At 37.1% G+C, this 72,089-nt stretch overlaps 5 protein-coding genes and 3 pseudogenes across 5 annotated transcripts; all 8 read right to left on the bottom strand.

Annotated features, from left to right (window-relative positions):
• The window catches only part of LOC149226674 (D-2-hydroxyglutarate dehydrogenase, mitochondrial pseudogene), a 79,679-nt pseudogene extending 77,133 nt beyond the window's left edge, over positions 1 to 2,546 (bottom strand).
• A 27,615-nt stretch (positions 2,547 to 30,161) lies between these two features.
• On the bottom strand, positions 30,162 to 34,324 carry LOC149226673 (putative pectinesterase/pectinesterase inhibitor 51 pseudogene; annotated as a pseudogene).
• A 763-nt stretch (positions 34,325 to 35,087) lies between these two features.
• On the bottom strand, positions 35,088 to 37,360 carry LOC149226672 (ammonium transporter 3 member 1-like). The gene is made up of 4 exons (XM_089377547.1): positions 37,227 to 37,360; positions 36,804 to 37,129; positions 36,421 to 36,706; positions 35,088 to 35,739 (listed from the first exon to the last, which is right to left on the bottom strand). The coding sequence occupies exons 2-4, from the start codon at positions 37,095 to 37,097 to the stop codon at positions 35,219 to 35,221; spliced, it is 1,101 nt and encodes a 366-aa protein (XP_089233673.1). The 5' UTR covers positions 37,098 to 37,129; positions 37,227 to 37,360; the 3' UTR covers positions 35,088 to 35,218.
• Positions 37,361 to 37,517: 157 nt separating this feature from the next.
• LOC149226671 (ammonium transporter 3 member 1-like) lies at positions 37,518 to 39,107 on the bottom strand. Its single transcript, XM_089377548.1, has 2 exons — positions 38,864 to 39,107; positions 37,518 to 38,182 (listed from the first exon to the last, which is right to left on the bottom strand). The coding sequence occupies exons 1-2, from the start codon at positions 39,090 to 39,092 to the stop codon at positions 37,662 to 37,664; spliced, it is 750 nt and encodes a 249-aa protein (XP_089233674.1). The 5' UTR covers positions 39,093 to 39,107; the 3' UTR covers positions 37,518 to 37,661.
• A 44-nt stretch (positions 39,108 to 39,151) lies between these two features.
• Positions 39,152 to 39,845, bottom strand: LOC149226670 (ammonium transporter 3 member 1-like). Its single transcript, XM_089377549.1, has 2 exons — positions 39,669 to 39,845; positions 39,152 to 39,571 (listed from the first exon to the last, which is right to left on the bottom strand). Exons 1-2 carry the CDS (start codon positions 39,843 to 39,845, stop codon positions 39,419 to 39,421), a joined length of 330 nt encoding a protein of 109 aa, XP_089233675.1. The 3' UTR covers positions 39,152 to 39,418.
• A 260-nt stretch (positions 39,846 to 40,105) lies between these two features.
• Positions 40,106 to 42,263, bottom strand: LOC149226669 (ammonium transporter 3 member 1-like). The gene is made up of 4 exons (XM_089377546.1): positions 42,132 to 42,263; positions 41,709 to 42,034; positions 41,326 to 41,611; positions 40,106 to 40,644 (listed from the first exon to the last, which is right to left on the bottom strand). The coding sequence occupies exons 2-4, from the start codon at positions 42,000 to 42,002 to the stop codon at positions 40,124 to 40,126; spliced, it is 1,101 nt and encodes a 366-aa protein (XP_089233672.1). The 5' UTR covers positions 42,003 to 42,034; positions 42,132 to 42,263; the 3' UTR covers positions 40,106 to 40,123.
• A 323-nt stretch (positions 42,264 to 42,586) lies between these two features.
• On the bottom strand, positions 42,587 to 43,078 carry LOC149226668 (ammonium transporter 3 member 1 pseudogene; annotated as a pseudogene).
• Positions 42,994 to 43,938, bottom strand: LOC149226667 (ammonium transporter 3 member 1-like). Its single transcript, XM_089377550.1, has 2 exons — positions 43,426 to 43,938; positions 42,994 to 43,328 (listed from the first exon to the last, which is right to left on the bottom strand). The coding sequence occupies exons 1-2, from the start codon at positions 43,600 to 43,602 to the stop codon at positions 43,215 to 43,217; spliced, it is 291 nt and encodes a 96-aa protein (XP_089233676.1). The 5' UTR covers positions 43,603 to 43,938; the 3' UTR covers positions 42,994 to 43,214.
• Between the last annotated feature and the right edge of the window lie 28,151 nt (positions 43,939 to 72,089).

The raw sequence follows: 72,089 nt of genomic DNA, 5'->3' as shown, positions 1-72,089 counted from the left end.
TATAGGAAAAATGAATCATTTTTTTCATACCACAGTCTGGGTGCCTATTTTTGTCCATATAATTCCTTCTTTAATTTGCAGACTAAATTCTCCTGCCCCTGTTTGATAAACCCTTCAGGTTGTTTTAAATAAACCTCTTCTTCCAATTCTCCATTTAAAAATGTAGACTTCACATCTAGTTGGTGTCGACTCTAATGATGTTTTGTGTCTAAAGCTATCATCATTCTAGTAGTGTTTAGCTTAGCTACAAGAGAAAATGTTTCGTCATAATCGATTCCTTCTCTTTGTGGGTAATCTTTAGCTACCAACCTAGCTTTGTATTTGTATACACTACCATCATATTTAATTTTAGGTTTATATAACCACTTGCAACCTATAGGTTCTTTTCCTTCCTGCAATGAACTAAATTCCAAGTTTTATTTTTAAGTATTGACTCATATTCCTCTTCCATCGTTGCCCTCCATTCATCATATTGGATTGCTTATTTATAATTTGAGGGTTCAACAACATTTAACATACTAGTTATAAGAGCATGATCCCTCTATCTTGCTGGCAATTGAGTTTTCCTGCCCGATCTCCTTAGTGGTGGACTTGCCTCAAATTTGTTTACTCATTCCTTGGTGGACTTGGCTTGCTAACTGTACCTGCATCACTTGACTCTTCCTTTTGTTGTTGTTGCTCCTACTCATGGTTGTCCCTTGATTCATCACTTCCATCTTCCACTAGTAAAGGCATGTGCCACTTTTCATTGCCTTTATCACAACTTCCATCATCAACCTGCTCATGGAATACTACATCTCTACTCAAAAACACTTTTTGAGTAGAGGGATTAAACAATTTATATGCTTTAAACTCTGTACAATACCCTACGAAAATGAATTTAATGGCCTATGAATCCAGTTTCTTCCTATCCTATTTTGGAACATGAGTAAATGATTTCAAGCAAAAAAATCTTAAATAATTAACTGGAGACTTAAAACCTAATAAAGCTTCAAATCAAGTCTTAAAAACAAGATTTTTTGTTGGACTCCTATTCTTTAAATATGCTGCCATATTTATTTCTTCTGCCCAAAAAATTAGACAGGTTTCTACCTTTTAACATGCTACGTGCACACTCCACAAGGGTTTTTTTCTTCATCTTTTCAAACCCATTTTGTTGAGGAGTGTGGGGTACTATAAACTTCTGAACTATCCCATGGTCCTTACAATATTTGATGAAGCCACTCTGCTTGTACTCTCCCCCTTGATTTGAGCAGAGAATTTTGATGAACTTCCCTGTCTGTTTTTCAACCATGCTACTAAACTTTTTAAAGTATTCAAAAGTATGACTCTTTTTTTGAGAAAATATACCCAGGTAAATCTCGTGTAATCATCAACAAATAATAAAAAATAATAGGCACCTCCTAATGACCTTGTCTGCATCGGCCCACATATATCAGTGTGCACAAACTCTAGTATATCTCTCTTCTTTCTATCTAATCTTACTGGAAAATCATCCCTGTGCATCTTCCCAAGAGCATATGCTTCACAATCAACAAGAACATTTTTTAAAATAGGGATACCATTGACCATTCCTTGTTTCTGAAGTGGCATGTTAAAATCAAGGAGAGACAGAATATGTGATAAAATCAAGAGGCTCTATAGGTGAGTCACCTGGAGAATTCCAAAGCACTTAACACACTACATTCATTCAAAGTCTCATACATATAAAACCATACATTAGTTGGGTGGTTTGAACCACTCCCTAAATAATAGGATCCTAGACCTAAATAGAGGATCTCAATCTTCACGTACAACAAAAAACAAACAAATACATTAATATAGAAAAGACTAGATTTCTCCATTAATCCAACTCTCCCCCTTAATGGAGAAATTCACCCAAAGTCATGTTTTTCCTTCCTTGGCTTAACATAGGCCACTTGATGTGGTTTGTCTTGATCATTGGTGATAGATAACGCTCCACGAAGTGCAAGATTACTTGAAGCATTACTTCTAGTATCAATCATCTAAGCGTGAGAATCTTTCCACCCACATACGGTTTTATCTGATTCCATGTGCTCCTTATGGATCACCTCATTAAAGTCCATTCTCCTTATTATTAAGGATGTATAATATGATTTATTTTTTCCCCTATAGATTACTTTGGAGCTTTGAGATGGAAAATCTTGAGATGATGATTGGATTTGATAAGAATTGTTAGTTACATTGAAGGCACCTTTGTTTCCTTTCTGTCTCTGTTGTGTTCTTAGTTCTGTGTTTCCCTCGTCATCATCTAGATCTTGAACAATAGGTTCATGATTCAAGTGTTTACACCCTTCTTCATGAACCACTAGTAGCTCTTCAATTGCATAAACCTCTTTAATTGCAAAAACCTGTTGAGAAGATTGTGACTCATGATACTTTTGGTCATTAATAAAACCATATTGTTTGTCGAAGAATTCTTCTGACTCAAAAATACTACCCAAGCCAAAAATGCCTCCAAATGGCCACATGAAAAATACATCATCAAAAGGATCCATGTCAAAGATGTCTGAAAATACAGACATATTGATAACACCACTTATTTCACTCCAAATTCCTTTCCAAGACTCCACACACACCTGATGCGACAACAATTATGATCAAATAAACCCGCCTCACGACTCCAACGACTAAACTTCTATAGTACAACTCCTTGTCTCTTTCACAGTAAAATAGTTGATATAGTTCACCTTGGCCCCACACAACACTGTTAAAAGCAAGGAAATACAGATAGGGAAATACCAACCATGTTGGTGCCGAGATTAAAAAAAAAAAACCCTGCTGCTCCATGCTCACAAACGCTCGACCTTCAGCCACGAATTCACTGGATTCAACAGAGTTGCAGTCAATCCACATGGCACCACTTCGACATTCAATCCACACAGCACCCCTTCAAATTCATGCTCACCGCCTTGCTTGTGCTTCCCTTTGCCCAATCTTTTCCAGAGATCTGAACTATCCATAGAAGCCACTTTAACAAGCCACTTCACCACCACAGCCCATGGCGGGGGACCATAGTTCAACCAGGTGCAGGCCACAGTTCACCACTATGGCGGGGGATGCCACCATGGTGGAGGATTCCACTCAAAAAGAGAAATGCTCACTGAAAGTGCAAATAGCCACTATTCAAATGATCCATGCTGAGAAATTCTCACGTTGATCCACTGCTAAAATTATCCATGCCGAATTTTCCACACCAAGGGAAATCTCAGCTTCAAGCAATTAGAAGAGGTGTGATCTACCTCATCACCAATCCCCGATCTTCCACTCTCCTTGGGTAATCAGCGTTCACAGGGCCATCAATTGACCTAGATGTTCCACTCTCCTCAGATCAATTTCATGCCTCCTCAGATCAATGCTTCCCGCCATCAAAGTTGCACCATCAACAAAAATCACAGCAGGCTTTCCTCCAAACACAATTCGGCAAGAAAAAAACTGATTAATACTAGCTCTAATGACGACACAGAGCAGCTCCTACACCTTAGATCATAAAATGGCATACAATAACAACAGTGGCAGCATTGACGATATCAAATACCTTGTCCAAAAATCTTGAAAGGTTAAGCTTGACAATGTGACGGATCCACTCCCAGTGGATTGGGGCACTCCTTCACACTCAACAGTCTCCAATCTTCTTCAACGACACTACTATAACACATGGTGAAAATGAGATTTTGGGGGTTAACCAAAATCCATTTTCCCTTAAAAATCGATCCTGAGGCCTGTGGGTTATGGCCCACAAACCTTATCGGAAGTGTACCTTTTAGCCTTAAGCCTTTAACCATGGACTTACATTAATATCAGAGCCACCACACTATCGTCCTTTTCACAAATATTGGGAGCACTACACATATCGGCATTAAGCCTTAACCCTTTGGCCACAACACAATACAAAGAATATACGGGAAATCCGCTCGAGCACATATAAGGCAGATTGCAAACATTATAGACCCACCTCTATAAATATCGGCAGGTACGCCGCTTTAAGCGTTGTTCCTCAGTCCTCCGATCCGACCGAGCTCCAATCATCGATTACCACAACCCTCGATCGCCGATTGGCCTATTGGTGATATCGCTTATTGGCCGACGACGTATCCACCTTCCCTGGTCTTTGGACCTCTCCGACATGCGATCACCGATTGCATCTGGGTCATTGATCTGACGCCAAATTCGATGGTTGTTGCTTAATCGCTACTTCGCATTCATTGTCGAACTTTGGCCGGTTCCGATAACTCATAAAGAGTTCCTTTGATAAAGGTTTTTCCTCTCCGCTGTGATTTCATTCGGGCCATTGATCCATGTGATCAAATGGTCCCTGTGTATCAATTCTTCATTTCTTCGTCCGCTTGATGGACTTCTGCATTAAATGATTTCCTCTGCAAAACTCTGGTTTCCACACACAACATGCATATATATAATATTTCTTTCGATCTCCATCAATCCTATAGTGGTCGATGGTCGATCACATGCATGCAATCGGGATTTAAACCATTCGCGCCCACACATATGAAACAGAGTTGGAAAACCATTAATGCATATATATATAAAACACAGACAGCACACAATCAACACTTAAACACACATATATTATATAAGGACAAAACAGTTACAATTGCTAAGGCATTTCAGCCTTAGAACAGTTTCTCCCTTCGCTACATCGGGAATACTCTTGGGTTTCCACTTCCTATCTATCACTCTCCTACTACTTTGAACATGCAGGTTCAACACATATATATAAGAAGTGTTAGATCGGATTACTATGAAGGATCCAATCACATCCCCTCCTTGATTTTCTCCTAAAAATCCCTAAAGCTCAATAATGCATGCGTATTTCTAACACATGGCAGATTACATTGATAACAAGTCATTGAGAGACTTTTATCCATCTTTTTCCATCTTTAAATCTGTTTTAAAACAATTTTTTCCATGTTTTTCTCCCCTAGTCCACGCCCTCCTCTTCACTCCGCTTTGGATTCCTCCTTTGACTAAGGGTGCTGGATGCTCCTGCATCAGACTCCCGAGGCAAAGAAATTACTGACCTCTTGGTCATATGCTTCTCCTTGACTTTAGCAATTCTACCCACTGATATTTCACTTCCTCAGTGGAACTGCCTTCATGGTCTTCTGTGAGTTGTAACCAAACCTCTGCAGTAATAGTCTCCTTTTGCTACATGATACCTCACCAAGCTCTCCTCACTCGGTCTTTTGGCATCCTTCAGGTTCTCTCCTCTGGAACCATATGAGCACTCATGCTCTAGGTTTGCTGCAATCTTCTCACCTTTGGATATCATTTTCTGTGTGAAAGTAACACCATAAACTCTCTAGCTTTAAACAACTGTACCTCCTGCTCCTTCTTTCTCTTTGGAACCATTTCCCTTCTCTTGCATGTAGAATCTTCGTCTGCTTTGATACCACTAATGGTGAAAATGATATTTTGGGGGTTAACCAAAATCCCTTTTCCCTTAAAAATCGATCCTGAGGCTTGTGGGTTGTGGCCCACAAACCTTATCGGAAGCATACCTTTTGGCCTTAAGCCTTTAACCATGGACCTACATTAATATCAGAGCCACCACACTATTGGCCTTTTCACATCTATTGGGAGCATTACACATATTGGCATTAAGCCTTAACCCTTCGGCCGCAACACAATACAAAGAATACGCAGGAAATCTGCTCGAGCACATATAAGGCGGATTTCAAAAATTATAGACCCGCCTCTATAAATATCAGTGGGTCCACTGCTTTAAGCATTGTTACTCAGTTCTCTGATCCGACCGAGCTCCGATCGCTGATTACCACAACCCCCGATCGTCGATTGGCCTATTGGCGATTTCGCTTATCAGCCATCGACGTATCCACCTTCCCTGCTCTTTGGACCTCTCCGACATGTGATCGCCGATCGCATTTGGGCCGTTGATCTGATGCCAGATCCGACGGCTGTCGCTTAATCGCAACTTCACATTCATTGTCGAACTTTGGCCAGTTCCGATAACTCATAAAGAGTTCCTCCGATAAAGGTTTTGCCGCTCCTCTGCGATTTCATTCAGGCTGTTGATCCATGTGATCAAATGGTCCCTGTATATCAATTCTTCATTTCTTCATCCACTTGATGGAATTCTGCGTTAAACGATTTCCTCTGCCAAACTTTGGTTTCCACACACGACATGCATATATATAATATTTCTTTCAATCCCCATCGACCCTACAGTGGTCGATGGTCGATCACGTGCATGCAATCAAGATTTAAACCATTCGCACCCACACATATGAAACAGAGTTGGAAAACCATTAATGCATATATATAAAACACAGACAGTGCACAATCAACACTTAAACACACATATATTATATAAGGAGATCACAGTTACAATTGCTAAGGCATTTTAGTCTTAGAATAGTTTCTCCCTTCGCTACATCGAGAATACTCTCGGGTTTCCACTTCCTATCTATCACTCTCCTACTACTTTGAACACGCAGGTTCAACACACATATATAAGAAGTGTTAGATCGGATTACTATGAAGGATCCAATCACATCCCCTCCTTGATTTGCTCCTAAAAAGCCCTAAAGCTCCATAATGCATGCATATGTCTAACACATGGCAGATTACATTGATAACAAGTCTTTGAGAGACTTTTATCCATATTTAAATCTGTTTTAAAACAGATTTTTCCTTGTTTTGCTACCCTGGTCCACGACCTCCTCTTCGCTCCACTTTGGATTCCTCCCTTTGACTAAGGGTGTTGGATTCTCTTGCATCAACACACTAGCTCAAATACATCACACATGTCCACCAAAAACAAAGGGAACCGAACTAGAGAGCCACAAACCTCCACTAATAAGCTAACCCTCTTTAGAATCTCAGGCAATGACTCACGCTTTCCAACAACTCCAATGATGAACAAATACACACAACATTTTTAGTATCGAACAACTTTCCTCATGATCCATGCTCTTCTCATTGAATCGAAATATACCATAGCCTGATCTTCACAACTCCAATCAAATGGAAGAAATAAGATATATTCTGAAACTTAGCAGCTCTCAGGAGCAAGATGTACTTGGAGACTGCCTCACAGAGAACACACTCCATTGATCATTATTCATCAAAAATATGTAATATTACATGAGAATGGGAGAGTTAGAAATAACACCTAGAAAGTAGGCACTGATTCCTAAACTAGGACACACGCACAACTAATGAACAAATTCTCTCCAATAATACATATTGCTCCATTAATTTCAACAAGTCATGACTTTTAATTAGTATTAATATGATTTTTATTTATTATAACATGATTGTGTTGTTGGGGTATTTGGTGTCAAACATTGACTATACATTGAAGAACCTCCATTGCAAACTCTTGATACTGATAGATATGGATATGTCTGTCAACCGAATGGGGGTTGTGTACTATCAGATGATTAAGTATTTTGTATTGAGATATCAAGCTAGCAAGCCAAGGATTGGGATGATTGGGTATTTGGCATTGAGATATCAATCTAACAAGCCAGGGATTGGGAGGTGAGGACACCAACTATCAATTTCTCCTCTGAATAATGAAGAAACTCAATAAGGTTTCAATGTGCCATGTTGGCGTGGTAAGTGGATGTGGTATGGTGTTGTAAAATGGGGACTTGAAGTCAAAGGGTTTCTTGCATGTCTGTCACATGGACAATATGGATGTTGACGTAGCACAAAGGGATAAAACTTCTAATGGCCATAACTTTGGATTCAAAATTCAGAATTTGATGAAATTTTTATCATTAGAAATCTCTTGACAAGCATAAGATGTTGGTGACATCAAACAAGAATTTTAAAATGGATGGAAAAAAATAATTTTAATAATCCTAAACTTTATAAAATAACCTTAAAAATCAAATTTAAACATCCCACACCCTTAATCAAACATTAAAAAATTGGGTATATATATATATATATATATATATATATATATATATATATATATATATATATATATTTATATCATATTTATATCATATTTAATATCTAATTATAAAAATTATAAATTTAATTTTATATAACAAATAAAATATTTATTATAATTATCATATAATATCAAATTCATATTGTAGTATAATAAGTATGCATTGACATTTCCTCACATATTACAAATATGTATTCATGGTATGTGGCATTCATGTTTATTGTATAAAATAACTAGTTTAGAGCAATTTTAGTTCCAAATCTATTAAGCTCCGAAGGAATCAAATTTCTCGAAGTGAAAACCTCTTTTTTTTAAGGAGAGATTTGATCCCTTTTGAGGCTTGATAGATCTAGAGTTAAGATGGATCTAGGCTACTTTATAATATCTATATATTATGACTTTTATATATTATATATTATCATTATATTTTTATTCATCTCTCTCATGACTGATTTTTTGCCCACGTAGTTTCGAACTGCTGACCTGAATTCACATCACGAAGTGACTTAACAATACACCCCATCACCATCTATTCTACACCGGGTGGGTGTGAGTATTTTATTCTTATTTATATATTTTATTTTAATAAAATATATTATAAATCTACATAGTATTTAGTTTTATAAATTAATATATCAAAATTTGTAAACTTAATATAATAAAGTAATGTGGTAAAAATAAAATAATGTGGTAAAGATTTTATATTTTAAATTAATGGTTTTATTAATATTTATAAAATTCTTTAAAACATAAGAATGATGGAGAGCGTGAAGGCGTCCAATGGTTTCGAACCCTCGTCGTTCACCAGTTTTCTCAAGGAGATTCGGAGGTTCAGGCCTCGATACCTCACGCAATGGGGCCAGATATCGTCGGCATGCGGGTCGGATCCAGCGTGGGGAGCTTGGGAATTGTTTTCATGTATCGAACGCACTGGGGAGGTAACCCATGTTCTTGGGGTTTACGGAGACGACGAGGGAGGGAAGGACGCAGACCGCGCCCCTCTCAGCATCGATCCTCTGAGAAGGTTAACTGAATACGTCGAGGGTAGGGATCTGTGTGCTCGATCCTCACGGCAAGGTATACATCGGGTTCAAACAGAGAGGCCCTCATCGGTAGACCACCGCGGTGCATGGCCATACGCGGAAGCTCCCGGGGTGATGAGCAGTGTGGGGCCATACTACGACTATGAACAAAGCCGCCGTCATGCCGCACTGCATTTTGAGAGCAAGATGCGCCATAACGCAAAAAGAAATGGCAGGGGGGGCCTGCATGTTGCAGAACTGCTCCCTCCTTCAATGCAGTGGCCAAAACTCTTCAGATCCGGCCCAGATCTACCTGATCCAGCCAACATTCGAGATCTCAGGCTGCAGATCGGTGGCACCAAGCACAGATCGAGCAGAGGGGAGGCGGTCCCCCAGGGTTTTGAGTTTCATCCCCCTTCTGCAGAGCAGATCAGGGCTCCGCATGGTAGGTTAGGGATGGATCTACCAGATCTGGACAGAGATAGGCAGAATCAAAATGATACCTCGTCAGATCCAGATTACAAATCTGAAAAACGGGATTTGAGCAAGGCAGATACAGCAGATCTGAAACAGATCTTCATCAAAACTACAGAAGGCAGACACATTTGCGTGCAGATCTGGGAACGGACGAGCATTTGGGAGCTAAAAAACGAGATCCAGGACAGATTGGGAATTCCAGTGGCACTCCAAATCCTAATACTTTCTGGGGTATGCTTGCAGGAACAATACACACTCCAGCATTACAAGGTTGCAAAAGATTCAACAATTATCCTCACTCACCGATTGCGAGGTGGATCTAAGGGATCTACATCAAAACCTACAGGATCCTACCGCGACGCAGCAAAAGGGAAAGAACCTACAAAGGGGAAAGAACATGCAGCTGTTAATATACCTCCAGGGCAGTATATCGTGGATGAAGTACCAGAGAGCCCCTCCATTCCGCTGGATATCCCAGAGGTAGAGTGCATATTCTCAGATCTACAAAAAAAAGCCATTATTTGTAGATTTAATGGCTTCTGGCCTAGAACAGATACTTTGTATGAATGGATCCATACGGCCTGGACAACAAACTGCCAAATCCACCTATGCTCGAAGGGTTTCTTCATAGTAATTTTTTGCGCTGAAGAAGAAAGGGAAAAAGTACTCACCGAAGGACCATGGTTCTGGGGCAGTGCGGGATTATTTATTACCCCTTGGTTCCCGGAATTTGATCCAAATACCATGGTGGTATCAAGGATGCCGGTATGGGTAAGGTTGCATAACCTTCCGATACATTTCTGGCACTTCAAGACCTTATCAGTTATAGGGAATACTCTTGGAAAAATGTTAAAGATCGATACAGATAGACACTTAAAAGGAATTTTTACTTTTGCTAGAATATGTGTCGAGGTAGATCTCAGCCAAGGGTTACCGGAAAGCATCATCCTGAATTTCAACAATACACAGTGGAAACAACCTCTGGACTATGAGAATACAGCATTCAGATGCAGGGGATGTCAACAAACAGGTCATCTGTTCAATGCATGCAAAATTCTAAACAAGAGCAAGCCACAACAAAGGAAGCACAAAGGATGGCAGAACATAGATTCTGTCATGAAGAAGAGAACCGCGGGAAAGAAAGCCCCCTCGGTATCAGAAGACGAAGAAACAGAAGCAGAGGAGGATGATACCCCCATTGAGGAGGCTGAAATAGAGAACCAGAAGGAAAATATAGCAGTCAACAAGGATTCACAGTCACACTCAAATCAGGCAGAGACCCAGCAAAATCAGGCAGAGATGACAAGCGTGGATCAAGGCAATGGAGGCATCAAACGGCATCATCACTCAGATACTTCAGATTCAGACAAAGAAACAGGGCATCCGAATGTATCAACCCAGTTAGTCATTGCTTCGACCGAGCCCACTGTGGGAGAGTGGCGCAAGGTTGAAAAGAAAAAGGGGAGAAAAACCTGAAGCGTGAGTTTTTTACTCACTGCCGGGAACCAGGCTTCTTCTTTCTCTTTTCTTTTCTCTTTCTTATTCTTTGTGCACGTTAGTTTACTAACGCTGCGAGCCCATGTGGCAACTTACTGAATGCTTTTATGCTTCTGGAAATGCTCAGCATATGCAATGTAACTTTTTATTTTTCTTAATAAAAAGTTCGCTTTTTCTTCGGAAAAAAAAAAAAAAAAAAATTTCTTTAAAACATTAATAACATAAAAAAATGTGATAAAATTTTACTTACATTAATAATTAAAAAAAAATCATTATCACTTTGACTGCAAACATAGTAATCATAGTAATCATTGGTTCAAAACTTGATTATGAATAGGTTTGATCCACAAAAATCAAATAGCCATTACTTATGATGCATTGTTGAAGTTGATCTATTTTATTTTTGGGTAAAGTGAAACGACACACACAAACTAAACCCAAAAAACCATTCTACAAATATACCTGAAACTAAATCTTAAATCTTACTCCAAATATGCCCAAAAATTTGGGAGAAGAAGTTTAAAATGAAATTAAAAAACTTGGTGAAAAAGTGAAATAATGTGATAAAGAGTTTATATTTTAAATTTTAATGGCTCTAACACTTTGAAAACATTAATAACCTAAACATAATAATATTAGAAAATCTTATTTGCATTAGTAATTAAGATTTTAATTTTCTCACTCTAGAATTTTATATTTAAATTTATAAAGTTTTTGCATGTTAGCAAAACCGAGTCAATTATAAAAGCATATAAAGATAAAAATGTTTATCCTTAAATTTTCTTCATGTATTGGTAATATTATTCACACATATAAGGTTGCATATAAGGTTGGCTCAATTGATAGAGTCCTTGTAGTTATAGCACATTTTCTATTGAGAGGTCATAAGTTCAATTATTTGTTATTGAGAGGTCGTAAGTTCAATTCTCTTGACACTCTGTAATATAATAAATGTTATGTGTGTTAAATTAGATTCACCGTAGGACACTTGTGAATTATAAAATATTACATTAAGAATATTATAATTTTGACCCACTTAGAAAGATGATAAAAAATGTAGAGTCTCTCGACATAATAAACATTTTATATATTAAATGAGATTAATGTAAGATAGTTTTAAATTATAAAATATTAGGTTAAGAAATATATTATTAAACATTTTATATATTAAATGAGATTATTGTAAGATAGTGTTAAATTATAATGTGTCTCGTGATTTAACCATAATCTATGGTTATAAATTATATAAAATAATACTTGTAAATTATAAAATATTATATTAAGAATATTATAATTTTGACCCACTTATAAAGATGATAAAAAATGTAGGGTCTCTCGACATAAAAATATTTATATAGTTTTAGTTTATTTATTAAATGTTTTGCAGTTTTTTTGGGCATATTTTCCGGTCAAATTTGCTCAAAATTCAAAAAGACAAAAATATCTTGAAATTACAAATTTGAGTTTTAAACTCTCCACAATCCAAGTGCCATCAATTTTTCCATGGTGTTGAACCCATATATGCAATCAAAAACACATTTAAAATAATAAAATATCATGATTTGATAAAAAAGAACTTCAAACATTTTTTTTCCATGGAAAAAATTGTAACTTTCCATTAATAAAAATAAAAATTTACATGCACCAAGTATCAAAAAGTTGTTATAAATAGAATATCCACATATAAAGTTGTAGTTGTCGAACTGTATCCGTTATGCAGGGTTTGTTGTAAGAAATTTGTACTTCATTGTCTAGGACTTCATAAATCTTCCATTCTCCGACAGTTTGAGCAATGCCCTCTTTAGAGAGGGCATCAACAGTTGTGTTCTGTTCTCTGTAAATGTGACAATAAGTGATATCATCAAAATATTATTTTAGTAGAAGTACCTCCTCAAGAATCGGGCATAGTGTGTGCATGTGGCATCTCGAAACACTGTTGAACCAATTTATGATAGTCATGGAGTTATCAAAAATATGAAGTCTGTGGATGTTTTGTTTAATAGCAAATATCAATAGTAATTTTAGGATCATGTGTTCAACAAAGTTATTTTTTCCATTCCCCAAACTAGTCTTAAGAGTAAAATGATGTGTGCTAGAAAGGTGAATGATGGCACCACCTCCACAATTTCCATTGGGGGATGCTGCACCATCAAAGAAATCCCACGAAAAATACATGTCAATTGATTCGAATGAAATGGGCCTCTGTTGAGGGAGGGATTCCAGAGTGTCCAACAGATTGAAAGTTACATATGCTTTTGCAACAATCAAATAGGGAGAAGAGAACTTGTCATTGAAAATTGTATCGTTCTGGACCAGCTAGATTCCCCATGATATGAGAAGGGGCAAGTTGCGAAGAGATTTTGGGGAAAAAATTTCCAGGCATCTGCATAATTGTTACCTTTCCATTCCCTATGAATGTTATAAATTGAGAAAATTTTAGACCAGGAAACGAAAAAGAAAGGACAACCCAAAAATAAATGAAAAATAGATTCCTCAACGTTCTTGCAAAGGGGGCATCATGATGGGCCACTAAATCCCCTTTTTGCATATTTCCATATGTAGGAACTTTGTTCTTCAACAAACACCATTGAAATAAGCGAGATTTAGTAGGGGAAGGAACCTTCCAAATCTTCTTCCACCACAATTTCTCCTGTTTGTGTCTTTGATGTGCGTTTATATAGAAATAACCAATCTTAGGGTAGTAGATACCATTAGCAGCATGGACTCAAGCCAAGGAATCCTCTTTGTATCAAATTCTAACATGCGCAGAGGAGAGGACTGAAATGAAAAACCTACCAATGATGTCAGCACTGATGTGGGAGCTGAAGTTGTTATGCAGTCATCTAGCCTTATCCCCAAATGGAGGATTGGTCATGATCAATGATTTGGGCTAGGGAGTGAATACCATGTTCACGTAAATGGTCCCTGAGGTTTTGGGGCAGGGAGAAATGCTCATTACAACTGACCCATGAATCCTCGCCTAGTCAAATCTGATCTCTTGTGCCAACCTTCCAAACTAATCCCTTTTCAATAATACCAAAATCTTGGATGAATGCCTTCCAGATGACATAAATTTTATTCAATGAAATTGTTTTGTAATCTGATCCAATCTATGAGGGGAAGAGGACTAATGTCTTTGTATGAAACATCATTCATCCATAGGCTTTTGGGTGAAATCAAGCCCCATCCCACCTTAGCAATAAGGGCTTGAGAAAAGAAATGAATATTTTTAAGCCCCACCTGCCCTAATCTTTTGGGAGTGATATTTGATCCCATCTAACCCATACAAAGAACATGCCTTCCTTTTGACCAACCCTAAATATCTACAACATATCTTCCTGATATTTGCAAGAGTGCCATTCGAAATCCATGACAGAGAATCCTAGAAGATTGGGATGTATTCAAGCATAGACTTTGTTAAGATCAGCTTGCCTACTCAAGACAACCATCTGAAACTCTAGGATTTAAGATGCTTTTTGATTTTTTCCAATAACCAATACTAGTCTGCCTTCTTGTCGCAGTTAGGTTTTACAAAGAAATCCAGATATTTCAATCCTTCTTCGATAGGAAGGGCCTATAATGGGAATATCCTATGTAGGAAGACTTCTTCTGCCTAGGATAGGTTAGAGGTTGAAAGGGACGATAACTCCAAACATCTAATAGTTAGAGAGTGCCATTTATTTATAGTATTAATTTGTAATATAGTTATTTTTAATGTAATTATTTATAATATAACTTTTTTAATGTGGTTATAATTTTATTATATTATAAACATAAATTTATTATATTATTATAAATTTTCAATTGGGGTTATATCAAGTGGTTGGGTGGAATGGTTGTTATGTTTCCTACCCATGTTCAAATCGCTACTAGTGACATTATGAGCTATAATGCCTTGATAAATATTTTTGTATTGGCTTCCAGCCTTGTGAACTCTTAAGTGAGTATGCCTATATGCTAGCTAGGTATCAACAACCTCACTCTAGCCCCTAAGCTAAGAGGGAGGTTGATTTCTTTCCCTGAAAAACAAAATTAAAAATAGTAATAATAAAAATTATAATTATATCATTATATACTATATTATATTTTTTATTATATAATAATAAAAGTAATTTATTGTATGATATTTAGTATCATTTATTTTATGTGTACTAAATTTTAAATTTTTTATTATTATTTAAATTATATTTTGTAGTTTTAGATTAGTGTACATTACATGGAAATGTGATGTGTCATATATAGTTTATTATTTTATAATTTCTTTAGGAGGTTCATTTTTGTACCAAATTTGTTTTAATGAGATATGTTGAGAGAGATACTCACTATTTTGGGCAGCTTATCAAGATATGCCAAACAAGTTAGACATAGACTTTGTGGTACTCTTTGAGTAGTTACCAATTGGTATAGAGAACTTAACATATTTATATAAAGTATGTTTCATTAGTGGCCTCAAGGAGGAGATTTGAGCGCAAGTGAGAATGCAACATTTTTTTTAAGAGGAAATACCCAATGACTAAGCAAGAGCTGAGACGTCCCATATTGACCACAGGATGAGTGAAAACTCCCTGGGATCGCCTACTCCTTAAGCCTAATCAATGCAAGATATAGCATGCCTCCGGAGACTTGAACTTGGGCGGATGGGGTGGCAAGCCACAATCCCAACCACTTGAGGTAAGACATTAGAGACATCTTGCTACATGGTTTAAAGCATATCAAAAGGCTCTAGAAGCAAAGATAGTTATGAATACACAAACTAAAAACCTTCCTTCATTCCCCACACTTGAAATCCAAAATTTAATCCTCCAGGCACAACCCCAAATGAGCCCTTCAAAGAGGTTGTCTCTAACAAAAATGGAATACCTCCAAATATGTCAACTCTAATATAATTGTGATGAAGAATATGTTTCAATTCATAAATTTAAATAATAAAAAATATTCCAAATCGATGACCATTCCATCCCTAAGACAAAAGACATAAATATTGAAGAAACACCAAAGTTATTGGTTGAAAACACCAACATTCTTACTTAGGTAAATAGTGAACCTCAATTCCTTTTAGAATAACCCTAATATCTTTGTGTGCATTATAGGGTTTCAAATCAACAAACCTTGAAAGTTATGGGCTAAATCAAGCATCAACAACTCATAGTCCTAGTTGACAATGGTAGTACTCACAATTTCATTCACAAGCAGTGGTAGAAGAAACCCATTGTTTTGTCCACTTGGTGCACACCTTCCAAATCACGATAGCCAATGGAGGTATGGTGAAATGTGGAGGCAAATGTGAAAATTTCAAACTCTAAATGGGTGACTAGCATCTTAAAATGCATATATTTTCCATCTATATGTGTGGTTGTGATATAGTATTCAAAACAAAATGGTTACACACTTTGGGACCAATCAACATGGATTTCAAGGAAAAATATATGAGTTTCATTAAATAAGGTAATGTGCACATGCTTTATTTTAGGTAGGCCCTCCTCAAATAGTTAGCATTCATCAAATAGAGAAGTTATTAAAAGAAAGGCCAATTTGGCATTATTTCCCAATTTAATGCCATATAGGTTATGGAAAGTTTGACACTAAAATTTCACCTAAAATTATAGCTAGTCCTCGATTAACATTATCATATATTTCATACACAAAATATCTTAACCCCTTCTTGTGGAAAATATGACCATGGTATTCCCCTTATTTTAGGAATTCAACCACCAAATGTACATCCTCATCGACACTCTTTTGCATAAAAAAATATCATTCAAGCACTGATGGAGTCAGATTCCATATGTCCTAGTACAAATCCTTATTGATCATGAGTATTCAAGGTGTTAAAGAAGGAAGGAACTTGGGACATGTGTCTTGATTTTAGGGCTCTTAATAAGTGATGTTCAAGGGAAAATTTTCTATACCAATTATTGATGATATAACTGATGAACTTCTTAGAGAAAATTTTGTTACGAAGCTTTTGGTGGGTATGAATTATATTCTTTGCGTGATTGGATCCATGTATTGGACACTGATATGGGGGAAAGGGTTGTTTTTTGGTTTTTTTTTGGTGTTTCAGAGACAATATTTTTATATCATGTCATAAAGTAATTTCGATCAAGGAATACATAAATGTCACATAAATGCGAAGTTGTAGGACACATAAATGTCATTATGAGTTTCTAGCGATGCATTTTGGTCTTTGTAATCTTCCATTCACTTTCAAGAATCTTGTGAACAAAATTTTCAAACCCTTCATATGCAATTTTATGGTGTTATTCTTCAAATATATCTTGATCTATAGTAAAACATGAGAATCACACATGGAGCACGTTGTTAAGTCCTTGCAACACTTTAGGGGAAACCAAGTATCCTTGAAGCACTCCAAATGTTCTTTTGGGGCTCCTAAGGTTGAATATTTAGGTCACATTGCAAGTGAGGATGGATAACATGCTCGAAAGAAAGAAAATATTATGGTTTCCTTTACTTCTTCAAGCACCATTATGTTTTTGAGAAGTATATGGCAACTAGATTAGGGTGATTTCTCTATACTTGATAATTGCTTGTGATGTTATTTTACTTAAAATTTATGTACTTGTAATTAGCTTCTCTTCTTGGTTTATTATAATGTTCTTATCATAAAACAACTACCAAATTATGAAGATTAATAGAAAAAGAGGACACAAGATATAGGCTGCTATCTAGGGCCAAAACCTCGTAGAAATGAAAACCCATAAGAATTCTTCTCTTCTTATAGAATCTTCAAATGACAAATTCCAAGAACCTTGGACCAAAGACAGAGACCCCTCCAATACCAAGTCAACCTTTCTTCTTTCCTTGGATTCCAACAAATAACTTTGACCTTCTAGCAACTTCTTTAGCAACTTCGTTCCTCAGCAACATTTTCAACCTTCACTGAAGGTATGCAATTTTCAGCCCTTCCTACAACAGCTACAACTTCGCGTGTGTGGGAGAAAGAGGCTATTTTGGGCCTCCTTTCTTATTCTCTTGACTTTCTTCTTTTCCATATTAAAAAAAGTGATGTGTCTTGTTCTCTTGATCATAATTTTCAGTCTTCTTTGTAGATCTGAAATTTCATCCTTGATGCAGCAAAAACCCTAGCTTCCTTTCGCATGTGTGAGAGAAATGAGTTCAAAACATCAGATTTTGGCTTCCCTTGTTGTCTCCTTGTTTCTCCTTGAACTTCTCTCCTTTTCTTTCTTTATCTTCTTGAGATTGAACTTGATTGATTGATGTCTCCAAGTGAGGTCAAATGCTTCTTATGTATAGGCTTCCAGGGGGTACGAATTGCCTTTATGAGGCCAACTTCATATTTGTAGGCCAACTTGTCTTCTTGCAAGCTGACTTGGTCTTGGAGGGTGATTACAAAACTTTTCGACTCTAAATAAATTCTTTGACTTGATACAAAATGCCCAATAGGGTCTTTTACATATGATAATTAGTCTTTGACTTCTTTGACTCAATGAAAAATTCTAGAAGCACATAATCGTGCTTTGACCTATAAATAAATTGACCTTGAGCATGAAACCCATGCCACAATAATAATTTTTATTTTTCTTTACATCAAATACAAAAAACCAATAGTACATAAGACATTATGAAGAGCGAACCTAGTTATGTATTTCAACATTTTTGTGATTTGTAAATTGTTGTGGATATTCCACTAGACAATTCATCACAACATATCTAATTAAGTTATACTTAAAATTCAAAAATCTACATTATGAGGGTTTATATCTCTTTAGATGTATGGATCTATATACTAATATTTATTGTGTATACATGCAATTATAATTATGAAAAAAATAGTGAACAACGAAATAAATTATCACAAACCACAATTGACACAAGATATATCTTGGAAAACCCTTTCGAAAGAAAACCCAACTAGAAGGAGAGGCCAATCTGCTCTCTTTCTTTGAATAGAAAATGGATGTAAGTAGAAAGCAGTAAGGCATGCGGCTCATGGGCTACTAAAGTGCACAAATCCTCTATATTGTTCCCCCCCTATCCCCATCGGCTACTATACTCATTTATGGAAAAAAATGCCTTCGAAAAGAATGCAACCCCTTTTCCTCCTAGTGGATTAGTTATAACACAGCTCGAAGCCCAATAGTGCTTAGGCTTGACTCCTTCAACTCTTAACTAGTTTTACAATATGGACTCTTCTGGAGTCTTCTTCATCATGATCACAAGGCTATCCCTTTTCCATAATTAATGGGGGTTGATGTGGCATCATCTCAAATTATGGTGGTCAAAATAGGAAGGTCAACTTTTGAGTGGCATAAATTTTGCATATAGACTCTGATTGAGGTTATTCATACGCCATTGGAAATGTATCAATGTGTAGAATAGGAAAAAAGGTGCCACATTAAAGTATATTTTTTTTACCCAAAAAGGGTATTTTTTAATGCTTCAAACTACTCCTAGAAGTTTTCATACCCCAATTAACTACACTGGGTCCTGCTGATAAAAATGGTCTTGTGAGGTTTTTCCTCTAATTTTTCCACTATGAAATAATAGAGATGGATGAAAAACAATATAATGTTCCAATATGGATCACACCTCCCCATTTTTGGAGGCTTTTTCTCCCCAAAAGCTTCTACTAAATGAGGTGAGGAAAATTTTCCTCCACCTTCTCTTGGGTGTGACATTTAGCTTTTCTTGGAAGTTGTCCTTTCAACCCAATTTTCCAAATGTCATGCTACTCTTATCTCATAGTTCTAGACCTCTTTGGACATTTTGTATATTTTATCAACTCTCCCTGGGAATTTTGTGCCAAATCCTCTACAAAAGCTAGGACTTGTTCCTCTTCATGATTTAGCATGGAAGCTCATATAGTTTCAGATACTCCACATTCACAACTGAGTAAATGCACATATATGGGGGTATATTGAACTATAGGAGTTATCTCCCACCTTTTCTAGTATCTCAAAGGGAGCATAGCTTGGAGCCTTGATTTTGTTACCAAGACATTGTAGCCTCTCCTTGTTTAACTATAACCATACTTTATCTCCCACCTTGAATGACTTCTCTATTCTATGTTGATCATGCCTGGCCTTTTATTTTTCCTATGAATTTTACAATGTCTCTTGCACATGTATATGGAATTATTTATCTCTCCACAAATATTTTTTCCCTTAATGCATCCCTTGTAATATCCTCCCTCACTCTTCCTGTGAAAATTTTTGAATTTAACGCATCAGAAACCCCTACTGCAATATTTGGTTTATTATCTCCTACTTGTTATTTACATTAACAAGTTATTTAATAATATAAACATTGAAATAAAAAAAATTGCGGCCTTCACAAACATACAAATGAGAAAATGAAATAAACTGAGACAACACGAGGGACACTATTATTTTTGAACAACCGTCCTAAGAAAAATCCAATGTGGGAAAACCGTTGCAACATATAGAGGGTCTTATTATTAAGCAGATTTTGAACGCAACTAGCGTGCCAAAGATGGTTCACGCTTAAGAGAATATCCTTGGTAGAAATGCCTCTATCTGGAGACAGATATATTGGCTGATCAACAACCGGATGAACGATCCCACAACGACTCTGGTTGTTCCTTGTGTTGGACAGCGAAATTTGTTCCACGCAATCTCTAGAACTGCATCGCCCTCTTAGGGAATGTGTCACCCTCTCTGACTATGCGTCATCTAATCAACTCTCAGTCTGTCCCACTGGATCACCTCAGTGAAGCCTATGAAGCCCTCTGCGTCAACTTCGTCAGCCTCTACGGCCTCTGCGTCAACTTCGTCAGCCTCTACAACCTCTGCGTCAACTTTGTCAGCCTCTGCGTCAACTCCTTTGGCCCTATGCATCCTCTACGCTGACCTCCTTAGCCTCTGCATCAACCCTTGCTGCCTCTATGTCAACCTTCCTAGGCTCTGTGATGCCTCTTCCGGCACTCTGCTGCCCCTCTGATATGTATTCCTTGGCTTCCTATTGAGTTGTCCCTCACTGCAACTGATCACTTGTTCAATTTCCTCAGCAAACCTTGCCCCAAAAAATTGAACTGACTGATATCTCTTGGTGTCTTGGTGTGTCTCTAATTGACCCTCAAGCCTCGTCTTATACTTTTCCTGTTGACGATTCAACGATCGAGATTAAGTCCCTAATCAACGGCTAACATTAGATCTGGCTTGATCCTCGTTATTTATAACTTTCTCACCCATATTATATTCATACACATTAATATTTTTATTTTCGTAAGTTTAGACTTAGGAACCCCTTAAAAATATTAATTCTTTTAATATCTCTTCATCCGGGTGGAATTTCTCCAAACGATTTCTGGGTCTTGGATAGCTCATGTTCCTGAGCCTCTCCACCAATTTTCATGGCTAGATCACATCCGATGCTACCAAATATCAACACTCCCTCTTAGCGAGGAATGTGCTCTAGTAATGCTTCACCATAGAAACATCATACTAATCCTCCGGATCAGTACCTGTGCTGATGTTTGGCCTGCTACCCCACATCCTCTACACTATCGCTTCCTGTACTACTACCCATGACACTACCACTGCCACTGCTGCATTTGTACTGTAGCTCCCTCTCAATGTGTTGCATCTTGATGCCCATAGCACTGCCACTGCTAATTGCTGCACTGAAACTCAGTTACCGAGAAGCAAGCAACTAAGTTCACCCAAATACTAATATCTTGGTTACTCTGGAAGCCTCATGATGCTGAAGCTACATTTGCTACTATCATGTGCTCCCTCTGCTACCACTGCACTGATGTAAACACTTATGTTCCTCTCACACTGCTGAAGCCTCCACTGCGCTGCTACAGAACTATGCACTCTAGCACTTCCTTGTCGCTCCATCACACCTTGCTCCACCCAACACATGTCATCATGCTACTGTCGTTAAGGGCTCCCGTAGTTGGATGTGATCCAGGAGTTTGGGCACCTCAAGGATCCTGCCCCATTCAGTAGTCCTCTCGACTACAATTCAATGTCTCCTTACCTCTTCTCTAGAGGTGCATGAGCACTCATGGCACACTCGTCATCAGTCTCGACATCATTTTCCGCCTTTTCTAGAGTTTCCTTTGAGTCAGAAGCTTCTCCATTCCCTTTCTTCCTAGGGCACTAAGATGCATAATATCCCAACTCCCCACAGTTAAAGCACTTGACCTTGGAGATGTCCTTCTTCTTCCTCTTTCCTTGTTGTCTCGCAGATGCTAGAGCTACATCCTCCTCCTCTTATTTCTTGACTCGAACTCCCTTACCACTACTCCTCACCTTGGTTAACCTCTTGATCTCTTCTTCTTGAAGAGCTGCCCACATATCTTCCCAATTGGGGAGAGTCGCTCTGCCCAAAATGCTTTGTACAAATGTTTCCCAGTCCTCGGAGACTACATTCAAAGCAGTTCTGACCATAAACTCTAGAACCAGTGTAGACCCCCTAGAAGTAAGCTGGTCATGAATTCCTTGCAGCCTGAGGAGGAAGTGATCTATCTCCTCTCCTTTCTGCATATGATATGACCTTAGCTGATTCTCCAACAAAATATTTTGCTGCATGGAAGAGCCCTGGTAGAAGGTGGTCAGGGTCACCCACATCTACCTTGCTGTTGAATTCTCAGCAATATGTGGTATTACATGATCCTTGAACCCATCTAGAATCATGTATTTTTCCTTTGCCATGGCCTCATCATACTTTTCATTTGCATTTAGGTCAACTGGCTATGGTTTTCAAGGCATAGTCCTTGATGCAATGTTTATCCAGGATTACTAGGATCTTGGCCTTCTAGATGACAAAATTGGAAGCCCTGTCCAATCTATCTTGATCCCTCAATCTGTTCATTGCCATCTCTGCTCCTCTTCTAGACTCCCTTCGAGTCTCGACTTCCCTCCTGGAAATCGTCCAACTGTCTAATCACTCCTCTCCAATCCCCCTTTTACTGCTGCAACTCGGATCTAGATTTCTTAGCTAGAAATCCATCAAGGTAGTGTTTCCCTCTACCTTGTTTCTGTCTCCTTAGACACTGTTCTACTTAGACAGAAACAACGTCCCACCAACTCCTCAAATCACAATTTTCACAACTCCCTTAGCCCCAAAAACTGAAGAATCTAAGCCCTTATGGTTCTGTGTGTAGAGAATCCTATAGATACACAAGCTAATGAAATTTTCTAAAGCAAGAGACAATAATATACTTCTATTCTTTACAGCGAAAGCCCATAAACATCGAGAAAACATTTATCAATAAAGGAAGAGAATCAAAGGCACATAACACAATAAATATCTGGGATATCTGGTCTTGTAGCAGTGAGATACATGAGGCTTCCAACCAATCTTTTGAATAGAGTTGGATTGAAATCTGATCCTTCATCATCCTTGCTTAACTTTGTACCTGTTGCAACTAGTGTAGGGACCTGTTTGCAATTTTCCATCCTAAATCTTTTCAACAACTCTTTGGCATATTTATTTTGACAAATAAAAATTCCTCTTTTAGATTGCTCAACTTATATGCCAAGAAAATATTTCATGAGACCAAAATCTGTCATCTCAAATTCTTTCATGATGGTTGCTTTAAATTCATCTAACTCAAAATCACCTGTAAAAATAATGTCATCAACATATAAGAAAACAATCAAAATCTATCCATGCTCATTTACCTTTGTGTACAAGGTAGGTTCAATGTTACTTCTGCAAAATCCATTCTTGATCATGTAGTTGTCAATTCTTCTTTACCAAGCTCTAGGTGCTTGCTTCAATCCATAGAGCGCTTTCTTCAACCTATAAAATTTCTCTTCATTACCTTCAACTTCATATCTTGGAGGCTGCTGCACATAAATTTATTCTTCTAGAATTCCATTCAAGAAGGTTGATTTCACATCCATTTGATATACTTTCCACTTGTTCTAAGTTGTTGTGGCTAGAACTTCTCTTACAGTATCCAATCTGGCTATCGAAGCAAACATTTCTCCAAAATCTATTCATGGTTGCTGCGAGAATCCTTTTGCTACAAGTATAGCTTTAAATATGTCAATTTCACCTTTCTCATTCAACTTTGTCTTGTACACCCACTTTACACCAATGAGATTTTTTTCCTTTGGAAAATCAACCAAATCCCATGTATCATTTTTTTCAATAGCTTCAATTTCTTCATCCATGGCTTGCACCCAATTTTCATCTCTGATTGCTTCTTCAAACGAAGAAGGTTAGAATGAAAATAATGTAAAATTTGAATTAACATTCAAATCATCATAAATATCTTTCATACTTCTCATCTTTCTCTTACCATTGCTTGATTCATCACCTGATTGATTGTTGGGAGAATCTTGATCAGTTGATCTGCTTGAAGATCCATGCTTCTCTACAAATCTTGGATTCCTTGTTGGTGTTCCTCTTTTTTGTGTCTTCACCTATGATTCTTGCTGCTCATTTTCTGCTACATCATCTTCTTCCATCAGTGGCACTAGTGCATCATTTGTTTTTTCTATACTACCATTCCACGACTCTTGTTCTTTGAACCAAACATCTCTACTAATTATGGTCTTGTTTGTGACAGTGTTATAAAGTTTGTAAGCTTTTGATTGCTCACTATAACCAATAAATATGCATTTTTCACTTTTATCATCCAATTTTCCTCTTCGCTCCTTAGGCACGTGTGCATAAGCTACACATCCAAACACTCTGAGATGAGATACATTGCAAGATATATCTGACCATGCTTGTTCTGGTACTTCATTCATCACACTCTTTGTAGGACATATTTTGATCACATAAATAGCACATGCAACTGCTTCTACCCAATACTCATTAGACAAGTTTCTTCCTTTCAACATGCTTCTTTCCATATTCATAATGGTTATGTTCTTTCTCTCTACTACACCATTCTGTTGCGGTGTGTATATGGTTGTAAACTGTCTTTTGATTCCATGTTGTTTGCAGTAATCATGGAATGCCTTTGAATCATATTCTCCACCACGATCTGACCTTAATACCTTGATCTGTCGATCACTTTGGTTCTCTGCTAAGGCTTTGAATTCTTTAAACCTTGCAAAAGTTTCAGACTTCTTCTTCAAGAAGTAAACCCAAGTCTTTCTACTATAGTCATCAATGAAAGTGAGGAAGTAACTACTTCCACCAATCAACTGTGTCCTTATAGGTCCACACAAGTCTGTATGCACTAGCTCAAGAGGTTTCTTTGCTCGATATGAAACTCCCTTTGGAAAAATTTCACGGTGTTGCTTTCCCAAGATGAAACACTCACAGGTACTAGCAGGTTCTTTGATGGGAGGTAATCCTCTAACCATCTTTTTCTGCTGCAACAATCTTAAACTAGAAAAGTGAATGTGTCTAAATCGAAAGTGCCATAACCAATCATCATTAGAACATGCAACTGTAAAAGAACTGACCTTATCACTGTAATTCATAATTACAGGAAAGAGTCTATTCCTCGTCATCTGCACCCTCATTATCAACTTCTTGCTTCGGGGCTCGCCCTACATTGCACATTTTTAACCTTGAAAGATAACTTTGTATCCTTTCTGTGTCAATTGACCAACACTTATCAAATTATGTTTGAGACTAGGAACATAATATACCTCTGAGATTGTATTTAGCTCCCCTTGCTTGGTCAGAATGTTGACCACTCCTTTTCCATCTACATCCACAGTCTTTTTAGTCCCCAACTTTACCTCTGTTTTCACAGATTGATCCAAATTTGCAACCAAATTCTTGTTGCCTGTCATGTGGTTACTACAACCATTGTCCAATAAACACACATTATCAGAAGGTTCATGCATTTCATGGAAAGATAGGAACATGGAGTTAGTACTCTCTATAGTGACATTATCTCTCTAGTTCCCTTGATCAACTATCTTCTTCCTGAAATCATGAGCATAGTGACCAAATTTATTACAATAATAACATCTCACCTTTTATTTGTCAAATCTTTGATTATTGCTGAATTTTTTGCAGTTCCTTCCACTTTCATGTTCATGCTCTTCTCAACCTTCTCTCTGACCACCATATCTTCCGCCTCATCCTCTGCCTCTCGATCTACTTTTGTCTCGACCTCTGTCTCTTGAAAGAGAAACCTAGCTTTTGAAATAAGTTTCTAAACTAGAATCCTTATTTTTGTCCATTCTTGCCTCATGTGATAGAAGTGATCCCATCAACTCATCAACTGTCAATTATGCCAAACCTTTGGCTTCTTCTATGGCTTCTACCACAACATCATATTTGGTAGACAAATATTTGAGGACCTTCTCAACCATTGTTTGATCTTTAATTTCTTCACCATAATTTTTTAACTAATTTATGACAGTTATGACCCGATTCATGAAAGAATCGATGTCCTTTGTCTCCTTCATATGCAAACTTTCAAAATATCTCCTAGTATTCTGCAACTTAACAATATTGACTTTGGCCATACCTTTATAGTTTGTTGCCAAAGTATCCCATGCTTCCTTTGCTAAAGACATGATCATAATATTTTGAAACACTGCTCGATTCATTCCCTATTGGATAAGCTACAATGCTTGTGCATTCTTCTTTTTGTCCTTCTTCCATTGTTCCCTCTCTACATTAGCGAGAGCTTGTTCTTTTGCTTCATCCTTATGTTTTGAAAACCTAAACTGGACATGATCCAAAACATCATGTGCCTACAACGTGGCCACCATCTTAATGGCCCATAACTCATAATACTTACCTGTAAACAGTGGGAACTAAGGTTGGAAATTTGAGAAAGCCACCTTTCTCCAAAAGTTTCTCTTCAAAAAACCCTAAATTTCTCCTTTTATAAGCTTTGGAAAACTAATTTTTCAAAAAGGCCCCTCTCAACATATAAACCACGTGATCTTGACCTCGCAATTTTAAAAAACATATGTCTTTTTGTTTATTAACACTCCCGTTGTGGTGATGACATGCGTGCTAATGCTTTCCACGGTGACGAACTCCTGCATTAGTCCGCTAACGCCATGAAATCCAAAGCCAATCCGCATGACTCGAAAATGTGTTAAGTATGCTAGCTTTAACACGGCCCTATGCTAAGCCCACTAGCATTATAATGCCTTGAATACCACTATAAGGTGCGTTATAGCTCAAACAAGGGAAAAATTCTTACAGATTATTGTTGATTTGCTCTCCCTCACTCTTTGTAACCTCGCTCTGATACCAATTCATTGGAAAGGCAGAGGAGACTAAACACAAATTACACACAAAACACATGAGTTGCGGATATTCTATTGATCACACAAAACTTGATTCTTACAATGAACCCGGTGAAGGGTATTTAAGCCTTTTCGGCTAGCAACTCACCTAAAATATCTTGACATGCAACCACACACTAAAATTCGTCTATCACTTAACTCGACTTGACTCAACACTCCACACTCAACACTTAGTTAACTAACTCTCTAATTTTAGCCAAGTCCTCATGCGGGAGTAATTAGCTTATTTTAACAAGACAGGAAAAATCCAAAATCCAAAGTCACAAGGAAATATTGAGCATTAATCACAATTTTATTTGTTTCATTGATGCCCTAAATCTCAACAGAGAAAACAAGCCAATTTTGTAGTTTTAATGACTTTTAAGCTTCCAATGCTTCTTCCTTTTGATGTGTGGCATCTGAAAATACACTAGATATTAGTGTCATTAGTGTATTAAACAACAATTTAGATCTGAGTGACTTAACTATTGGGCATGGCTTGCGTGAATAACCATAAGTTTATGTCATGAAAGATTACAGGGAGTTAATAAAAGGAAGTTTGGGATGTTGATATGTTTTAATAGTTTTCATAGTTGGTTTAATTTAATTTTTAATTTGTCTTACAAATATGATAATTTAATTCTTTGAGTAGAAAATTAGTGGACATTTTCTCCATGCAAGTAGGGTATAGATATTGCATATTATTGTTTTTTATAGGTTTTGTAGTGGTGAGTTTAGAGATGTTTATAATATGATATATAAGAGCTGTTATTTATGTGTTATGATTTTTTACATAGTTTGTTTTATATACAATTTATATATATATGAGGTTGTGTGGGCTGGAGGTTCTAGGGAAAAAAGGATGGTTTTTTTCTTTTAGCAGTTTTTTCATGCATGGTATTTCAACTCATGATTTTATGATTTTGGTTAAGGAAGTATATTTGTTTTCTAATCTAAGATTAATGGATTGGGGATTATGGATGGCACAAAATATACATATTGTATTGTAATATTTTTTTTCCCAGTTTAGGTTTCCAAAGTAAAATTAGTCTTTATCATAAGCATGTAGCAACCTTGTGACCTAAACCAGGTCTATAGCACACAAGCATATACATAAGTCTAACGTGCATAATATTATATCACTGCATCAAAATCACCCTCTATAAGTGTCACAAGACAAACCTTGCCAAGGTGGGACACTACATACTCCCCCTCTTGGATTAAACATGGCCCAAAATTTTCTTATAGTTGTTGGATATATATATATATCTTTCTAAAATCCAATTGGGTTGTCCATCAAGACCAAAAAAATACCATTATTAATCAAGTACTATGTATAGTTATGCCATAATAAATAGATTTTGACATACACCACAATACATACTGTATCAGAATAATCATCTAATCAAATATATTATATCTAGATACTATTATCTGTAAATGATATAACATATAAAACATCTATCATATAAATGACAATGATCTCACATTACACATGATTGTCTTTTCTCTATCTAATGCATTAAGAATTCAATAATTTTCATGTGTCCTTCTCTTAGGTTTCTATAGAAAAATTGAGCTTGTCAACTGACAAACAACTCCCACATTAGTTGTATAAACAACAATGATGGTCCATCCCATGGCATAATCAAATTTGCATACGAGAAGCATCAAATCATCCACATACAATTGTTAGTGAAACTACACAAAAAAACATGTCATATATATAACCCACTCTTACATCCCACTTGATTTATGTCTTCTCAATCCAAATTTTCCCTTTTTCATTCCATAAGACACCCTTGCAATCAAAATCTTTAGGATCTAACTACTTTTTTTTTTTTACTAAATGTTTACTCTTTAGGAAAAATCACAATTTGAGGTTCAAGACATAATTTGTTTTTTTTTTAACTAACAAGCTAAGGTTCCATACAATCCTCATTGACCCACTTTTGTATTATAGACCATTCCTTGAATTCCCATAATCTTCATTATTATTCACTTTTATTGCTCGAGAATCAATTATGAATGACTCAGTTAGAAGATATTCATTCCAAAAACAATTAACTAGCATTTGCACCACATGTTGCAAAAGAAACGCCGTAAGGCAATGATATGAAAAACAATAGCATAGAAGAGAGAAGTCAAAATTTTATGCAAATGACATAAGAAACAACAGCATAGAAGAAAGAAGTCAAAATTTTATGCAATTTTGTTTCTTTACCGGTGTTTATTTTTTATCATCAACAAATGGCCAATTCGAGGCAATGCTAATCTACATTTTTGACAAAGAAAAATCAATAAAAGTCAAAAACAATTATGGATCTAGAATTGAATCTCAACACAGAGGTGTGCCTTACTGTCTAGCATGTATGAGTGGATATCACAATGAGACTTTTCAGAACATTATATACCTTAGTGTCAGACAAGGGATGAACAAAGAGGAATCCCAGATAAAATGGAGACTTCTGGCTTATTTTAAGTTTGATACATTATAAGTGCTACATGCTTTTTCCAACCCTAGCGTTGCTTCTGATCCTAAAAGAATTCCACAATGTTCTGATTTTTATTGAGAGCTGAGAAAGTGTTAAAACATGTGTACAAACTCATAACGTTAAAGAGGAGTATACTATAAATATAAGATTTATCCCACGTGTCTATCTAGTCCTGTCAACAAATCTAAAATAACTAATCTTACCATTGGTTTAGGAGCCTATAATACAATTGGATGGATATAAACTCAATTACATCTTAGAAATCATGGGAAGACAATCATATGGATGGAAATGATAAACATACATAAAGTTGAAAAAAGTAAATGCATCATTGCTTGTGTGCAGCATAAGGACACCCACAGGGAGATATATTTTGAATAACATCACTCCTTGGAAAAATCAAAGAGAGTGTATGCAAATTGTCACACAGAATAAGCCATGACGTTGTCGAGAATAACATGCTGTTAAAAATTAAGTACCTTATTCTTCAAATGATCAAAGTATTATCCAAACTTATATTGTTCTAGAATCTATTAGTTCCAACGATGTTTAAATTATTCTTCATTGTGGTTGTCTTTTTATTTCTGGTGTTAATAATAGTTTGAGCAAAGTCCTCTACCCACGGCATCCATCCCTCAGGGCTAATGGCCTCTCCCAAATATGAATCTATGCAGATTGCTCTGGAGTACATCTTCCATGGCCGACCCAAATAGCCTTTGTAAATTTTTGGGTTGGCATAGTAAGCCCTCATATATTCTTCAGTTCCATTGATAGTGCAGTTATGGAAAACAAATCCTGTGGGCTCGGCTGGATCTGTTCGATCCTGCGCAGTGACAGGATCTGATGATCCTTTGTCTAAGTTTATTTGACGAGGACGCAGCAGAATGAGACAGTTTTCAAAGATGGCTGCCGAGTCTCCAAATATGAAGTCAACAGTGCCTTCTATTCTGCAGTTTCTATAGAACTGACGAAGAATATGAGTGTACAATGTATCCTGGTGGCCAAGAAAGGCACAGTTGTAGAAGGCAGAGTGATTACTATCTACTCTTAGGGCTACCGCTTGTTGACTACCTGGCCCTGCTGCATTTTCGAATGTTATATCCCGTGCTAAGAAGCCATCAGCATTTACAGCTGCAATTGTGAAAACAAATAAATTAGCAATCCTCAACATCTAAAACAAGATTTAGTGGGATCGAGGAATATGGATTGATTGAATTTTCCTTTGATAAGAGTTCAAAACCAAAGAACGATGGTAATTGTAAGTATTAAATTCCGTCTTTGTTTAGAAATAGCATACACATATTTATCTAGTTATCAGAATAAACAGAGGATCCGATTTTAGCATATGCCCATTGAAATTTCTCAAACTTACAAACCCCAATGCATGTTGAAAGACATTACACCTATCATATGAAAGGGTTCCAAATATCTTATTCTTAAAATGTAAAACGATAATTAATTTTTTTGCTGCTTTAATAGGATGAAAGAAGTGCAGAATCTGCAAAAATAAATGTTATTGCTCTCTTCTTTTCAGCAACCTACAATCTGAAGAAAAGCATTATTGCTTCCCTTGCAAATGACGGATTGCATTCCAAGCACTGCTGGATTTTGATTGTTTCCTTCTCCTCTCATTTGTATTTTGTTGATGCTTTCTAGATCAGCATTCCTTTGCAAGGGAATTAATCTGGGTTGAACTCAAGTAGAAAATTTCTCTCTCATTAATTGGATGGTCATTTTCACAATTGATTGTCTCCAAAGAAGTCTTGTCAGCCAAATCTCTACCTTTCCTCAGGCTTTTAAGTTTAACCAGCATGCAGGCCCTCAGTGTTGTGGTTTGGCATTTTTATCCAGTAGTTCTTAGCAACATGGCAGAAAGGGCACACTTTATGTCCATGCAGAAGGAATTGGAAGCAATGGTAGTGGATTCCTTGGCCACAGAATTGAACAAGCGTTTAAAGCCCTTTGGGTTCTGCAAGAAGACCCATAAAAATCTGCAAATGTATCAAAGAGAATTGCTTCCTAGATCATACTTGTACAATAAGTGATCATAGTAGAAGGTCATTTGATTGTGAAACCGTTGTGGGATTCAATCCAAGTGACCTGAATTTACTGTAGATAGACGTCCTCTTTGATATCCATGTTTATCTCCATTCAGGGGCTAGGATGTCACTAGGGCATCTAGAGAATAGCTAAAAGGAGGGAGGCACTCTTTGAAGAACTGAAGACGCCTTTAAAAAAACAGCACATTCGCTAGACAAAGGGGCCTGTGGAGGCAATCTAAAAAGGCAAAGGGCCAGATAGGAGTTTCCCATGAAGAAAGAAGACAAGTCCAAAAATGCTCTCAAGGAAAAAGGGATGAATGCCAAACTGTTTGTACAATGGGTTATGGAACTGTTTGTTTATGCTAAATCATACACTGTAGCATGAGGAATTGGACTGTCTCAGCCTGCGCGCAGTCAGGTGGTAACGAGGTAGGCCCCAAGATTTCAACACCATATAGTACTATAGGTCTGTTAATTGTGTCAAAAAATGCATCTCAGAAGAGATGTCCTGAAAATGCATATGGAAGTATTGTCGGTCAAGCATGGAGAGAGACCTATAACCCTTTCTAAGTTTGGGTTGAAAGACATGCCTTAAGCTAAACCTAAGGGCTATGGATTAGATCCCATAGATGTATAAGCAATGGTAATCTCCACCTCGCTTCCTTTGAAGAAGAAGTGGAAGTTTGTTAGGGTGCTCTTGGATATTTAAATCACAACCTCAGTTTCACTAAGGTTCACCACCATCATTCTATGACCATCACATTGGCAGGGGCATCAAGCTATCTCTGAATGTCCCTAGGGGAGGAGGCTAAAAGGATCAAATCCTATGCAAATAAGAATAAGGTAAACAAAACATGGTGTAAAACGTAAACATCTCCCTTGTGGAAGTACTCGCTCGGTTATGCTCTAACCCATTAATGTATATCCCATGGAATTTCATGAAAGCAACTATGAGACACTCAAAGATGCCAATTTCACGTAGTCTCCAGAACGATAATTCCCTTGGAACAGAGTCCAAAAGCCTTCTGAAAATCCACAAAGCAACAGGACTTTAGATGAGGGACGTCAGCTTCCTTGATAATAGCACACAGGCTAAAAATGTGGTCACTAGTTTCATAATCTCTTCTAAGACTTCGTTGCCCCATAGCTTTGAATTTGTTCCTCTCTATATGTTGAGAAAGCCACACGTTCACGCCCATAACATAGAGTTCGACAAAGGCACGCCCAATCATAATATTCCTGTAATTATTTCTATCAGAAATATCCTTCAATTGGAAGATGGGGTGGATGATATTTTGAGACCATGAAGAGGGAAAGCCAATGCAAATTCAACTTGCAGACCTTACTCATCTACTTTTTTGCTGGTGCTCAAGATCCTAACAGCTCTTTTAATGTCTCTTGGGGTGAATTAGTGACAAAAGGTGAGAGAGGAGAGAATATGGACTAAGGTTGACCCGAAAAATCACAGAGGGATGTGGTCCGCAAGAACCATGTGTAATGATCAAAACATGTTGGAAGAGCAGATTTTCCAATTTCAATTCAAGGCATCTCAAATCTGCCAGGAACCACACCATGATCAAACACAATAACAAAACCAAACTCAGGCAAAGAAATAAATTCCAACTTAATATGAAGAGGAAGAGGAACAATGATGAGCATTACCAACAGTTGCAGAGCCATATGTACTTGGAACACCAGGCAGGGATGGCACACGCATAGACCCCGTGATCACAGTCTTCCCCATGCCATCACCCACAAACATAAGATTAGTTTTACTGGGAGGAACCCTAACAATCTCCTTATACACCCCAGCCTTTATATGTATCACGAATCTCCGCTCAGATTTATCCGGTGCACTGTTCACCGCCTGTTGAATACTCATAGAGGATTCATCCTTGGACACAGTCACATCGGGAACCAATTTATCAACCTCTAATACATCCCAAATTTGATTATAATGATGGTAATAATCTGCAGTACTAGAGGAATTGGATGATCTCTCTGTTTTTGGAGGCCTCCATAGGACCATATTCTGTCCGTATGTATCCAGAGCATCTACCATGCTAAGGGCATTGCTGGTCAAGCTCATGACTGTAAGAACAGGTTACGTTACACAGCGGCTGCTCAGCGAGATTTGAAGCAGCAAAAAAACCCATTGTTTGATTATATATAATAAATTAAATATAATCAAACAATGTAGTGACTTACAGTTCTGCCATCTTAACCTGGTTGGAGTGTTCAGAAGTTTTCTTCGCGCAAGGATAGTAATCGACGGATTTCAAGGGGCAGGCCTGCCTCCCCTGATTCAACCACTCTGTCAAAGCGTTATCTGTCCTGGGGATCTCCATCTCTGTCCCTTCCCCAGCTCAGCAGCAATGCTTGTCTCCCCCGATGCAGCTAACGAATCTTCCAGTGGAGTAAATACGCAGAGGAAAAATACGAAGACCGCCGAGAACAGCGAGCCTGAAACCAAATCCAGAGCGAGGGCAAGCGTTGATCTGCGAGGGCAAGCGTTTGATCTGAGGTACAAACCCTGCTGCCCGGATGAAACTATTCGATGAAACGCCCAAACCGTTTGGGCAACCCCGATCAACGGCTGAAATGGTTGCAATCGTCTAACATATAATCCTGTGGCTTACAAGATGACAGGTAGGCAGAGAGAGGAATTGATCTCAGAGGTAAACGCCTTACGGCGTAATTACAGCTGAAGCGAAGGCGGAGAACCACAATGGATAATATCAAATCAGGTTAGAGCGACTGAACCAAATTGGCTTTTGTGAGTGAAAATTCTCAAAGATATTAGACTAAAAGGAATTAAAAATTTAGCACAATTCTAAAGCTTTGAACAGAATAAAATATCTCAAATTTCAGCGCATTTAACTTTTTAGAGTGTTTAGCATTTTTTTATTTTTATTTTTCTTCTTTCAAGTTTTACAATCGAGTATTATCATGATAATTGATAATATGTATTAATATATATATATATATATATATATATATATATATATATATATATATATATATATATATATATATATATATATATATATATATATATATATATATATATATATATATATATATATATATATATATATATTAAACCATTTTTATATTTGAACATTATTTTTTAAAAAATAATTATAATTTTATTAAATAAAAACGTTAAAAAAATAATAATATCACAAATCTTTTAAATTTAATTTAAATATAATTAAACAATGTAAACAGAACCATTTGAGATGAGTCATATAAAATTAATCATAATATAAATTACTTCAATTTTTTTTAAGAAACTGCCTCCAATACGTGAGTGCATTCCAAATTCCTATTTTTATTCATCTTTTTTTATCATTTTTCATAATTCAAGGGCCAAGCAAGGCTAACAAATATTATTACACAGAATAGAACCTTAAATCATTTATGTATAAAACAAATAACTTTAATCGTTACAGGACATATCCCCTGCTTTCCCTCAAATAGATTACACTCTGTGACTTTAACATCAACATTCCATACCAAATCTAAAGAAGTAGGATCACAAGTGTACAGTTACTCCTGTTGCTGCACCGTCGTTAAAATGCTGTGTATTATCAGAATACCATCCGTGCCTTGAATTATCATACTTTTCTCCATCAGCCCACAGAGCATAAGCTTCCTCTCCGTGAACTGCATCATCTCCTATCAAAATTTCCTCGTCTGGCATTCTTAATGGAATGAATAGTTTAATAAATAGTATGATAATGGTTGTGGCAACAATGTTCCATCCTATGATAAAACTAGCTCCCACAATCTGTTTAATAAATTGCATACCACTGCCATAAAATGCCCCCTTTGAATTTGTTACTGCAAGGAACAGTGAACAGAGAGTAGGCTCTGCAAAGAGGCCAGTGAGTGCTCCACCCAACACTCCTGCAACTGCATGTGTGTGAAATACAACCAGTGTATCGTCAACTTTCTGTAACAGGGTTGACCTTTTGTGAAGTACCATCATTGTATACCATGGAATACTACCAGATAGCACTCCCATCGCAATTGCAGCCCATCCTTGGACAACACCTATATAAGGGCAAAAAAAATACTAATATTAATTCTTTGTTTTCAAGTTTTGCATTCTATACTGTAATTCAATTCTTTCAGCTTTTCAAAGATGGATATTTCTCATTCTAAGTTGGGTAAAGATGGATATTTCTCATTCTAAGTTGGGTATTTGTCATTCTATGGAACTATGATATCTAAAGTTTTGACTGTAGGGTATCATGATAGCATCTTCGGATACTTAGCTGAACTCTAATGCAATTGGGGTATTTGATCTCTATTGTAGTTGAAAACCGTGGAAACTTGATTTTTTTGTGTAAATAGGAAGACAGGACAACAACAATTTTTTCGGTAAATTCTTCACCCATTAGAAAAGCATCTGTAAATTGCCAAATTGCCATGGAGGAAGAAATTTAAACATAGAAAAAGCAAAGAGTATCTAAATATATACTCATTGCTGACTACTCATTGCCTGCAGTAAGCAGTCATTGAGTAATTATTTCAAATCCTAGAAAGGAGTCAGCAGTCATTGAGTAATTATTTCAAATCCTAAAGAGGAGTCAGCAGTCATTGAGTAATTATTTCAAATCGTAAAGAGGAGTGAAATGACAGAGAACCCAAATGCACATGAGAAAGTATAGAACAAGCTTCTCAAATCAACCGTTACAGAGTAGAAAAAAAGGGAAATGGAATCTCCCTTACCAGCACCCGGGGTGATGCAGACAAGTCCTGTTATCATGCCCTGAACAGCTCCAATGACTGATGGTTTCTTGAAGAATATAACATCCAGACATGTCCATACAAGAAGGCTGGTAGCTGGACATATGTTAGTATTCAAGACTGCCATGGATGAGACAACATTGGCAGCATAAGGGTCGCCTCCATTAAACCCCAACCAACCCATCCACAAAAATCCTGCTCCAGCCAGCATAAGCAATACATTATTTGGAGGAAATCTTTCCCGGTCTTTTGTCGATCTAGGTCCTACCTGAACCCCCCAATCCACAAAGTAAAACCAATCAGCATATGCAATCTGTGGTAAAGAGTATAAAAAATTAGTAGGTTGCAAGCAATATATGCCATACCCAATAAGTTGCAGTGAAACCTGAAATTCCAGAAGAGACATGGATTACATAACCACCAGAGAAATCAATGACCCCCCACTGAAAGAGGAATCCTCCTCCCCACAAGCTGAAAGCCCCCACTGTATATGAAAATGTGAGCCAGAGTGGCACAAAAGCCATCCATGCCTTGATATTCATTCTTCCAAGCAAGGAACCCGCCAAGAACAGCGAGCCTGAAACCAAATCCAGAGCGAGGGCAAGCGTTGATCTGCGAGGGCAAGCGTTTGATCTGAGCCAGAGTGAAACAAAAGCCATCCATCCCGGTCTTTTGCCGATCTAGGTCCTACCTGAACCCCCCAATCCACAAAGTAAAACCAATCAGCATATGCAATCTTTGGTAAAGAGTATAAAAAATTAGTAGGTTGCAAGCAATATATGCCATACCCAATAAGCTGCAGTGAAACCTGAAATTCCAGAAGAGACATGGATTACATAACCACCAGAGAAATCAATGACCCCCCACTGAAAGAGGAATCCTCCTCCCCACAAGCTGAAAGCCCCCACTGTATGTGAAAATGTGAGCCAGAGTGGCACAAAAGCCATCCATGCCTTGATATTCATTCTTCCAAGCAAGGAACCCGCCAAGAACAGCGAGCCTGAAACCAAATCCAGAGCGAGGGCAAGCGTTTGATCTGAGGTACAAACCCTGCTGCCCGGATTAAACTATTCGATGAAACGCCCAAACCGTTTGGGCAACCCCGATCAACGGCTGAAATGGTTGAAATCGTCTAACATTAAATCCTGTGGCTTACAAGATGACAGGTGGCTTACAAGATGACTTTAACATCAACATTCCATACCAAATCTAAAGAAGTAGGATCACAAGTGTACAGTTACTCCTGTTGCTGCACCGTCGTTAAAATGCTGTGTATTATCAGAATACCATCCGTGCCTTGAATTATCATACTTTTCTCCATCAGCCCACAGAGCATAAGCTTCCTCTCCGTGAACTGCATCATCTCCTATCAAAATTTCCTCGTCTGGCATTCTTAATGGAATGAATAGTTTAATAAATAGTATGATAATGGTTGTGGCAACAATGTTCCATCCTATGATAAAACTAGCTCCCACAATCTGTTTAATAAATTGCATACCACTGCCATAAAATGCCCCCTTTGAATTTGTTACTGCAAGGAACAGTGAACAGAGAGTAGGCTCTGCAAAGAGGCCAGTGAGTGCTCCACCCAACACTCCTGCAACTGCATGTGTGTGAAATACAGCCAGTGTATCGTCAACTTTCTGTAACAGGGTTGACCTTTTGTGAAGTACCGTCATTGTATACCATGGAATACTACCAGATAGCACTCCCATCGCAATTGCAGCCCATCCTTGGACAACACCTATATAAGGGCAAAAAAAATACTAATATTAATTCTTTGTTTTCAAGTTTTGCATTCTATACTGTAATTCAATTCTTTCAGCTTTTCAAAGATGGATATTTCTCATTCTAAGTTGGGTAAAGATGGATATTTCTCATTCTAAGTTGGGTATTTGTCATTCTATGGAACTATGATATCTAAAGTTTTGACTGTAGGGTATCATGATAGCATCTTCGGATACTTAGCTGAACTCTAATGCAATTGGGGTATTTGATCTCTATTGTAGTTGAAAACCGTGGAAACTTGATTTTTTTGTGTAAATAGGAAGACAGGACAACAACAATTTTTTCGGTAAATTCTTCACCCATTAGAAAAGCATCTGTAAATTGCCAAATTGCCATGGAGGAAGAAATTTAAACATAGAAAAAGCAAAGAGTATCTAGATATATACTCATTGCTGACTGCTCATTGCCTGCAGTAAGCAGTCATTGAGTAATTATTTCAAATCCTAGAAAGGAGTCAGCAGTCATTGAGTAATTATTTCAAATCCTAAAGAGGAGTCAGCAGTCATTGAGTAATTATTTCAAATCGTAAAGAGGAGTGAAATGACAGAGAACCCAAATGCACAGGAGAAAGTATAGAACAAGCTTCTCAAATTGACCGTTACAGAGTAGAAAAAAAGGGAAATGGAATCGCCCTTACCAGCACCCGGGGTGATGCAGACAAGTCCTGTTATCATGCCCTGAACAGCTCCAATGACTGATGGTTTCTTGAAGAATATAACATCCAGACATGTCCATACAAGAAGGCTGGTAGCTGCACATATGTTAGTATTCAAGACTGCCATGGATAAGACAACATTGGCAGCATAAGGGCCGCCTCCATTAAACCCCGACCAACCCATCCACAAAAATCCTGCTCCAGCCAGCATAAGCAATACATTATTTGGAGGAAATCTTTCCCGTCTTTTGCCGATCTAGGTCCTACCTGAACCCCCCAATCCACAAAGTAAAACCAATCAGCATATGCAATCTGTGGTAAAGAGTATAAAAAATTAGTAGGTTGCAAGCAATATATGCCATACCCAATAAGTTGCAGTGCAACCTGAAATTCCAGAAGAGACATGGATTACATAACCACCAGAGAAATCAATGAACCCCCACTGAAAGAGGAATCCTCCTCCCCACAAGCTGAAAGCCCCCACTGTATATGAAAATGTGAGCCAGAGTGGCACAAAAGCCATCCATGCCTTGATATTCATTCTTCCAAGCAAGGAACCTGCCAAGAACAGCGAGCCTGAAACCAAATCCAGAGCGAGGGCAAGCGTTGATCTGCGAGGGCAAGCGTTTGATCTGAGCCAGAGTGAAACAAAAGCCATCCATCCCGGTCTTTTGCCGATCTAGGTCCTACCTGAACCCCCCAATCCACAAAGTAAAACCAATCAGCATATGCAATCTGTGGTAAAGAGTATAAAAAATTAGTAGGTTGCAAGCAATATATGCCATACCCAATAAGCTGCAGTGAAACCTGAAATTCCAGAAGAGACATGGATTACATAACCACCAGAGAAATCAATGACCCCCCACTGAAAGAGGAATCCTCCTCCCCACAAGCTGAAAGCCCCCACTGTATGTGAAAATGTGAGCCAGAGTGGCACAAAAGCCATCCATGCCTTGATATTCATTCTTCCAAGCAAGGAACCCGCCAAGAACAGCGAGCCTGAAACCAAATCCAGAGCGAGGGCAAGTGTTGATCTGCGAGGGCAAGCGTTTGATCTGAGGTACAAACCCTGCTGCCCGGATGAAACTATTCGATGAAACGCCCAAACCGTTTGGGCAACCCCGATCAACGGCTGAAATGGTTGCAATCGTCTAACATATAATCCTGTGGCTTACAAGATGACAGGTGGCTTACAAGATGACTTTAACATCAACATTCCATACCAAATCTAAAGAAGTAGGATCACAAGTGTACAGTTACTCTTGTTGTTGCACCGTCGTTAAAATGCTGTGTATTATCAGAATACCATCCATGCCTTGAATTATCATACTTTTCTCCATCAGCCCATTGAGCATAAGCTTCCTCTCCGTGAACTGCATCATCTCCTATCAAAATTTCCTCGTCTGGAATTCTTAATGGAATGAATAGTTTAATAAATAGTATGATAATGGTTGTGGCAACAATGTTCCATCCTATGATAAAACTAGCTCCCACAATCTGTTTAATAAATTGCATACCACTGCCATAAAATGCCCCCTTTGAATTTGTTACTGCAAGGAACAGTGAACAGAGAGTAGGCTCTGCAAAGAGGCCAGTGAGTGCTCCACCCAACACTCCTGCAACTGCATGTGTGTGAAATACAGCCAGTGTATCGTCAACTTTCTGTAACAGGGTTGACCTTTTGTGAAGTACCATCATTGTATACCATGGAATACTACCAGATAGCACTCCCATCGCAATTGCAGCCCATCCTTGGACAACACCTATATAAGGGCAAAAAAAATACTAATATTAATTCTTTGTTTTCAAGTTTTGCATTCTATACTGTAATTCAATTCTTTCAGCTTTTCAAAGATGGATATTTCTCATTCTAAGTTGGGTAAAGATGGATATTTCTCATTCTAAGTTGGGTATTTGTCATTCTATGGAACTATGATATCTAAAGTTTTGACTGTAGGGTATCATGATAGCATCTTCGGATACTTAGCTGAACTCTAATGCAATTGGGGTATTTGATCTCTATTGTAGTTGAAAACCGTGGAAACTTGATTTTTTTGTGTAAATAGGAAGATAGGACAACAACAATTTTTTTGGTAAATTCTTCACCCATTAGAAAAGCATCTGTAAATTGCCAAATTGCCATGGAGGAAGAAATTTAAACATAGAAAAAGCAAAGAGTATCTAAATATATACTCATTGCTGACTGCTCATTGCCTGCAGTAAGCAGTCATTGAGTAATTATTTCAAATCCTAGAAAGGAGTCAGCAGTCATTGAGTAATTATTTCAAATCCTAAAGAGGAGTCAGCAGTCATTGAGTAATTATTTCAAATCGTAAAGAGGAGTGAAATGACAGAGAACCCAAATGCACAGGAGAAAGTATAGAACAAGCTTCTCAAATCGACCGTTACAGAGTAGAAAAAAAGGGAAATGGAATCGCCCTTACCAGCACCCGGGGTGATGCAGACAAGTCCTGTTATCATGCCCTGAACAGCTCCAATGACTGATGGTTTCTTGAAGAATATAACATCCAGACATGTCCATACAAGAAGGCTGGTAGCTGCACATATGTTAGTATTCAAGACTGCCATGGATGAGACAACATTGGCAGCATAAGGGCCGCCTCCATTAAACCCCGACCAACCCATCCACAAAAATCCTGCTCCAGCCAGCATAAGCAATACATTATTTGGAGGAAATCTTTCCCGGTCTTTTGCCGATCTAGGTCCTACCTGAACCCCCCAATCCACAAAGTAAAACCAATCAGCATATGCAATCTGTGGTAAAGAGTATAAAAAATTAGTAGGTTGCAAGCAATATATGCCATACCCAATAAGCTGCAGTGAAACCTGAAATTCCAGAAGAGACATGGATTACATAACCACCAGAGAAATCAATGACCCCCCACTGAAAGAGGAATCCTCCTCCCCACAAGCTGAAAGCCCCCACTGTATATGAAAATGTGAGCCAGAGTGGCACAAAAGCCATCCATGCCTTGATATTCATTCTTCCAAGCAAGGAACCCGCCAAGAACAGCGAGCCTGAAACCAAATCCAGAGCGAGGGCAAGTGTTGATCTGCGAGGGCAAGTGTTTGATCTGAGCCAGAGTGAAACAAAAGCCATCCATCCCGGTCTTTTGCCGATCTAGGTCCTACCTGAACCCCCCAATCCACAAAGTAAAACCAATCAGCATATGCAATCTGTGGTAAAGAGTATAAAAAATTAGTAGGTTGCAAGCAATATATGCCATACCCAATAAGCTGCAGTGAAACCTGAAATTCCAGAAGAGACATGGATTACATAACCACCAGAGAAATCAATGACCCCCCACTGAAAGAGGAATCCTCCTCCCCACAAGCTGAAAGCCCCCACTGTATGTGAAAATGTGAGCCAGAGTGGCACAAAAGCCATCCATGCCTTGATATTCATTCTTCCAAGCAAGGAACCCGCCAAGAACAGCGAGCCTGAAACCAAATCCAGAGCGAGGGCAAGCGTTGATCTGCGAGGGCAAGCGTTTGATCTGAGGTACAAACCCTGCTGCCCGGATTAAACTATTCGATGAAACGCCCAAACCGTTTGGGCAACCCCGATCAACGGCTGAAATGGTTGCAATCGTCTAACATATAATCCTGTGGCTTACAAGATGACAGGTGGCTTACAAGATGACTTTAACATCAACATTCCATACCAAATCTAAAGAAGTAGGATCACAAGTGTACAGTTACTCCTGTTGCTGCACCGTCGTTAAAATGCTGTGTATTATCAGAATACCATCCGTGCCTTGAATTATCATACTTTTCTCCATCAACCCACAGAGCATAAGCTTCCTCTCCGTGAACTGCATCATCTCCTATCAAAATTTCCTCGTCTGGCATTCTTAATGGAATGAATAGTTTAATAAATAGTATGATAATGGTTGTGGCAACAATGTTCCATCCTATGATAAAACTAGCTCCAACAATCTGTTTAATAAATTGCATACCACTGCCATAAAATGCCCCCTTTGAATTTGTTACTGCAAGGAACAGTGAACAGAGAGTAGGATCTGCAAAGAGGCCAGTGAGTGCTCCACCCAACACTCCTGCAACTGCATGTGTGTGAAATACAGCCAGTGTATCGTCAACTTTCTGTAACAGGGTTGACCTTTTGTGAAGTACCATCATTGTATACCATGGAATACTACCAGATAGCACTCCCATCGCAATTGCAGCCCATCCTTGGACAACACCTATATAAGGGCAAAAAAAATACTAATATTAATTCTTTGTTTTCAAGTTTTGCATTCTATACTGTAATTCAATTCTTTCAGCTTTTCAAAGATGGATATTTCTCATCCTAGCCTCCATTAAACCCCGACCAACCCATCCACAAAAATCCTGCTCCAGCCAGCATAAGCAATACATTATTTGGAGGAAATCTTTCCCGGTCTTTTGTCGATCTAGGTCCTACCTGAACCCCCCAATCCACAAAGTAAAACCAATCAGCATATGCAATCTGTGGTAAAGAGTATAAAAAATTAGTAGGTTGCAAGCAATATATGCCATACCCAATAAGCTGCAGTGAAACCTGAAATTCCAGAAGAGACATGGATTACATAACCACCAGAGAAATCAATGACCCCCCACTGAAAGAGGAATCCTCCTCTCCACAAGCTGAAAGCCCCCACTGTATATGAAAATGTGAGCCAGAGTGGCACAAAAGCCATCCATGCCTTGATATTCATTCTTCCAAGCAAGGAACCCTCCAAGAACAGCGAGCCTGAAACCAAATCCAGAACGAGGGCAAGCGTTGATCTGCGAGGGCAAGCGTTTGATCTGAGGTACAAACCCCGCCAAGAACAGCGAGCCTGAAACCAAATCCAGAGCGAGGGCAAGCGTTGATCTGCGAGGGCAAGCGTTTGATCTGAGGTACAAACCCTGCTGCCCGGATGAAACTATTTGATGAAACGCCCAAACCGTTTGGGCAACCCCGATCAACGGCTGAAATGGTTGCAATCGTCTAACATATAATCCTGTGGTTTATAAGATGACAGGTAGGCAGAGAGGGGAGTTGATCTCAGAGGGAAACGCCTTACAGCGTAAATATATCTGTTTGAAAATGACTTGTAACCAAGAACAACTTTCGTAATTATGCAAATATGATATCTATATTATTGAACCTATCTTGATAACTGTAATTCAACTTGTTTTCCAACTATAAAATCACTCATGATTTGTATTCAATAATTAATTAATTCATTTGGTTTCAAGTTTTATTCCTTAGTATTAATACATACACACAAAAAAACAAGCTATAAAGACCATACATTTCTCAAACTATGAAGAATATTGTTGATTTTAAATAAGGTTTAGACTATCATAAAGGCATTTCTATCATATATATATATATATATATATATATATATATATATATATATAGATATATATATATATTACTACCTCTCAAAAGATTACAACCTTTTGCAGGACTACTAACTACTCATACAACTAAGCTCATGATTCCTAAATCCATCAATCTCTTCCATTCCACATATAATACAATCCTCTTATGCTTCTAAATCATGCAATAATTTCCAATTCATCAAAATGTGATCTCACTCTCCTTCAATTTATCTCTCAAAAAATATCACAAGCACATATTCTTGTAAAACAAGAACTGAAGTAAGCTTTTCATTAATCACATAACATTTTCTTCAAGTTAAAATAAAACAAAGTTCTCACCACATAAATTGCTTATCTTCTAAACATGTTATTAGCTTAACAATTTATAAGTGAATCAAATTCCAATAAAGCAGTTCATCAAGTTCATAAACAATATGAATTTTGATTTGATTGCCTAACTAACAATAGTTTATAACAGTTCATGAGTTCAATTCTCATAGTTTCTCTAATTAATTTGGTTAAATAAAATTCAACCAATATGCAATTGACAAAATAATTAAAGAGACTATTATGGCTTTCCTAGACCTAATTTGTCTTAAGCCAATAGAAAAGATATTTCATCAATTTATCACAATAATATTTTTCTACATTTCAAGCATTTGAAAATCAATTTAATTCTACCTACATACAAAATAATTACAATAATAGAGGATAGATACCTAGTTCACACTTGACTCCATATACCAAAAATAATTATTCCAAACATTTTAAACCACCTAATGGTGTTCACTATACCAATCTTAGTATTTTAATTTGTAATAAAAGAAAATTATGGATTTAAATCTCAAGCAAATTCATGTTACAAATCTCTATCCATTTAACTTAATTACACATAATCAATCCTCCTTAACCATGTCTATGAGATTCCTTCAAAATATTTGTGTTCATTCTAACGAGAAGAATTACTTATCTCATAGATATATGTTAGTATGGATTCCACACACATACCTTACCTCATTACTTAGCTCATAGATATATGTTAGTATAGATTCCACACCCATACATTAGCTCATATATATATATGCTAGTATGGGTTCCACATCCATACATAACTTAAGGAAAACATAACCTTCAAGTGTTCCTTAAAATAGCTTCCAAAACCATTCATGCACAAATCATTTAAGCCTCTTGTTTATTAGGAAGGTCATACCACAACCTAGTGTTGGAGTAATTTCAAGTTATTTTATGCATAACGTCAACCCAAACTACACAAAATCATGTCAAACAAATCATAGGAATTCCATTCTTACTCGTTAAGAATGTATTTCCAAATCATATTTTAACACATCAAATTAATGCACATACATTACTCGTGAATCTACATTCAATATAGGAGTGACATCCTTCAAGGTAACTTTTGTTTAGTTTCCAATAGTAAAAAGAGTCAAAGTTAACATAACGAATTCAATCATCGTGTTAATTGAATCTTAACCTTACACTCGTTACACATTCCCAAAGCATACACACCAAAGCCATCAAACTATACTCCAAATTAAGTCAATATTTTTTTTGGTAGATACAATTTTAGTAAGTAATGATGGCTACTAAGCCCATATCACAGTGATAAGGATGCATTAAACATATATGCAACCATGCATGCACTCCACATATCTCACTCACCCATTGACAATCAAACCATTCACATGCTCAGGTTTAACCCCAAACTTCTCAAGCACATCCTTTCCGAGCATGTCTTTAAGTCCTTTATCATATTTCTAATAATTTGTCTTTAACAAAAATAATAAGGGAATATAAAAATGCATTATTTTTCTTTCATGAGTTTCTAAATGATATAATAATAATAATATCCCTTATGCAACCAATATGCTTCCATGTCAATATACACAACAATTCAACATTCATGCAAAATCGACATTCATACAACATCAACCTACAAGAAAGCATGTTGGCCCATTAGGCCCTAGCATTATAACTTGGCTCGGATACCATATGTAAGGTCCCACCTTATCAACCATCAGTAATATAGAGAAGTAGAGGTCACATTAATCACTGATACTCAATTTTTTTATTTTTTTGTAACATTACTAAATTAGTTATCATGTAATCATTTTCCTTCATCTATTTCAATATAAGAATATCACATAAGAAGTTAGGGATAACTTTCCCTTAAATCCAATTCCAAAACACATTTCCTTTCAAGTTTAGAAGATGGTAGCATGTGCTCTTTTCATAGTTACACATGAGCTCTAAGTAAGACTGGAAATAAATTCCACCATAACTTCATGTGCAGACATTAAGCTAGATCATCCTATTTGATTTTCTAGATTATGCTAAATAAGCTCCACTTATTGACTCTTGTTATCATAACCACAAAAGTATCATGCTTCTATTACAAAAATTACATATAATTTATGACTATTAACCTACCTAGAGCAAGGTAACTGAGTGAAGAATATGTCTCTCTTCATCAATACATATAATAAATATGATATGTTTATGAAATAGAAAAATGGAATCACAAAATTTATTGACCCAACAATGTTTCCAAATTCATCAACTAAAAATCATCATTGCCAAGTATTATGGAAAAAAAATTATTTGCAGAATGGCAGTGCTTAAATCATGAGACTCATATAATGAATGTTACAGCAAGTGTAGCTATTGTTACAAATTCAAAAGCATATTATTCTTCAAAAAGTTCCAAGTATTACAATGGGATTGCCAAAATTAGGCACAATTATTTGTTTTCTACAACCACTCAAGCATAAGACTACACCCAGGAATACATGCAGCTTGGACAACTTATTCTCACTTGCACAAGTAATTAAATCCTACATAATTCGTTACTGTAAAATCGTTTCCAACAACAACCTATTTTTTTCATGATATCTTCAGATAATAAAAATAACAATTGTCCTATTCTCTATTCACACTTCAACAACTTATTAAATTCATTTTCACATTCATACAAAATCTTGCAAACATAGGAAGCTACATCTATTAAATAATATATTCATAAATTTCTAGTACATAAAAGTTACAATCAGTAAGACATTTACTCTAAAAATTTATATGCACAAAAGCTATAGCCATTGAGGCCTTTTAACAAACACTTTGCAAGCATGCAATCTACATCCATTGAGGTCTTTTGACAAACACTTTACAAGCATGCAATCTACAACCATTGAGGCATTTTGTCAAACACTTTGCAAGCATGCAATCTACAACCATTGAGACTTTAAAACAACAATTTCAAAGTGCATGAACTAGATTATTTTCATCAATATAGATCACTAGGTAAATCCAAGATGAACAAAAAAAAAATTAGTGAAACCAAACAATAGACAGTCCATATAAAGAACAACAAATCTCCAAAATCGCCTAGATTGGAGAATAAGAGTTTGAAAACTTGTTTTTTGGAATCAAAGTGGGGGTTACATGGTCTTATGGTACAGATACCCCTTGATGTTGAGCTAAATCACAACATAAATTCCCATAAATGTGATTCTTTAAAACAACAACAAAAAAATTCCTACTATCTCATTTATCACTTTTATCAAACACTTAGTGTGCAAATTTCATCTACAGTTGTACATGGAGAAAGAAAACCCAAATTTATGCTAATATGATATTTTCATCAAACTTATGGCAACCTGCTATGGAAAAAAAATCATTATAAATTGAACTTAAAAACTTTGGCAACTCATTCTTGTTTTAATCCCCTTGCATGTACATTCTCATACATAGCTTCCATGAAACTATTAACTCATTGTTGGTTAGCTCAAAAATAACTTTTTGAATATTCATAATTTTTTAATAATTTAAAGTAGAAATTTCTAATAAACTTAAATTCTCCACAACACTTTAAAACGTAATAAGAAACCAAAATTTCAAGAACATTGATAGATATACCTGGCATTGTATATATATAGCTCCAAAAAGATGAGAGTATACTCTAGCTCCAACATCCTTACCAACTCATTTTGAACCATCAAATTTTCCATCCAACCATGTCCAGGGAGAACTTCTCCCCCTGAAACCCCAGAGTTGTAAGAGCTCACAAGCAGTACCAAAATATAGCAGTAGAGAGATATATAAGGCAAGAAGAGGAATATAAGTTTCACTTCCTCCTAATACCAATCATGGTCAGCTCCACCAGGTAGAGCTGCTTAGTAATTTAGTTTTGGAATTTCAAATTCATTTCAAAGGCAATTGGCTACTCTCCAAGTCTCTCCCTCTCATAATATTTTTTTTAAATCTCTCCAACTCTTGGCATCACAATGCACCTCCCCCTAAGTGACAACGCATGAGACACATATATAGGAGGAGCAACAAATTATTGTCATAAAGGAATAGTAATATGCATGCCTTGTATTCCATTTAGAGGAGTGTAACTCACGCCATTAACAAGAGGTATGCATGCCTTAGTTAAAGAGAGTGTAAGAGGAATCTTTTACGATGTGTCTTTAATGAGTGTAAGAGGAATATGTCATTCTTTGATGAGTGCATAAAAGAGAGTGTAATGCATTATTAAAAGAGAGATAATTACATAGAGCCATGCGATTCATGAAGGAGAGAGGTGTGAAGTAATTGAGGTGATGAAGGTGACTTGTAATTCCTTTTAATAATATCATAGTCTCATAGAGAATAATAATAATAATAATAATAATATTGATGATTAAGTCAATATTGAACTATTATGATTGATTAGTGATGAGTTAAATGATTTTCCTTCAACTATACTTGAATATCAATTGATGTAAGGTGATTTACTATTTTTGGAAAGTCATACTTGGGATGCTAGACATGACTTTCTATTTTAGAAAGTCCCTTCAAAATTGTCAGAAATGAAATTTTGTTAAGGAAATTCCTCCATGAGCTTCCCGTGAGTGGTATTCTTCTTCTGGAGAATAGGGATTCCACATCCATATTGCATGCATCTTTGTGCCTTAGTATATTGACGACTCCACGTCTTGATTTAGTCCAACGATCCAAGATTCCACACCTTGATCTTTTAAATATTTATGACTTTGCGTCCCAATCCTTTTATTATAGATCTAAGACTCCACGTCTTTATCTTTCGTAAACTTAGGAATCCGTGCCCTAATCCTTTTATTATAGATCCAAGGCTCCACGTCTTTATCATTCATGGATTTAAGACTACACACCCTAATTTCCATGGCTTCTCATCTACTCTGCTTTGAAACTCTGTGCTTCACCTTAAGGTACTGATTGTGAGCTCATACCCATTTAATGGTTCATCGGTAAGGTCTTATTCAAACACTTTCACACATCACAATCTCATAGATCAAAGGAATCAAATGAATTTCATAATTAACTTATTCACATTTTACCAAGGATTGTGCATGACTTCCACAGTCATTTTGGTTTTGGATAAATGACTTCTGCCATCATTTATAACTTGAGCATACTTGTTGGCAATGACTAGGTCCCCAACCACATCCTGCTTAGTACAAGATTAAGCATTTATAATCATACAAATAATGTATCATCCATAAATCATAATTAACTATATGTTCCAAAAAACCATGATTATCCATGGATCTATGTGTCTCAATCCTGGATCACATCCATGTCATACACCCATGTCAAAACTAGGATACCAAAAGAGAAAACATCAATAATATGCACATAACAAAAACCAGTCTTACCAAAATCAATCTTTATCATAAGCACGTAGTAACCATGTGACCTAAACCAGGTCTATAACACACAATCATATACATAAGTTTGAGATGCATAATATCATATCACTGCATCAAAATCACCCTCTATAAGTGTCAAAACGAACCTTTCCAAAGTGGGACACTATAGGCATTAATTATAGAATGATACCCATTCAATTAGGACTTAAATAATATTAAGTATCATTGAATTAATATTTAATTTTCGATGGAAATACATGTTTTTAACAAATTTCATTTATTAATAACAACTTCCATCTTTATGTTAATTATGAATGTAAAGATAACATATTCTTTAATTATAATATATTTCAATTGTGTGAAATACATGTTGGCAATGAACCTTTAATTTACTTTGAAAAGAGTGCTTCATGTGGAAATGTGGAATATGGTATATCTCTTAATACTAGACCTTCCCTTTATGCAATGAAAAAGTAACTATGGAAATAAATGGATGCAACTTGAAAAATGAATAAATGTGAAGGCATGGAGCTTCTTGGGAATGTGGGGAAATAGCCTTGATGGTAATCCCCTGCATTCAAAAAAGTTCGTGAAAATGGTTAAGTATTGGCATGAGGTAGGATTATGGACTTAGAAATGTGGTAGTTGGTATATGTATGTCTCCACCATTATGAAAAATAACTAAGTGTTGACTAATGTGAGAAAGGGGAATTTGGAAGCATGGTGAACATGATTCTCCACATTTCATACAAAATAACTAAGTGTTGGTCATTGCAAAATATGGGTATGCAATGTTTGATGTATAGAAATATGTTTCATTCTTATGGAAACAACTAAGTGTTTGATAAATGTTGGATATGGGAAATAGACCTTTCCACATTGACACTTGGAATTTTTCAAATTATATTTTTGTGGAAATATATCATGAAAGAAAATTAATTTGGAGAATTTTGAATGGCTTTTTCTTTCTTCATTTCCTAAAGGTTTGAGTTCAAACTAAAGGGAAATACATTGTATTAGCACTTAATAGAAAAGGAAAAATAATCACAAGGATGTCGATATATTTATCATAGTATATTGATCAACAATAGCGTAGTGTACAAATTCCAAATGGCCATAAGAATAGTTTTAAATCCCATTATTTAGGCATGCCCTAATCATTAGACTATTGGAATAGTGAAAATTCTAGGTGTGAGGATGTGAAAATATGTCAGAAACATAACATTGTGTGTTACAAGCATAGTTTAGTGTGCAATAAATACTAAGGCACTCTAAGGCTCATATCCCAAGATGGCATTACTTTCAAAATCTAGAAAACAATGTTGAACTTAGGGTTGTATAAATCTAAATCAATTAGAAGGTTCCATAGAGGCAATGTAATTACACTCTATTATTGAACTCAAATATTGAATAGATATAAAGGATGATAAAAAATCTAGTTAGATATTATCCTCAAAGTACTTGTTTCTTTATAATGCATGACTCACAAGATATGAGTGCATTGTGAGCCATAGAGTTAGTATTTTTTAGTGAGGACTTTATTGTATATTTTTAGATTGTAGATATTGAAAATTGAATTTTAACAATATTTTCCTCCATTGTAATTGTAACTTTTTGCACCAACAGAAGTGGTTTTCACTCTTTAGTGTAGTGTGAATGACGTTGGATACATGATAATGAAAAAGATAGTAAGATAAAAATGTGATGCATTTCTTTAATAAGATACACCTGTAACTACAATAGTTTATGACCCCTAGTTTTATCTTCCAAGAGGTCTCTTGGACTCCTAATGATTTTTCACTTTCATATGTGACTCTTCATATTATTCCTCAATAGAATACCATAATCCATAAATATTAGGTTTGAAACATCCCCCTCGCCCCCAAATCTGAAGGGTTGTACGTGAGTCCAATAGGGGAGCTGAAATATGGAAATGGATAGTAGTAAATGGATAGATGTGATCTCTAAATTTGGTGGTTTAAGTAATACCATAAATCAAATAGGTAGCACAAGACAAATTCTTCTACTAAATCGTGGTTTATGGTTGGCCACCAACTCTAGAGCATGGCATGAAGCAATTCCCCTAACAAATCCTAATTTAGCTAGAAGTAAATATCTTCTATGAAATGGAAGTGCTCTCAAATGGTGATATAGATATTACCACAAACTGATGAAATCGTGGAGGATATGGTTTAAAGATAACCAAGGAAAATTTTAGGAGCTATTATTAACAAATGGGATGATTTTCCATGCTTTATATAGAAAAAAGAATTTACCAATTTCCATTTATTTTAAAATGGTTCGCTTAAGTTTTATAGGATAAAATTACTTTACTTTATAAATCATTAAAATTTCTTAGAAATTAAATCTTTTTACAAAAGTGTCGTCAAAACTTTTACATATTACATATTAGGGACTAGTAAGATTGCCAAGGTTTCTAAACTTTTAGATAAATTTCCATCCATAATTTTTACCTAAATATGACCACAAATGGTTGTCTAGTAGAAGTTGTGAGTCTTCTATTGAGTGGTGGTTTAAGGAATAAATAAAACCAAGTGGTGGTTTTGGGATGACCACATACCAAATTGTGCTCATGGAACATGACTTTGTCTCTCGCTATAGCTCTGACTCAAGCTCTAGTTGACGCCAGCTCTAGACTCTAGTTCTAGTTATGGATCATGCTCACTTGTTTGTGTTTGATTAATAATGCTTCAAAATTTGAAGCTTGATTATTAATTGTTGATATTCCCCCTTGTCAGATATAAGGTGATAATCCTAAAATATCTCCATTGAAAGATGTGTAAATACTAAAGAATGGATTCTATTGTTGGGCCTTAGTTTTGGTCTTATTTTTGCTCTAAGAAACTTACTAATCCATCTATTTGCCATCCATTTTTCCTTCATTCATCCCATTTTGATGTATATTTGATATCCATTCAGGTATTTAATTTTAATTTTTCAATTTCTAAATTTTTTATGAAAGTTTGGTTTTTAGTGCAAAATTGGCAGATTCAGAAATTCCTGTAATAGCTTTATGGTTGATATGGTTGCAGGACACTTGGGCACGAATTGAATGCATGGATGGACATCTTGGGAACTAGGACTAAGCCAGCTATGGTTCAAACAGAAAAAGCTTTATTAGGCCCATTTGGTGCTAGTCAATCATGACTAGTCATTCAGAAATCCCATAGAAATAGGGCAGTTTTGAGATTCTATGGGATTGGTCATATTTCTTGGGATGGGAGTAATGAATTCGACTTAGATAGGTGGATGAGAGTAGATGGGTTTGTTTGAGTGAATATATATCAGTTTGTTTCATGATACTTCTTATTTAAGAGCCAAAACTTTGATGGCTTATGTATTGACTCATTATACTTTTATGCTGTGACACTTTTGGATTGAAGAGTTAATTTGAAGACTTGTGCTATTATTATTTTGCTGTTCAATGCTATGGATGTGTGACTGAATTTGAGCTTCTGATATCACTTCTCAAGTGTGCAAGGCAAGGGTGGAGGGCCCCCATTCCAAGCTAAGTACACTTCCTTGTTAACTAGTTTTATTTCTTGTAATCTAGTTATTGTAGAACTGGTTTTTCAAAGCTTTATTTCAGATTGCTTTATGGTTCATGCATGGTGATTGAATCCATTAGTTCTTAGCTTATTCATCACTTTATTAATTTGGAAAAACAAGTGTTCAAGTTGAGCATCCCTTCTACTAAAATGATGAATTAAAACTAGTTTCCTTTGTTTGCATGCAAGTAGTTTCTTATTGAGATTTTGGTATTGAGATGAATGAATTATGATGAAATATCTTATGTGTCTCTTAAGTTAAGAGCTTCTTTCATTAATAATTTATCCATCTTAAGTTCTTGGTTTTAACCTCTGATTCATTAAGTGGTAATTGAGGCAAAAGTGGACTTCTTGAGTCAAGAACCATTTCAATGTTTTTCCTCTTTTTAAACTAATTGAATTAGAGTCGTAGGATGTATTACTTTCAGCTTTTGAATAACTTATCTTTCAAGGTTTGATTACATCTCATCTTCACATATAGTGAACTTGCCTTAAAGCATAAACAACCCGGATTGATACGAAATAATTGTGTTAATTTAGGTAAACAAATTAGCTCAACATTTTGGCGCTGTTGTTGGGGAGGCAAATATCGGCATAGTCAATAGAAAGATAAATTTCAAAACAAACAAAAACATTAGTTACATTCCTTTTTAATTATGTTTCTTTATGCCTAGATATAGAGATCCTCAAGGTAGATTTATTAAAAACCCCCACAAATAGAGATAGGATCATCAAACACCCCAGTTACTAGTAATCCAATAATTGAGGAATTGGCAGAAAAGCAAAGAAATGGACAAATATTAACTTTGATTGAGATGCAGACTTTGTTAGCTTGGGAAGCAAAGCAAAAACAATCTTCAATTTCTGGAAAACAAAAAGAAATTATCAAAGGAAAACAATCTGTCTTTCCATCCATAAATCCACCTATCTTTCAACAACCTGAATCTCCACTCAAAATTGAAACAAATCAACCAATGGCAGAAGAGGGACATGGATCTGTTATTTTCACTCCTGAACAACGAGCTGAATATGAAAGACAACAAAGGGAATGGAGAAGAAAGAGAGAGGAGGAGGCAAAACAAGAAAATGATAGACAGATAGAAAATGATCGGAAAAGACAAGAAGATGGTAATGATCAAGAGGCTACCTTTGGCTTTCCAATAGTAGACACAAGTGCAATATTAGGAGAAGAAGTGAAAATGAAAAATATTCCACCTTCTGTATTGCCAAATTTTTATGGAATGTCCACGGAAGATCCTGATGCATTTATGTTTGAATTTGATTTTCTATGTAGAACATATGGATACACTGATGACATTCATAAACTTCGTCTTTTCCTTGCAACATTAAAAGCAACAGCTTTAAAATGGTTCATGGGTTTAGGAGAACAAACAATAGCTTCTTGGGATGATATGAGATCAGTCTTTCTTAAAAAATATCAAGCTTATTATAGATCTAGAGATTCAAAGGAAGAGTTTTTAGAATGACACAACAAGAAGATGAAAGTTTAGAAGAATATTTGGAAATATTTGCATATAATCTACAAAAATCTAAACAACACTCTCTAAATCAAGAAACCATTCGAACAATCTTTCTCAAGGGTGTAAGGGATGAATACCTTGACATTTTGAATGTGATGGGTAAAGGAGACATTTCAAACCTACCATTCGAAGAAATTGTTGAGTTATGTCAAAAATATTCTAGAGGAAGATCAAAAACAGGAAAGAGAGAAGCAAGTTCAAAAGCAGCAAAGTCAGCTGCAGGAGGGATAACAAGAGCTGAAATAGGAAGCTTATTGGAAAATTTCAAAACAGACCTCTTAAGTACATTAGGGACACAAGTAGATGTTCTAAAGGAAAACAAGAAGAAAGAAGAACAAGAACAAGCTCTAGCAATCTTTTGTTCCAAATGTAGAAAGAAACATCCATTGAGAGAATGTCCTTTGGATAGTATTCAGGTTTGTGGTCTTTGTACAGAAAATCATTCCACAGAAAATTGTCTAAGATTGAAAGAATTACAAATGAACTCAATGGAAGAAGTGCCAGGAATAGAAGGTTTTTATTATGTATCACCACGAAGACCATGGCAACCTAGGATGCCTCAACAAAATCAACAACAATTCCCTCAACAAAATTACCTCTATCCACCTCAAAATCCTTGGACCCCTCCAATGCCATGGCAAGCTTGGCCTCCACAACAATATTCACAACAACCTGCACAAGGTTGGAGAGGATATGGTTATGGAAACCAGCCACCTCAACAGTATCAACAACAATACCAGCAACAATACCAACAGCCATTTGCATATCCACAATATTCACAATCCATACCATTTCAACAACAACATTCTGCATATCCACAATCCATGCCATTTCCACAATAGAATCCACCACCGTTGTTGATCCAACCACAACAGTCATAGCTACCCACAAATCAACCCAGACCAACTCAATTACCAGCCCAACCAATGGCAAATCCGAATAATAAGGTGGACAAATCTGCATACACTGTAGAGGAAGCAGCATGTTTTCCCACATATTCGATTCTTCCTCTTGATGATGTCCATATAAGGTCTGGAAAAGTGCTTAAAAAGGATTCTCCTCCAATCATAGAAGAACCAACTGAACAAGGAGAATCACCTGAAACATCACAAACTGAGATACAAATTCAGAAAGGAAAAACCATTACAACTCAAACACCACCTTATCCTGAAAGGTTAGTGGAACAACAAAAAGAAATAACCCTTCCTGAATTTGATATTTTAGATGAGTTAAAAAATGCTTATGTAAAAATTCCTTTGTTGAAGGCAATTAAAGAAATACCAATATATGCTAAAACAATAAAGGAATTGTGCATTAAGAAATCAGGGAAAAAGAAGAAGGATCCTACTACAATCCAAGTCATTGGTAAACTAGCAAGCCTCATGTCTACACAAACCATTGTAGAGAAATATATTGATCCTGGTATCCCTATGGTTACTATATCAATAAATAATTTCTCAGTACCAAACACATTAATAGACTTGGGAGCAGCTATAAATGTAATGACAATGGAGACAATGAAAACTCTGCATTTAAACAACATTAGATCAACTTCTACAATTTTAGAACTAACAGACAGATCTAAAGTTGTTCCTGAAGAAATATTAGAAGATATCATAGTCTCTTTGGATTCATGGGAGTATCCTGTTGACTTCCTTATCTTGCAACCAAAAACAAATTTGGGAGGACATCCTCTAATCTTAGGCAGACCATGGTTAGCTACCACTGATGCCTTCATAGGATCCAGATCAGGAAGCATGATTATTTCACATGGAGATGAAAGGAAACACATTGCTCTTTATTCACCTGCACAATCAACTTCTTTAGAATCAGTACTTGAAACTCAAGAAAAACAGCAAACTAAATCAGTTTCAAGTATAAATCAATTCTTTGACTTTAGAGAAGAAGAAGAGAATGAAGACTTAATGGCTCTTTTCATTTCAGAACCAAGTATTTCAGAGCAACTGAGAGAAGTCCAATATAAAGCTGCAAGTAACCTTTTGAATCAATGCTTTCAGGAAACTTGTACTGTTCAAACTTTGCGGAATTCTTTTATAGACATCTTTCCTGTAAACACAATCTCCAATCCAACAATAAAAACAATTGAGGTATATCCTGGAAAAAATTTAAACATTGGAAACCAGTTGCAATCAGCACAAGAGCAAGAGGTAATTACATTATTACATAAATATTCAAAAGCTTTTGCCTGGGATTATACTGACATGCAAGGAATCCATCCTAGCACATGTATCCACCACATCTATACAGATGATCAACTCAAACCTGTAAGGCAACCTCAAAGACGAATGAATCCCATGATGAAAGAAATAGTGAAAGAGGAACTGCAAAAATTGTTAAATGTTGGATTCATCTATCCTATTTCAAATAGTCAATGGGTTTCTCCATTGGTTATAGTACCAAAGAAAAATGGAAAGTGGAGGGTATGTGTGGACTATCGGGAACTAAACAAAGCTACACTAAAAGATCATTTTCCTCTACCATTCATTGACCAAGTGTTAGATTCATTAGCTGGAAAGAAATTTTTCTCCTTCTTGGATGGGTTTAGTGGATACAACCAGATAATAATAGCAACAGAAGACCAAGACAAGACAACATTCACTTTCCCATGGGGAACCTATGCATATAATGTTTTGCCATTTGGTTTATGCAATGCACCTGCAACTTTTCAACGAGCAGTGCTTGCAATATTTGTTGATCTAATTTATGAATGTGTAGAGGTTTATATGGATGACTTCACAGTTTATGGAAACACATATAATGATTGCCTACATAACCTTGAGAAAGTCCTAAAACGATGCATTGAAACAAATTTGTCATTGAGCAATGAGAAATGCTATATGATGTTGATAGAAGGAATAGTTCTGGGACACCATATTTCCGCTTCATGAATTAAGGTGGATCCAGCAAAAATCCAAGTCCTAGTTAACTTAATGCCTCCTACAACACAAAAAGAGGTAAGAAGTTTCTTAGGCTATGCAGGTTATTATAGACGATTCATTGAAAACTTCAGTAAAATAGCCCAACCTCTGTTCAAACTATTAGCAAAAGATATTGAATTTCACTGGACAAATGACTGTCAAATGCATTTCAAATTCTGAAAGAAAAACTATCAGTTGCACCCATTCTCCGTGGGCCAAACTGGTCTTTGCCATTTCATATATCAACTGATGCATCTGATACAGCGATAGGTGCCTCTCTTGGGCAGAAAGAGAACTGTTCAATTACACAATATACTTTACAAGCAAAAATCTAACACCTGCAGAATTGAACTACACAATCACAGAGAAAGAAATGTTAGCCGTTATACATGCAGTAAACAAATTCAGGCACTATTTAACAGGATATCAAGTTTTTATTCATACAGATCATTCAGCAATCAAGTAATTGATGAATAAACCCATCACCAACGGAAGAATAACAAGATGGTTACTATTATTGCAACAATTTAATATCACAATACAAGACCGGCCAGGCAAGGAAAATCAAGTGGCTGACTTTCTGTCCTGCATACATTCACCCAACGATCCAAATCCGGTTGTAGATAACTTTCCAGACCAACACCTGTTTGCCATAACAATAAAAACACCATGGTTTGCAGGCATTGCAAATTATTTATCTTCTGGAAAGTTTCCAACTCAATTCTCTAAAAAGCAAAAACGAAAAATTGTTAGAGAAAGTTCTAGGTATAGTTGGGTAAATGGTGATTTATTTTATACTGGTTCAGATCTGATGATTAGAAAATGTTTGGGAGAAGATGAAATATTAGACATTCTGAGAGCATGTCATGATGAACCATGTGGTGGTCATTTTGCAGACAAACAAACAGCATATAAGGTGCTGCAATTGGGCTATTACTGGCCATCCATCTTCAGAGACTCTAAGGCATATGTCAAGCAATGTGACAGTTGCCAAAGAACAGGGAGACCAATCACATCAGATGAGATGCCGCTTAAGCCACAAGTCCTCATAGAACCATTTGAGCAATGGGCACTTGACTTTGTTGGACCTATCAATCCACCATCAAATGGAAAGAGGTACATCCTAGTATGTACAGATTATGTAACCAAATGGACGGAGGCTAAAGAAGTGAACAGAGCAATAGAAGATACAGTGGTCACCTTTCTCTTTGAAGAAATCTTTGTCAGATACGGAGTACCTAGACAAATTGTAACAGATCAAGGGGCACAGTTTACATCAAAGCTGGTACGAGATCTAATAGAGAAATACAAGATCAAACACAGGAAATCTACACCATATCATCCTCAAGAAAATGGGCAGGTTGAATCAACAAATAAAGTCCTAGAAAATATCATGACTAAAATAGTACAGCTGAATAAAAGAGATTGGTCTGAAAAATTAAAAGATGCACTATGGGCCTACAGAATCACATGGAAGAATACAACTGGTTTTAGTCCATACCAGTTAGTATATGGAAAATAGGCCTTATTGCCTATAGAGTTTCAGATACAAACATACAGACTAGCCGCTAAACTAGGACTAGACCTGACTGAAGCACAACAACAACGGATCATGGAACTGAATCAATTAGATGAGCATCGTCAACAAGCCATAGAACATACTACATTGGTGCAACAACAAAGAATGAAGTGGCACGACAAATATATCAAAACAAAGACATTTCACAAGGGAGACTGGGCATTACTTTTTGACTCCAAATTCAAAGACTTCAAAGCAAAGTTCACAACACACTGGCTAGGCCCATATGAAATTGACGAAATCTTTGACAATGGAGCAGTAAAGATCAGGACAATCGACCAGGACTCCACCTCATTTGTAGTGAATGGACATAGGCTCAAAGTTTATAATAGGCCTATCAGTAAAGAAGCATTTATGAAACAACTGATAGAGGATACAAAATTGGAAATCATGGCACACCAGGCTCAGCCATCTTCCAGTCTTGTAGTTGAATAATAATAATAATAATAATAATGTAGAAATTTTGAATAATTTAACACATATTCAACAGAGATTATCCTGATTATGTACTATTGCGGAATACATACACAATACATAAGCTCCTCTACATTGATCATCAATATAGCAGCATCAATAACAATAAAACATCAAGAGCATTCACACATTAACACAGTATGTAACTCGGGGAAAGCATCTCGCTAAAAACCCCAACTATCTGTATATTAATGATTGAAAACATGTAACATTACAAAGTACAATGCTTATCACAAGCAACCCAGTACCAGCTCCACCTGTTACACACAATACAGCTCAGATCTGATCTCCAAATCTATTCCACTGCTTGTCCGCCTCCACTGCTCAATACCTGCTCAAGAACTGATGAGAATGGCTTACCAAACTCATATTTCACCTCAAAATAATCACTCAAACTTTTTTGGACGTGACCAAAGGCTACAATACTGGGAAAATACATGAGCAAACTCATTGGCATACTCAATCCCTTGATTGTGCAAGATCTGGTGCACAACTATAGTCACAACTGATAGCAATCTGATTCTCTACCACCTGTCCCTGTTGAACTGAACATGCACTGACATGCAACTGAGTTAACTGATGTATTAATTAGTTGCATCATGAGTTAATAATTAGTTTAACAACTCATCATTAGTCTATTTGCAGTTAGACTAATTACAACTAGTTTAACCAAGTCAAACTGAACACAACTCCATCAACTCCACAATCAACTCCACCAAACTCAACTGATTGAGTTCTAACTGAAGTCATGCATGCAACAACTCAACTGACTCATAGGAAAAGCGTATTTCCTTCTGACAGCTGCATGTGCCACCTCTGTAGCTCAAACTGAAGTGATCCAAGAGAATAAGAGCAAGTTTATAGTCCAAATATTATTATGAGACAATAATATTTGACTTTTCTATTTTTGACAGCTAGTATAAAAATAGACTTTGATCACTCACACTGTGATCACTCACACTTTGATCAAAAATAGAAGTCCATCTATTTTTCCCAACTTGACCAATCATCCATAAACAGCAACCTGCAATCCATAGACATGATCCATATGTCTAAAAATAGACATAGTCTAAAAATAGACTTGCGCCAAAAATAGCCTGCGGGCCCACTTAGTGAAGGCGACTCTTTTCACTAAGCTCCATCATCTTGTTGCAATCTCAACACTCCCTCTCGACAAGATATGGATTATCAGCAACCCCTATCCTGCCTCGGTGGTACTTGAATTTTCTCCTGGTGAGAGCCTTCGTCAGGATATCAGCATCCTGATCCTCCGTTGGAATGTACGAAAGTAACATGATCCTCCGCTGCACACAATCTCTGATATGATGGTACCTGATGTCAATATGTTTAGATCTATCATGAAATACAGGATTAGCCGAGAGTTTAATGCAACTCTGGTTATCACAGTAAATCACAGTAGGATCCAAATGAGAACCGAACAAACCAACCAGGATCTTCCTCATCCATATAGCCTTGCATGCAGCCAAACTTGCTGCCATATACTCGGCCTCCGCTGAACTGAGTGCCACAGATCTCTGCTTCCTGCTGTACCAAGAAACTGTTGTCGATCCAATACTGAAGACCCCTCCTGATGTTCTCTTTCTGTCCATTGGGCTCCTTGCCCAATCTGCATCCGTGAAGCCACATAGCTTCACCTCATCCTCCTGTCTGTACCACAAACCATATCCCGATGTGCCTCTCAAGTAGCGCAATACATGCTTGCCCGCCTTCCAGAAGAGCTTGGTAGGCTTAACCATAGCTTGTGAAAGCTGGTTAACTGCATAGCATATATCGGGTCATGTATTGACCAAATACATCAGCGACCCCACCAACTGTCGATAAACAGTGGCATCCACTTCTTCTCCCGAATTGGCATCCTCCTTCCTCCAACCTCCAGGAAGAGGAGTATCAATAGGCTTATGTTGAACTTCTCCAGTATCTCCCGAGCATACTTGCCCTGAGAAACAAACAGTGCACCACTGCACTGCCATATTTCCAATCCTAGGAAATAGTGAAGGAGGCCCAAGTCCTTCATCTCAAACTCTGTAGCAAGATCCTTCTTGCATGACAGTATCAATAGCTCATCACCCGTTAGAATCAAATCATCAACATACAGTACAATGATAAGCAACTTACCCTCCACCACAATCTGGTATAGGTTAGGATCCGCCTCGCTCTTGGAGAATCCAAGTCCTGTGAAATAGCTGTCTATCCGTGTGTACCAAGCACGTGGTGCTTGCTTCAACCCATACAGCGCTCTCTTGAGGCTGCACACATGCGACTCGATGCTGAAGACCTCAAAGCCTTCGGGCTGCTCAATGTACACCTCCTCCTCAATGACTCTATTAAGGAACACAGTCTTCACATCCATCTGATGAATGTGCCATCCCATCTGCGCTGAGAGAGCAAGAATCGTCTGTATGGAAGAATACCTTGCGACAGGTGCAAAGGTCTCCTCATAATCGATCCCCTCAATCTGTGAAAAGCCTCAGGCAACAAATCTTGCCTTTTACTTCTCCACACTCCCGTCAGTTGCCTGCTTAACTTTGTAGATCCATCTCGAACCCACCACTGATTTCCCTTCCGGTCTAGGAACAATCTCCCATGCACTGTTTCTAACAATAGAATCATACTCTTCCACCATGGCGTCTACCCATGTGGGATCCTCCACAACTTCCTCGAAAGAGGATGGCTCAGTCACAACACACTTGCTCATAAGAGCCATGTATCCAGTGTACCGATCAGGTGACTGTCTATGCCTGCGATGGGCTGTAGGTGGTCCTACAACTTTCTCTGCATCTTGAGCCAGTCGCTTAGCTTCTGTCAAGCGCTTTCGCCCTCTGATGGTTGGCGCTGCATGAGTGGTCTCTTCCACTCCATGAACCTCGTCCTGTGGCTGATCCACGTCCTGAAGCTCATCCTTAGGAACTAATAGCTCCTCATCTGCATGCAAGTGTAGCTCCCTCTCAAGCGAACACTTCATGGCTTTCTCCTCCTGAAATTTTATATCCCGTCGCACAACAGTTTTACCACTGTCTGGCAAATACACACGATAGTTGTGGGGCGTATCAGTGTACCCCACAAATATCCCAACCTCTGCGGTCTGCTCCAACTTCTTCCTGGAATCCTTCGTCACATGCATGTAAATGTTAGCACCAAAAATCCTCAAATGAGAAAGATCAGGCTTCTTACCAGAATAAGCCTCCTCGGGTGTACTCATGCCAAGTATCCTATGAGGACAACGGCTCTGCACATAAACTGTTGTATTGCATGCTTCCGCCCACAAGTGAAGGGGTAGGCCCTGATCATGCAACATTTCCCGTGCAACACCCACGATCGTTCTGTTCTTCCGCTCAGCTACCCTGTTCTGTTGTGGGTTATGGGGAGCTATGAGCTCTCTACGAATCCCTTCTGCCTTGCAGAAATCCTTGAACTCTTCTGAGATGTATTCACCACCATTATCGCTCCTAAGAGCCTTCACCTTCTTCCCCGACTCCTTCTCGACCAGTGCTTTGAATTCACAGAACTTTGAATATGTCTTGCTCTTCTTCTGCATGAAGAAGATCCAGCACTTACGAGAGAAATCATCAACAAAAATCACATAATACCTGTGTTTTGTTGTCGAAGCAACTGAGAAAGGTCCACACACGTCTGTGTGAATTCTCTCAAGGATCGTCGTGGCACGACTATCCTTCTCGTGAAAGGTGGCTCTCACAAACTTCCCCAAAGTACACCCCTTGCACTGATCTGACTGCGCAAGTGTGTCTTTAGGAAGCCCTGTAGTGATCTGTTGCAGTATCTTCAAGGCTCCATGGTGAAGGCGACCCAATCTCCTGTGCCACAACTCGCCATCATCTCGGCTCACCAATCCTTTTGCCTTGCTTGCCATTGTTGCGCATCCATCTACATGCAACTGATATAGGTTCCTCACTCGAACCCCTATCTTCCGGGTCTCACCAGTTGTCTTGCTGCGCAGGAAAGCCTTTCCCTCGCTGAAAACAACATCATACCCCTTGTCTTCTAACATCTCCACTGAGATAAGATTCTTCTGCAATCCTGGAACATGCATGACTTCCTTCAATACGAAGGGTTTACCAGACTCCCTCTCAAAGGAAATGGTATCGATACCGGTCGCACTGTATCTACCATCATCGCCCATCTCGATGTGCACTCCAAGATCTTTGTCCTCCAGATCAGAGAACAAATCTCTATCTCCCGTCATGTGAAAAGACGCACCACTGTCCAAGAACCACACTGATCCCATCACACTTGAAACCAAGCATGCGATCAATGAAAAATCAAGCTCAAAATATGAGGCTAGAGCCTCTCCTGCTGAAGATCCAGTAGCCTGCTTGTTCTTCTTCTTCTGCAGACAATTAGTGGCATAGTGTCTGTGCTGGTGACAGTGAAAACACTTCACCTTGGACATATCCTGCTTCTTACCTTTCGCACCAGACTGAGAAGCTTTCTTGCTCTTCCCTTTCTTTGCTTTGGCAGCCAAAGCACAATTCTCTTCATCAGATACCTTTGATCAAGATCCATTCTCACCTTTATTGTTTCTGAGTTTATCCTTGAGCGCCAGGTCGCTCTTGCTTTGGAATAACATTTGGAAACCGTTGAAAGACATTTCAACAACACTGCTGCAAATTCGATTTCCACCAGCTCCAAACTCAACCGCTTCCGATCTAAAATTCGTGAGAACAAAATATTTCTCGTACAGAGATTGACTGTATGGGAATTCACCAGATATCTCACCTTCTAAAGGAAGGATGAATCCAGAGGCTACCTGGCCCGATTACAAACTCTGCCTGAAGAAATAGAATGTAAACACTTCCTAAATAGTAGATCTGATGATCAACAGCTCTGATACCATGTAGAAATTTTGAATAATTTAACACATATTCAACAGAGATTATCCTGATCATGTACTATTGCAGAATACATACACAATACATAATCTCCTCTATGTTGATCATCAATATAGCAGCATCAATAACAATAAAACATCAAGAGCATTCACACATTAACACAGTATGTAACCCGGGGAAAGCATCTCGCTAAAAACCCCAACTATCTATATATTAATGATTGAGAACATGTAACATTACAAAGTACAATGCTTATCACAAGCAATCCAGTACCAGCTCCACCTGTTACACACAATACAGCTCAGATCTGATCTCCAAATCTATTCCACTGCTTGCCTGCCTCCACTACTCAATACCTGCTCAAGAACTGATGAGAATGGATTATCAAACTCATATTTCACCTCAAAATAATCACTCACACTTTGTTGGACGTGAGAAAAGGCTACAATACTGGGAAAATATGTGAGCAAACTCATTGGCATACTCAATCCATTGATTGTGCAAGATCTGGTGCACAACTATAGTCACAACTGATAGCAATCTGATTCTCTACCACCTGTCCCTGTTGAACTGAACATGCACTGACATGCAACTGAGTTAACTGATGTATTCATTAGTTGCATCATGAGTTAATAATTAGTTTAACAACTCATCATTAGTCTATTTGCAGTTAGACTAATTACAACTAGTTTAACCAAGTCAAACTGAACACAACTCCATCAACTCCACAATCAACTCCACCAAACTCAACTGATTGAGTTCTAACTGAAGTCATGCATGCAACAACTCAACTGACTCATAAGAAAAGCGTATTTCCTTCTGACAGATGCATGTGCCACCTCTGTAGCTCAAACTGAAGTGCTCCAAGAGAATAAGATCAAGTTTATAGTCCAAATATTATTATGAGACAATAATATTTGACTTTTCTATTTTTGACATCTAGTCTAAAAATAGACTTTGATCACTCACACTGTGATCACTCACATTTTGATCAAAAATAGAAGTCCATCTATTTTTCCCAACTTGACCAATCATCCATAAACAACAACCTGCAATCCATAGACATGATCCATATGTCTAAAAATAGACATAGTCTAAAAATAGACTTGCGCCAAAAATACCCTGCGGGCCCACTTAGTGAAGGCGACTCTTTTCACTAAGCTCCATCATCTTGTTGCAAACTCAAAAAATTATAATAAAAAAAAACAAAACAAAATAAAAAAAACAAAACAAAATAAAAAAACAAAACAAAATAAAAAATATATAAAAAATAATAAAAACATATAAAAAATAAATAATTTGTTTGCTAGTGAAAACCAGGAAACTGGCACTAAGCAAACACGAATTCATAGGGGAAAACCAGGGCAACTTGGACTCTATGAATTCCTTATTCTTGTTCTACTGTTCTCACATAATTTCAATGCAGGAACTCTCCACAGACAACTGACTTGAGGACAAGTCAAATCATAAGCAAGGGGGAGAATTGCATAAGAATTGCATAAGATCTTTAGCTGGAAAGCTGAAGTATAAATGGAACTTGTATTGTCAACAGAGGGACCTGAAATAAGAAATCATTGCAGAGGGACCTGAAAGACCTGCCAATGTCAAAAAAACATGTACATATTCCATAAGCATTGCAGAGGGACCTGAAAGACCTACCAATGTCAACACAACATGTACATATTCCATAAGCATTGCAGAGGGACCTGAAACAAGAAATCATTACAGAGGGACCTGAACAACAATTCAAGAACCAGAGCATGAAGAACAAGGAGCAGCAATAAAGTTTACTTTTTAATCCATCTACAACATTTGATCAATTGATTTCATTCCACTTGTACAGACATCATCCAGGGGATTATATGTATAGTCATTTTGTGCTTGAAAATTCAAATTTTTCTTAGAAATTTTTAGTCTTTGTTAAGTTGAAATTAGTACCTGAGGATATTCATTATCATTTCATATCCTATATTCCCTATACATACCCTATAACCCTTATACATCATATTCCATTTCATCTCCATACATATTCCCTATTTATTTCATGATCATTAACCCCTAAGTATTTTTCTTTAGAAGCATAAAAAGACCAAACTGGGACAACTTTTCAACTTGCACATACAACTCAAGAATTAGTAATGGTGATAATTTTAAATATGACCCAAGATGGTCATTTTAAAATTATAAAGATGTGCATATAATAAAAAAAATCATGTGCTATATGAAAATCCATATATGCCATATGCAAATATATGTGCTATAGTCCAAATGGTTATAATATGCATGCGGTATAGTCAAAATGGTGAAGTAAAGATTATATACATATATCATAACCCAAAGCGCATGTATATGATATAAATCAAAGCGCATATATATATATGATATAAACTAAAGGCATGTATATGATATAAGGAAGGGCGCATATAATATAAGGTAAGGGGTATAAAGGGAAGGCCGTGTGCAAACCATATGGCACGACCGCGTACAAAGAACGAAACTGTGATTGCATATGTGGCAGTGGGGTATTGTGTAGGGCTTAAATGATAATTGCACATCGTTCAAACTCATTGCAATACGAACGCATTGTTTAACATCATTACATATGAGAATGAGTGAGGAGCATGGGTATAAACACAAGACGGTGGCAATCATATTGTATGCAGCCAAAGGTTAAGCGACTAAATGGAACGACATCAACAAAACGACAAATACCAGCCAGCACACAGGTACGGGGTAAACACCGTGGCATGGCGACTATTTTTCATTGGACTGTGCGCTGTGCAGGAGTCATGCGCATACGTTCAAACTAAAACCATGATTCGATCATCCTCATGACACAGTCAGGCGACTGGTCAACAGGACACCCATACCAACCATACACTGTAACACCAATAAACAAGAGTGCACAGTACACCCATGAAATGGTCATGAACTGACCGACGGTTCTTGCACTGTTTAACCTCATTATTCATTGTCGAATAGCTCAGAACAATGGTGTTTGGAGCTGCAAACTAGTGAAAAGGAGATTGAAGCGGGTTTGAGAAGATTTAAGAAGGAAAATTACCCCGGATTTAACGACGAGTGATCACTGATTTTCGGGATTCATTCAGGTAACGGAGTAGTTTGTTTAATCTCGGCAACTGTGGAATATAGTTGTAAACTACCTGTAATTAATGGTTAAATTATTCTGCCCTTGCCACCAATCAGTTGAACGAATGAACAGGGATTTGGAGCGCCGTTTAACACTCCTCAGCACTCGTTGACAACCAGGTAACGCCGAAACTACGCATTAACCCCAGCAATAAGTCGGTTGATAGCAGTTAATAAATATGGCGATAAGATTCACTGCGTAAATCATGGCATAGAGCACTAGTAAATAGCGCAGAATTTAAGTTTAAACTTGTTGCATGGATAACACGTTAGGGTATGGGGAGCGCATGTGAAGTTTTGTGAACTAAAACGGAGTGCAGTGTTGTAAATCACAACAAAGTCTATAAACAGAGGAGGCAGAGTCTAGTTCATAGTGTCGAAATGTGATTTTCATGGCATATTTGTTTTGATTGCGCGCTGTTGGTTGAATGCGCACTGTTGGTTGACTGTGCATTGTTTTGATTGCACATTAATACACATCCTTTATTTTATTGCGCGCTGTCATCATTTATATAACTGATATATCATATGCCTGTGCATGGAAACGGCCCGAATGGTAAACAAACATAATGGATGTGTCTCTGTTATGAACCTTTTTGCTGTTGTGCGTCTTTATTTTGACCAAAACAATGGATTGAAGTTTATGTGGGCCGAACGAGCTGTGTCATGTTTAAAAGAAGAGTTGTGTAATGTTGGGCGATTTAGTTGTTGTGTAATGTGTCTAAGACCGAGCGCTGATTGCCAAAGGGAGTAAAGGCCAAGCCATTTAAAATTCATTTTAAATGCGCTATTTGTTTTGTTCCAATTTGTTTTGTTCCAATTTGTTTTGAGGTCGAGAGCATTTTTATCGATTTCCAAATTTTTATGTTGAGGCCGAGAGCCATTTGAATGCATTTCTAGTCAAAACACTGTTTGTTTTTAATGATTGTATATACACAGTGAACATATGGCTTGATTTTGGTGACAGTATACACAGTGTAGGGTGATGGGCATACATGGAACAATATAAAAAAATTGTTTTCATATGTATTTTGTTTACCAAAACAGAGATTAGCATATTGACAGGGATATACAGGTGTTTGATTGCTTGAACAGGGATTTAAAACAGAGTTGCTGCAGAGAAAGAGTAAACAGAGGCTGAAGAAATCAAAATTAAATTGTTGTGAAGAGGAAGGTAAGCTTCTCTGCTTTCAGAATTTCATTTTGAAAAGAACAATAGTCATAAAAATTTTATTGTCAAGATGAAATTAATAACAACAGAAGCATACATTCACTGGTTTTCAGAAACAATGTCAGCCAGAGTAGAGCCAAAATTTCAGATAGAGAGCTGGGGGAAGGAAACTATAGAAAAACTTTACCAAGCAGGGATGATAGGATTTTTACAAAAGTTTGATGGCCACTCTGAAGAGATAACCAGGGACTTTATAAACAATTTCAGTGAGGACCAGACACGGGTAGGAGATGTTATTATTCCTATGACTCAGGAATATCTTTCCCAAGCTTTAGATCTACCCATGATAGGTGAGAAATATTACAAAGGCCTGCACTTCAAGGAGAAAGCATGGAATTTCTTTCTTGAGAAGAACCAGAAATGGACTTTTGATAGAACAAAGGGGATACCAAGGGAATGGTTCAATGAACCATGGGGTGAGTTGGTTTTGGTCATCCAGAAGTTTTTGACTTGTGATAGAGGATATAGTGTTGCCCACTTGTATCATGTCAGGCTTCTACAACATATTAAGGGAGAGGACAGGATTAACTTGCCATATTTCCTATATAGGAGCCTCTTGAGAATGATTGAAATAGTGAGACATGAACACAGGCCTAAAGCAGGACAGATTTACCACCAAGGATTGATCAAAATCCTAGTTGAGTATCAGGTGAGGTCACAAGGCATAGTGTGGAGAGAGTTCATGTCTAAAAATCAGTTCATTGAACAGATTAATGAATTATAGGATAAAATAGAGCAGGAAAACAGAGGATTGATGAATTCACCCTTGTATCCCAGAACAAGAGCTAAACAACAAAATAACATAGCCATGCAGGAAAATGAAACATCTGTTATGTCTATTCCTAGAAGATTTAGGAATAAAAGTCCCATTGACTTAGACAAGGAAGTAGAAACATATTCTCCAAGAAAACAAGAAGAAAATGACACTGCACAAGAAGTATTTGAGAGGGATTCTTCATATGATGATGCAGCAACAACATCATTAATGAAAACAACACAAGATTTTGAAAAAGAAATCAATTTGGGAAGAATCAGGGACTTAACTGACCAATTGGAAATTAGCAAAATCCTGGAAAAACAATTAAAAGAGGAAAACAAGGCAAATAAGAAAGATAATGCTAAGTTGGTTAAGGCAAATGAAAAGTTAAATGAAGAGTTAGGGAGACTGAAACGGAAAAATGATCTACTTTCCAAGCAAGCATTTAAATGGCTAAAGGAAAAGAATATGTGGCAGGCAAAGTATGAAAAACAGAAGGTAAAAGCAGCTTTGTTCAGGGAAAGACATGACTCAAGTTTGGATTGTTTGGTCAGGGCAGCACAATAGGTACAACATCTACTACAGAGAGAAGAAGATCAAAGAGGAGTAAACAAGCATGGGGACATGCTTGATGATAAGCAAGGGAGAGATGTTGGGCCTTAGTTTTGGTCTTATTTTTGCTCTAAGAAACTTACTAATCCATCTATTTGCCATCCATTTTCCCTTCATTCATCCCATTTTGATGTATATTTGATATCCATTCAGGTATTTAATTTTAATTTTTCAATTTCTAAAGTTTTTATGAAAGTTTGGTTTTTAGTGCAAAATTGGCAGATTCAAAAATTCCCGTAATAGCTCTATGGTTGATATGGTTGCAGGACACTTGGGCACGAATTGAATGCATGGATGGACAACTTGGGAACTAGGACTAAGCCAACTATGCTTAGTTCGAACAGAACAAGCTTTATTAGGCCCATTTGGTGCTAGTCAATCATGACTAGTCATTCGGAAATCCCATAGAAATAGGGCAGTTTTGAGATTCTATGGGATTGGTCATATTTCGTGGGATGGGAGTAATGAATTCAACGTAGATAGGTGGATGAGAGTATATGGGTTTGTTTGAGTGAATATATATCAGTTTTTTTCATGAGACTTCTTATTTAAGAGCCAAAACTTTGATGGCTTATGTATTGACTCATTATACTTTTATGCTGTGACACTTTTGGATTGAAGAGTTAATTTGAAGACTTGTGCTATTATTATTTTGCTGTTCAATGCTATGGATGTGTGACTGAATTTGAGCTTCTAATATCACTTCTCAAGTGTGCAGGACAAGGGTGGAGGGCCCCCATTCCAAGCTAAGTACACTTCCTTGTTAACTAGTTTTATTTCTTGTAATCTGGTTATTGTAGAACTGGTTTTTCAAAGTTTTATTTCAGATTGCTTTATGGTTCATGCATGGTGATTGAATTCATTAGTTCTTAGCTTATTCATCACTTTATTAAGTTGGAAAAACAAGTGTTCAAGTTGAGCATCCCTTCTAATAAAATGATGAATTAAAACTAGTTTCCTTTGTTTGCATGCAAGTAGTTTCTTATTGAGATTTTGGTATTGAGATGAATGAATTATGATGAAATATCTTATGTGTCTCTTAAGTTAAGAGCTTCTTTCATTAATAACTTATCCATCTTAAGTTCTTGGTTTTAACCTCTGATTCATTAAGTGGTAATTGAGGCAAAAGTGGACTTCTTGAGTCAAGAACCATTTCAATGTTTTTCCTCTTTTTAAACTAATGGAATTAGAGTTGTAGGATGTATTACTTTCAGCTTTTGAATAACTTATCTTTCAAGGTTTGATTACATTTGATCTTCACATATAGTGAACTTGCCTCAAAGCATAAACAACCCGGATTGATAAGAAATATTTGTGTTAATTTAGGTAAACAAATTAGCTCAACATCTATGTTATGACCAATATATATTCTTAGATAATAATGGTCATTTCCAAGAATAAATTCACCCAAGGTTAGTCTTT

Source organism: Pinus tabuliformis, chromosome J (assembly GCF_031772625.1).
Source record: "Pinus tabuliformis cultivar Carrire ecotype Pingquan chromosome J, CPIR1, whole genome shotgun sequence".
NCBI classification, from domain to species: domain Eukaryota; kingdom Viridiplantae; phylum Streptophyta; class Pinopsida; order Pinales; family Pinaceae; genus Pinus; species Pinus tabuliformis.
Note: the sequence above shows the minus strand (reverse complement) of the source record. Positions and strands in the feature narration are given on the sequence as shown.

Bases quoted from the DNA above. Each gene is read 5' to 3' on its own strand.
- LOC149226672 (XM_089377547.1), bottom strand. From the start codon at position 37,097: ATGGCTTTTGTTTCACTCTGGCTCAGATCAAACGCTTGCCCTCGCAGA. The intron at 36,707-36,803 runs GTATGGCATATA...TGGGGGGTTCAG, and splicing joins GTTTCACTGCAACTTATTGG to GTAGGACCTAGATCGACAAA. The intron at 35,740-36,420 runs GTAAGGGAGATT...GCCCTTATATAG, and splicing joins CTGCATCACCCCGGGTGCTG to GTGTTGTCCAAGGATGGGCT.
- LOC149226671 (XM_089377548.1), bottom strand. From the start codon at position 39,092: ATGCTGGCTGGAGCAGGATTTTTGTGGATGGGTTGGTCGGGGTTTAAT. The intron at 38,183-38,863 runs GTAAGGGCGATT...GCCCTTATATAG, and splicing joins CTGCATCACCCCGGGTGCTG to GTGTTGTCCAAGGATGGGCT.
- LOC149226670 (XM_089377549.1), bottom strand. From the start codon at position 39,845: ATGAATATCAAGGCATGGATGGCTTTTGTGCCACTCTGGCTCACATTT. The intron at 39,572-39,668 runs GTATGGCATATA...TGGGGGGTTCAG, and splicing joins GTTTCACTGCAGCTTATTGG to GTAGGACCTAGATCGGCAAA.
- LOC149226669 (XM_089377546.1), bottom strand. From the start codon at position 42,002: ATGGCTTTTGTTTCACTCTGGCTCAGATCAAACACTTGCCCTCGCAGA. The intron at 41,612-41,708 runs GTATGGCATATA...TGGGGGGTTCAG, and splicing joins GTTTCACTGCAGCTTATTGG to GTAGGACCTAGATCGGCAAA. The intron at 40,645-41,325 runs GTAAGGGCGATT...GCCCTTATATAG, and splicing joins CTGCATCACCCCGGGTGCTG to GTGTTGTCCAAGGATGGGCT.
- LOC149226667 (XM_089377550.1), bottom strand. From the start codon at position 43,602: ATGAATATCAAGGCATGGATGGCTTTTGTGCCACTCTGGCTCACATTT. The intron at 43,329-43,425 runs GTATGGCATATA...TGGGGGGTTCAG, and splicing joins GTTTCACTGCAGCTTATTGG to GTAGGACCTAGATCGACAAA.